Raw genomic sequence first — 72089 nt, forward strand, 5'->3', positions numbered from 1 at the left:
GTTATTTAAAGTTGCGACATTTCCTCAATTATTAACTTTTTTGCAAATTTTCCTCAATTATTTGTGCTAGTGAGTTGTGTAGCTTTTCGCACGATATTCTCTGCTAGTAGCTCAAATAATTGATTTATAAGTTATACGAATTGTTAAGTTATTTTAGCAAGTCGTTTTTAAAGGAAAATACTATTCTTACTCTTAAACTAGTATTGCACCCGTGCGATGCACGGCCATGATATTATAATGTAATATATAAAAGCTTGGTATATTGTATATATATATATAGTACAAATAAAGTTGTAGACATAATAAAAAGACAAAATATATTATATTGGCGTTCCATAAGCATAAAAAAATTACACATTATTAAAGATTTCTTTGTAAACTACATTTTGAGTTTTGTTTAAAAGGCCTCTAGATTCCCCACAAATTAACACCTTAAGACCGTCAGGATTACTCACCCTAGAAACTGCTACATATAACTGGCCATGGTTGAAAACTGGTTTTTTGAGTAACAAACCAACCTGTGAAAGCGTTTGACCTTGACTTTTGTTGATTGTCATTGCATATGACAACATAACTGGAAACTGCTTTCTTTGAAACTTAAATGGAAGTCTTGGGTCTGAAGGAGTCAAAGATAGCCTTGGTATCAACACATTTGTACCTGCGTTGTTGCCACATAGGATTTGTGCCTCAATAACATGATTTCCCAGTTGTGTGACTACTAACCTTGTACCATTGCAAAGTCCCAGTGAGTGATCTATATTTCTCAGCAGCATAATTGGAGTACCAACTTTCAAAGTTAAACAATGGTTGGGGACTCCTGAGCATCTCAAACTATTTAAAAATTCTGTTGTGTGTACCTCAGATTGCATATCAACATTTGCCTCTGACTTGCAAAGAGAATCACAACTCAAATATGTTATTGATGAGGCTTGATTCAGACCGTTCATGTATTCATTCACTTCGTCTACAACATCTAATGTTGGAGCCAGAATAGCTCTACTCTCGAGTTGTCTTGCATCCATGTTTCCAGAACGGTAATCTGGAAATGTGCTGTTAACAATTTGTCTAATGGGATCGCCCTCATTTTCCAATACAAAGGATGAAGGAATCATTATATTGCAATCAACACCATTGTCTTCCCCAACATTTCCATCACCTACATCTGCAATCCACTTGGCAAAACAACCTAACTTCTCAACCTCCTCTTCATCACTAATACTTCGCAATCTTAAATTCTTCGTTAAACGAAGAACTTCACAATTATTCCACAAGTAAGAAGAATTAATACTGGCTTGTACTATATCTTGTCTAGTACCTTTTGGAATAACTGGAAGAATTTGTCTAAAGTCTCCCCCCAAAACAACTGTTTTACCTCCAAAGGTCATCGTTGAGCTCCTAGGATTTGTGAAACGCATTAAATCTCTCATTGTCCTGTCTAATGCTTCAAAACAATGTTTGTGCATCATCGGTGCTTCATCCCAAATAATAAGTTTGGCTTTGATGATCAATTCAGCCAGTGCACTTCCCTGCTTAATGTTGCAAGTGGAATCTTCATTAACAGAAATTGGTATAGCAAATCTAGAGTGTGCAGTCCGTCCACCAGGCAGAAGTAATGAAGCTATACCGCTTGACGCAACATTTAATACAACTTCACCTTTGGACCTTAGAGCTGCTGAAAGTGTCTTCCACAAAAAGGTTTTGCCTGTACCACCATAACCATACACAAAGTACATGCCACCCATCTCTGACTGGACGTCTGCAACCACCTTATTATAGATGAGTAACTGTTCCTCAGTTAGTTTCTGAACCAAAGAATCATGTTCATGCCTTAGAGCTTCCCGATCATATGACATTTCCTCGAACAACAACCTATTTCCCTGAAACAAATCACCGTTTTGATCTGGCATTGGCATCGGTGGATAGTCTGCTAGAGATTTGTTCCAAGCATTCAACAACTTCTCCATTTCAAACAATGCATAATTCTTTTTTTGAGAATCATTGAGAATTAGATCTAAAAATAAAAACAAAATTGTAAGATATTATAGACAAAAAATGGATACGTACATATGAGATAATAATTAATTATTACCTGAAGTTGAGATGTTTCTTCTACACGTAAATTCAGCATCATCTGATAAGTAATGCCAGACCACCTCCCACACATCTTCTGGCTTTGACATTGCATTCGATGTCAATAGTGTAACAAACAATTTTCTTAAGGAATGTGCCGAAGACCAAACTGCTGCCTCACTGATTGCATCGACATACTCTTTATCATCTTCAATTAAACCACGTGCATAACATGCATCTCTAAATGAATTATATTGTACGCCATCCACTTTTTTAATATCATCAAATGACGTTGGTCCTCGAACAATGTTAAGTAAACACCTCAAATAAAAGATTTCACCACTATTTGGGGGCACATAAAAGATTCGACCAATTGCCCAATTCCTCTGCCTTGGATGCCATTCCCTTTTATCTTTTTTCCAAACAAATTTAGTGGGCATCTGTGAATATGTCAACTGCCGCGCCTCTGCATAACTTTTATTCGCCTCTAGCCATGCAGTGAACATGCTTTGTGCTACCGTTGGCCGATTTACAACATCATCCACCAAATCATCATCGTGAAATATTACTGAATGCTCATTTGGAAGATGGAAACTCAAACGCTCAACAGATGGATTCCTAAATTGTATGTCAAATGCAAATATCCTCCAAGCAGCCTCACAGGGCGAAATATATCTACAGTCATAGTACATCTTGATTTCATCTATAACCTTTCCCGTAGATTCTTCCACCGCACTATTGTAAAATTCAGCTGTGACCCTGTCATTACCCTTGTTGACGTACTTGAATAAGTACTTTATTGATCTAGATTGGTTGCACCACTCGACATTAATATGAGCTTTGTACTTCATCAGCAAATGTCTATTGTGTGGAACTACATATCTACTATCAAGGGCAATTCCATTTTTCCTTATTGTACGACCATTATCTCTACGGCGATATATCGGATATCCATCAAAATCCACTGTAGAGCTTTCAACAAATTTTTTGGGGTAGAATTTAGAGCACTTACCATTGACCATGCAAGGTGAATTCTTCCTCGCTGCACCACATGGACCATGCATCATAAATTCTTCCACAGCTTTGTAATATTCTGGATCGCACAATTCACTTGGGATCTCAGCAGATATTATCATATCAATGTCTTTTGCAGTAGGATAAGAGTTGCTCTTTGCCAAGAATATCAAAATGTGAGCATGTGGCAATCCCCTTTTTTGAAATTCAATTGTGTAAATTACTGCAGATTGAAACATAGAAAACTTATAATTCAAATATGCTTAATATGGTTAACAAACAAAATTTTGTAATTAAATAGAACAAAGTACCTGCATCAACAACTCCAAAAATGTTTTCTTTCTGGATCTCTTTTATCAGTGCGTTTAATTTCATTTTAAACACACGGCAAATAATATCTGGTCTATCTTCAGATTTGAGATTCCTTGGTTGTAAAAACCTTTCAATCTCAGGCCACTTGGGATTACATGTGAATGTAATAAATAGACTTGGATAACCAATCCATCTACAAATTGCCATTGCATCTTGATAATTCTGCACCATATATCTTGCTCCTCCTGTAAAACTCGATGGCAAAATGATACGCTTTCCTTGGGCTGTAGGATCTACTTCACCACGTGTTAACGCATCTGTCAAACATTTATATGATTCACATCGCAGTGACTTTTGATGAGTCCTAATATAAACCAAGCGTCCGGATTCTATCATGGTATAAGCATCTACCAAATATTGCTGAAACAACCTTCTAGAATAAAGCAATGTTGACATTTCGTTGAACCTATCTTGCAAACGGAATGAAAAATACTCCCTGGGACTAAGTTTACTTCTTGCATTCGAACTCTGACCTGCAGCATTGTTAAACTGTATGTCTTCTCTGTAACCGTCTTCACCATAAGGAAAGAGTAATGGGTATTGCAATGGTAGATAGGATGGATGTAATTCAGTTATTCTCTGAAAATGACCAGCTTTAGATTCCACCAAAATATCTCTTTCCCCCATGTTTGGATCTAAATCACCAACAATCAGAGCAGCCACTTCTCCAACCTGTGGCAAGTTATATGTCCTTGCATCTTTGTTCCTCCTTCCGATGAGTTTTATTTTAATATCTCTTCTAGGATTACTTTCCATCTCCATTTTTGCCATGCGAAAACTCTTGACCAAAACATTATTCTCATCTAATGCATCCTTAATGTCTTTAACAATTTCACAATGCAATGTAGTCGTAGAATCATCATCCCTGTTTACAAAAAACAAAATCAATAAATTTAGTTGAATTGATGCAAATACATGCTCATGATCATTTAAAGTAATGTATGTCTGATCGTAACTTACCCAAGTGCACTTAGACGATTGTTGATCTCATTCTCAGTATCATAAATATACAATTGAGCAAACTTTGGACGATCTCCAGGTACTGGTAGCAAGCTGCCCATTAAGTGAAAATTTTGACCATGTAGTCTAAAGACTGGTGGTGCACAACCATTGTTAATTGCTCTGTCAATTTTGCCACCCATGGAAGTAAAGCAAAACATATTGTTAAAGGACCGAATATTTTTCAAGAAATGTGAACTCTTTTGATCTTGGTTAAAGAACAATTGCACTATTGCAGGAGGTGGACAATATGTAGGTGCCAACTTGATCTTTCCATGACTGCAACATAGTGAATATTTTGGATTCCGAACACCGGCTGATTTATTAACGCGCTCCTCTAACCAAAACATAGCTCCACAATGCTGACAGGAATACATTTGATCACCAACATCACCGTAATAATCTATAGACCAAAAGTAAGTGTTAGTATGAAACTCAAATATTTTATCTAATTAATAGTATATTACCCACCAGTACGAATTGTCAACTTTGAGGTAGTATCATGGACCGCGTTATCAAAATCTGCAATCAATCGACGTTGCATTTCCATATTTTGCGACAACCCGCATTGATCCACAACGCATGACTGTGGTGTACTAACTAAAAGATGCAAATAAATACGAATATTCAATTATTCAATTATCAAAATGTAACTGATTGTATTCCAATTATAATAAAGAATTGAATTGTTTTATATAATTTACCATTTGTCAAATTTGCTAAAGGCCTTCGAATTTCTTTGTCTTCCAGCCGTGTAACTTCCACGACGGTTGATCGCGATGTACTTGGTTCAATATAATTTTGGCAAACTATTATGAAAAATAAAAACAACAAAGCTATTAGAATAACTTATATTAGAGAGATATAATATAAAATATTTAATATACTATACACAGTTAACCAAGACCATGAATGCATTTTAAAAGTGTATAACTTTGACTTGAAAAGAAATGATTGTTGGTAAGAATTACTAACGGAAAGTCAACCAAAAATAAAAAGTTAAAAAAGTACAAAAAAGATTATATCGTTTTAGAATTAGAATTGCTCATACCATTGCTAGAGTTGAGATTTTGCGGTGGAAGCCCATTACGATGTCCCTGAATTACACGCTTCTTATTTTGAGTTGCTGAATTAATGCATGTAAGTTGAGATCTAAAGCTTGTAGACTGTACTGGGATTGAATAGTCTACAAAAAGATTGTAATAATTTAAAGAACCAATAAGTTGAATCTAAAAAAAAAAAATACAAACTACCATAAAAACGATATAAATTTGGTCGATGTTAATAAAAATTGATATATGTGAAAACAATTACACAAACACAAAAATTCGAGAGAAATCATTTTACCAGGCAACACGGGCGTTGTGGGTGTGTTCAATGTTACATTTTCCGGCGAATCATTTTCTGTAAAAAAAAAATACAGAAATTGTAACCAATTAAACAATTTATAATAATATAATTATTTATACGCCACTTATTGAAACAAAAGTATATGAATGTATGTATTACTTTAAACAAATATAACAAAAATATAAACCATATTTATAATTATAAAACAATTTAAATATTAATATAAAAAATTAAATACATGTTCAATTTTACATACTATTAATGTCACTAAGTTATACTTTTAATTTACATTTTTTCAAGATCATTCATTTATTTAAAAAGAGAATCTATACTGACAGTAATAAATAATATTAATAGAGTATATAATAAATAATATTAAATAAAATAAACCGAGTATATAATAAATCCTACTAACACTAATAATAACAAATCCTACTATATAATATAATCCTACTATATAATAATAACAATATAACAATAGTCTAAATATATACCCATTTACTAAACCCTCTACCCAGCCCATAACTCCCTACGGCCCACCCATCAAAACCCACCCCAGCCGACCGACTCCCCAAACATACTCTCCCTCATCCCCTCTCATCCTCGCTCTGTGGTCTCCGATCCTCCATCCGTCTTCTTCGCGTTTTGGTTTCGATTGCCTAATCGCGACGACCGGATATGGAAATCGAAGCCATGAGGGACCTTAAGCTCACTAAATCCCCATTTTCAAAGCTCTATACACGAAAAGCTTTGATCGTGTAAGTTTTATCGGACTAATCGAAACCCTAAACCGAGATATTGTTCGCCAAATTAGTTCCGATATCCTTGCTAGTTTTGTTGATTACTTCTAGCTTGTTATTCGAAACCCAGAAAACATATGAAAAAAGCCAAAAATTGAAACCCTAAAGCGGTAGAAATTCCGTCGAAGGAGTTCTTATGTTTATGGAAATCTAAGCCTAAACTGGGTTTAATTCTGTCAGAAGCAACGGCGTCCTCACATGCCAAAGAGAAGGAAAAAACAGCATTTCTTAAGATAAGTACATTTTGCCGATTTTTTTTTTTTTGTTCTTAATATATTATTTGTCTATATGAGTATAAATATCACGTTATCATTTGCATAAACATTATGATAGTTCTTAGTTTATAATCAAATACTGTTACAACGTTTCTTAACTGCAAGATTTCGAAATCATTCTATTAATTTCATTATTATTATTATGCTAATACTAATTTTTACCATTGAACTAAATAAACTGTTCTCTAATTGTGATTAAACAGGTTGTACTTATAGATCTAATTATATAAGCAAGATGGAGTAGCATGCAGATTCTAAATCTCCCACCAAAAGCAATGATGTAATACAAATAAGAGTATGAAAGTAATACAGGTTTGAAATTTTATTTAAAGTACCTTGGTTAGATAGTGTGTTCTTCCTTTTTGCGCCGATGATTATTGATGAAGTTAATTTCCGCATTGTTTTAGACTGAGTATGTTTGGATAGTGTGTTTGTGTAAGTGGTGATTTTAGGTGAATGTTAAATTTGTCCAGTGATCTCATCAATTTGAATCTGAGAATGTCTAATTTCAAAGTATAATTACAAAGCATTGGGATTTGGTTAAAACTAATGATTACTGTAATTGGGAAGTATAAAAGCCATAGTCCATCAGTTATTCAATTTTACATTTGTATATGTCTATTTTGTGGATTTCAAAATTGATTACAACTGCCATCTAATTGACTACATTTGTAAATCTGTTTGTTTTTATTTATATGTTAGGATTTTGGCTTTATCGCAAATGAACTATGTTATTCAATTTTTTTTTTTATTGTAGTTCAATTCTAACATGATTTTTTGAGAAACTGGCAAATGATGATATTACTTTCTGATGCCACTTATGAAATTACTTAAGATGTTGTAGAATTTGTAGTTTAATATTAGTGATTTGGAATGAGGACTGAATCAGAAGAGATGAAAGAAAGATTGAAGAAGACCAGGGAAGTCATGATTGTACCTGTTTTTGTAATACTGTCCGATTGCCGTTTACTGGAAATTTCCATTTTCAAATGTAATATTATATATTTTGAAACATATGTGAATGAATTTGAAAATACTTGAGATTGAACAGTGTGTTCTATTATTTTCTTTAATCTTTTCTTTAAAAGCCAAACATTCTAGGTTATAGTTTTTGTAAGCATCTAAGGAGTGAGTACAGAATGATATATTAACAGCATATGTTTCAAATTATCTAGCTTTAAAGTACAGGAAAAGGACCGAAATAAATAGTGAGTATAGTGAATTGATTCAAAAAAAAAATCATTAGTTGGTGTGTAAAGCTGTAAAAGACAGATTTGTAATGGTAAAGTGAATAACATTACAAAAAAATTTAAAAGAAATGTCTACAACTTTTTTTTGTTTAATACCACAGCCTTAGCCTTCTTCAACATACTACTGGGTGATAATTGATCAAAAATACATCACATTGTAGAACCGGGTTCAATTTGTTGATGTGTCTAATCAGTTGTAAACTTTTTAAATGTTTCCAGACATGGACTGCTGGAATCTTAAACAGATTCAGTATCCTATGCTGAAAAAAAAGCCATTACAAAATAAAGGTGTTGAAAATAAAGACTTTGTCCTTTTCAAAAAGAGGTAGCTGCTTAAATTTTTTTCAGTTGGAATTATTGTGGGAGAAGTAAAGAAATCTGTGATTCTTGGAAGAAATTCCAGGAAGCCTAGCCTTAGGAGCAGCCAGCTAGCTAGTAGAGTTATAGCTTTCTCTCTAGGAAATGGGGCATTGGGGAAAAATTAATCTGTACTTTCAAAATTGTTGTTTTTGTTTCTTTGTAAACTTGTTATATACAGTTACAATCTTGATTTGACTACAAATGTAAAGGACTTCATTTAGTTGCCAGCTCCAAACACAAAAAAAATGATTTACTTCTTCTTGTAGCAAAGTATTTTATAGTTTAATAATTAATATGTATTAAAATACGTATATGCAATTGTTTTATTTGTGAGTACATTTGATTAGTGTCTAAGTTTCAAAAAATATAAAGATCAAAATGACCAAATGTAGTGGCAAACTGTTTATAATTTGTAGCATTATTCACAACCGAAAGCCTTTGAATAATTATAAGATATAATATGTTATTTCTACTAACAGTCTGTGATGTACAAAGTGATAGTTGAGGTAATACAATTGTCAACAAAGTACATTACTGTATGGATCTAGCATATTTAATTACTATATCTAAATCTCATGCTAATCTGATGGATAGACAACTGAAAGATGATTTGTGGACTGCTTGATCTTGTACTTTTGCATGAAATCTGCTTGACATCTGTGTTTTCTTACCTGCAAAATGTTAGGCAATACACAAATAACAATAACAAAGAGCAGCTAAACTATTTTTAAAACATAAAATTTAAAGCAAATGATTAGGTTCTAAAATGATCCAAAACATATAATATGTACTTCACAGTACATATTATCAAAATAGGTTTAGAAAATACATCAAATCCATACAACTAAACCACTATGCAGTGAAAATTGTCCATCATTAAACCCTTAAAACAGAGAGTTAGCAATTAAGGTCTTTCACTTTCAATTCTTCTCCAGTTTGACGACAACAGGCTTTGATTTCTTAACATCTTTAGTTGAGGAGAATTGATCAATCAGGTTTCTTTTAGTTTCTGCTACTTCCAGTGCTTGATTATTTTCAGCAGTCCTTTGCTTCTTAGTTTGAGTCACATTTGGGCTACTGGCCTCATCTCCAGATTCAGATTCCTGTTTAAGAAATAAGTATACTTAAGTCAATGTTGTTTTGGTTCAATGTAAGACCATTAGTTTAGTGCTTACTTCAGACTGTCCATCTTGGTCATCTTCATCAAGCATGATGGATAGGTGGTCCTGATCATCAACCAAAGATGGACAGTAATGGTGAACTAATTCGGCATCATAGGTTATCCCGACAACTGGTATAGGCATGGCTCGGTTCTTGAAATGATCGGCTTTAGCAGAAACCTTAAAAACCATTGCTTTGTTACGAACCTCTTCCATACCAGTTGGTAGTGGAGAGCCATCCTGGAAAAATGTTTTTAAATAACCAAGAGTTAAGTAGCAAATATATGTATAGATTATATATATATAAATTTCAATTTGATTGCAAATTTATTTACCATTGAGTATTTGGTCCGGAGATCGTAGGCAGTCTTCCCAGCTATTTCACAGCCCTCCTTGTCCCATAAGAGGAATGGAGCATCAGTTGTCTTGTCACCTACCCTAACAACCAGCTTGTATCTTAAGGTACCCTCTTGCCACTTTGCACGACATGTTTGACATTGCAGACTTCCATCCTCCATGTTCAGCTTCTTAAAGCAGCCATCCGATCTACAGGAATGGTAATACCAATTCCTGGTACTCTCAACGGACACAATCCTTGCAGGTACCCAATAGTATCCTTCCTGTTAGATTAAAAATTTTAGTTAATGGTTAAGTTATGATTTAAACTAAAGAGTAGATCTAAAATTAGGTAAAATAGTACCTCTGCTCTTTCATAAAGATCCTTGATAGTGGTAACTACCATTGGAGACTTAGAATTTTCTGCACTATTGACATAAGACATCACAGACAAACTCTGTATGCTTCTTGGTGGGCTGTGAGCAACCTTCAAACTGAATAAAAGTAGAGATTTACAATTTAGTAAGAATTTATTTAAGATAGGTGATTAGTGAAAGAAATGAAGTTGCATTACCTATCTTTGAACTCCTTAAATTCCTTGCAATCATGATTGAACCATATTTGTGTAGCATTGTAGGAACTGGAAAGTCTGACTTCATCTACAAAATGGGAAAAGGGTAACTTAAAATCAGAACAAAGAATAAAAGTATATATGAAAAAAAAAATATACTGCACTTACTGTCCAATTGTTTTGCTCGACAAAGTTGCAGCAAAATAATCAAAGGACCTTCAACATGGTTCTTGAAATAATCGATGACAGTATCCACATGGTGATCCCACACTGTACACTTAATACGACATCCCCTAAAATTGAGATAAATTAAGCTGTAATCAGATACAATTATTACTCAAAATCAGAAAACCTTACTCTTATGTGTATTATTTGTTTTATTATGCATTTTATAGAGTATGTGTTTGAATTGAGTAATGAAAAATGTTTTTTAAGCTAAGATGTTTTTTTAATTTTTTTTTTTTTACTTTGATAAATAAGTGAAGTATGATTAGTAATTGTTTTTGTACAGAAATCACAGTTGGGCCAAAAAAATAAAAAGGTTGAATTGCTAATATGGAAAACAGCAGATTGGATTATCAAGAACATACTTTGACCTGTGAAAAATCAAGAAAATCAGATAAGTTTTTTATATACTAAAGTCTATTAATTTTTTTTTTTTGTTCAGTAATTATGAATGTTTTAATTAAATACTATGTGTTTTACTTGATTAATACAGTGAAACAAAGCTAAAAGAGCACTGTAACTAAGCCAAACATTCAAAGATGGGCTTGTAATGAAGAACCGAAGATTGGAGCATAGCAGAATCAAGCTAAGTTTTATACTGTATGTCTATTATTGAAATCTTTTTAAGTATTTATTATTGGTTTAATTAAATCCTAATTTTTTTTAGTTGATTACTACAGTGGAGAAAATCTAAAAGAGGACTGGAACTAAGCCTAAAATTCAAAGATGGCTTATCATGAAGAACAGAAGATTGAAACATTAGAGTTAAAGATAAGTTGTATACTCTATGTCTACTTTTTTTTTTTCAGTATTTATGAATGTTCTCCTTAAGGCCTATTAAATTAAAATAGAGCATGTTAAATCCTACTATATATAACAGAAAAGCAGTACTGTAACTATTGAAATATTATTAGGATTATTAGAATCTCAGTATGTTTAAATAGGGAATTAAGGATTGACTACTATACTTCCAACTGAAAAAGTAGGTAATAAGTAGAAAGGAAACTTACTGGCCATCTTCAATAAGAAAATCGAGAAGTTTGGAAGGAAAACCAGCTATGGTGAGTTGTTTAGGACTGTAGAACTCCACAACTATTCCAATGACATCTATAATGAAAATAAGGCCATTAAAAAAGAATAAATTAGAAAAATAAAACATAGTAAATATAAGATAGAGAAAAGAAATAATAGAAAATATATAAATCATACCAATCAAATGCTTGTCAGACACACTACCAGACATTAAGTCCGAAAAAGACTTAATCCGAAACATGAGGTTGGGAAATCCCTTTCGCCTATGTCTCTCCACATGAGTTTCATGAGTGAATCTAATCATGTATGTGTGATCAGTGGTTTTGTACTGATAGTAGTGTGAGATTACTGCAAAATCCTTTATAGCATAAACCTTGCCTTCTTTCAACAGTTTAGAAAACTGATCGACACAATCTTTTGGAATATTCCCATGAACATATGTGCCCTAAAAAGACAGAAATAATTGTTTGGTTTAACATTTTTGTAATTAAGATTTTCAGTTGTACTGGAAAAAAATAGATTACCTCACTGTCATGAAACAAACATTCTTGGCTTTTGATTGCTTCTGAATTTCTCCCTTCTGGTACATTATAGGTTCGAACCAGTCTTAATCTTATTGCCTTTTTGTATGTAGATATCCTCAGGTCTTTACCTAGAATGTAGAGTGGAGCCATTGGCAGATTTTCAGAAACAGCAAATTTGAAAGAAAAGTGAATCAAACGTAGCTTCAAAATGAGAATGGTGGTAGAGAATGAAGATGTCGTACCAAGTTTTTATAGAGCCAAGTTTTGAAGGCTGAGATCAAACCACCTTTACGCACGTTTGCAGATGCATTATGATGATATCTGGGAAGAAGAAACAACACATATGGAAAGCTGCAAAAAATTTGAATTCATATATATATTTATGGATAGCCGTAGCTTATATATGTAATATATCTCTAATATGTATGTATTCGATGAAGATTTTTACATATAACCATATGCTTTGTTAGTAGCATTTAAGTCATCGACGGCTGAACAGATTCCAAGTGAATTGGGACTCCAAAAGGGGTTCTAAATATAGCTTTAGTTTTCAATTCCAATACAAACACAATTATTTGTTGCAGTTAGTATTTATTATTTATATGTATAATAAAATTGATTCGAAAAAATAGGCAACAAATTAGCCATAAAGAAAACGGCAGCGTTTTCACTGGGCGGGAATTTGCAGCAATTTGATTGGCCAAGATCTTATGGCTTTATTATATAGTAGGATTTTATGGAGTACTTTACTTTTACTTTTTTTGAATGTTACTAGCTCTATTACATTGTAGTATCTGTTCATATACTTTCTCAACCTACTGAAACACAAAGAGCCAATAACGCCTCCACTGAGGCTTGAACTCACAACCTTCCAAATGGAAGTCCAACCCGGGTACCATTAGACCACATAGTCCTGGTTCTTTTACTTTTACTTATTTTCATAAAATTTTAATATTAATATCTTTTATTGAGACTCACAAAATGAAGATAACTATTTATTAATTATCACATTGGGAGAAAAAAGTGAGGAAGAACCCGAATTGAGTCGGGCCATTCCGATTCCAGGCCAGTCAATTTTCGGACGACATTCGTGTCCGCAGGCGAGCTCGGGCTTGAATCAAGCCTTTTGAGCTCTTCTAGTTGGATTTTGATTTGCACCACCTCCGTTTGAGCGTACAATATATCAATCTCTTCGTCTCACTACGAAGAACCCGAATTTACTTTGACCCGACTCAAATCGGAAGTGGACCCCACGATAATTGTACCACAAAATAGCTACTTAATATGTCATTTTAAACTATTTTTTCCAATATATGAAAGTGAGATTATTTTTTTAAGTGATAGAGTATTGTACAAGGTAGAGAAAATAATGAAGAAATTTCAAATTTAAAAATGTGGAAGTATGACCACTTTTAAAAGTGAGGGAGTATTGTAGAAATAAAGATGGCCTAATTTTTTTTTTTTTTTTTCAAATCAAACAAGAAATTTTTCTGCAATTGTAATAATGTCTCTCATACTAATTTTTCTCTCCGCCATCTTACAAAAATATGACAAAACCTTGAAAAAAAGTGAGAAAAACTCATTTTAGAGATGCTCTTATTGCAACCAACATGATTGTTGATAAATTTGAGGTTTTTTTTTTTCTTTTTCTTTTTTTCAAAAAATTGTGCCACGCAAGAGAGGAACAAGTAAACAAAAAAAAAAAAAAAAGAAGGCACAAATATGTGTCTTGAACTTGACCCTCTTATTTCAAAAGCTAGTGCAGCTGTCGAAGAAGATTACAAATATTGAACTAATGCTTTGTTTCATAAACTTAACAATTGAGAGGAAATATTTTATCTTATTTTAAAGAAACATTTTATTAACACTGTTCATAAGATGTCAAAAATAACAGATCATAAATAATTAATTTTTATGGTATGCTAATTGCCCAGTGTTTAATTTTAGCAACTCGTTTTTTTTTTGGTTGTTGGAGACTTGGAGCCTGCCTACCCTTCACATGCATCTTTTCTGCATTCTGATTAGGCACAATGAATGCTCTCTCAAAAATAACAGATCATAAATAATTAATTTTTATGGTATGCTAATTGCCCAGTGCTTATAAGCTGCGCAAAGCATTAATTTTTCAGTGACATATATAGTATCTTAAATTGTAGGCCAAGTCTTTTCCAACACATTTGGAAACAAGGATAGCTAGCATTAGAGCATCTCCGATCCGGTTAATTAAATTTTTGGAAAAACATTTTCAAAGAAGATATTTGATGAGAATAATTTTGTAGAGAAAATTAATTAATATGCTTGGTGTTATCCTAAAAACATAATAATTAAATTACTAAAAAGTAAGTAAGATATTTTATTACTTTAAACTTTCTTATTAATTTTTTTTAGAAATATCTAATGTATCATTGTTATATACTAACATTAAAAAGAAAACAAAAACATATCAAATAATTGAGAGTTTAAAAAATTATTTGTAAATTATGCAATAAGAATATTCAAAATTTGAAAGAGCAAGTATGTAAAAAAAAAAAAAAGTGTTGAGAGAAACAATTTTATTTGATAAATATTGTTGTTATTTTTCTTAAGGCCGTAAGGGCAGGAGAGATAAACTTATGATATTTATAAGAGATTTTTAACATGATGTCGAAAAGTAGAGACTAAATTTGATTTTTAACATGACGCCGAAAAGTAGAGACTAAATTTCAGTTGAGTGACGGAATAGTGTCAAAATGAATTATTGACGAATTCGAAGATCAAATTTGTTCAAATTGAAAAGTAAAGGCTAAATTGACAATTACAAAATAATTGAAGGATCAAAATAGTAATTTTCTCATAAAATAATTTCAGCCATCCAAATGAGATGATTAGACAAACAAAATTGAAAATCGATCTAGGAAAAATAATGTAACTTTTTTTGTAATTTTTACGAACTTTGGATATATGCACGAGATAATGTTTAGTAGCATATCGACTAATAACTAGTATGTTTGTCTAAAAAATATTGTATAGTTTAATTCTTATAACATAATGTATTAAAAAACGTAATGAAAAGATGGATATAAATGAATGGTATAACATTCTTTCACACTTATTAATTTTTAGATTAGATTAGTATTTCACTAAAATGTATTATTTTTAATGAAAAATTGCTTTTTTCTTTAAAGCATTGCATGTTTACTCAAAATATTACATTTTAATTGAAAATTTTTAATGTTTTTCTTTTTTGATTACTATAGACTTTATTACAAAGTAGTATTTGTTCAATATATTTTCTTTATCTATTGTAGTTCAAAGAGTCAATACCCCACCATCAAGTTTGAACTGTAAGTAGGGAATAGAAAATAGAGTGGAAAGTGATAGTGTGGAGTAATTAAGGAGTATTATCTCTAATTATTTTGGCGTTGAGTGGTAGTTAAGGCGATTTTAAAATTTTAGCTTAGATGTCAGAAGAATTATTGCAGTCGTCAGAAGACATTATTGAAGGAAGACATTAATCTCCGACTCCAACAACCAAAACATTACTGCAGAAATAAAGCAACAAAATACATACACCCAACCATCAAATTAAATTAACTAATGTAAGTACAGCAGCTGCATAGGTAGACAGGTAGTGAAAACTAGTGGTTATTATATAGAAAAACTTTAACGCATTGTTAAAAAATTTACTAAAAATGACTTAGTTTCGGTTTGAGTTGCGTCAATAAGTAACAAACTCAATTTTTTTTTTTTTTTTTTTTTTTTGCCTTAGCAACTAGTTCAATTATTTCCTCAATTACAGTTTCTAATTGATTTTCTTCAATATCTTTTTTTTTTTTTTAAATTTGCTCTTTTAGTTTGTCAAGTACGGAGTATTAATTGTTCTTGGAAGTTGGAACTATATTCTAAGATGAATCTTGGTAGGGAAGAAGTTTTTTTTTTTTTTTTTTTTTTTTTTTTTTTTTTTTTTTTTTTAAATAATTTTAATAAATAAAACAAGTAAAATATTTTTATAATTAAGATTGACACGTAAAATAAAACATCAACTTTAAACTGCCAACTTAGACGGAAAATTAACTAGATAACTGTTTTGATTGCACGATTTTTGCTTGTTCGTTAGGGGATTATACTTTAGTTCAATGATTTAATTGTATTTTCGTGACATTTTAATGATTTATTTGATCTTCATATTACATGTTTATGAAAGTGTATTGTATTTTCTATGAAAAAAATTACCTTTTTTTAATTATTTGAAGCTTTTTTTTTTTTTTTAAATGATAGTTGAAGCTATTAGTCTTTCACTAAAACATATTATTTTTGATGAAAAATTACATTTTTACTTTAAAAAATTACTTTTTCTTTCAAAAGCATTACTGTATTCAAAATATTAATTTTAACTGAAAATGTATTTTTTTCATTTTAATGTGAAAATATTACATTTTCACTTAAATGTAATAATTTTTTATTATAAAGTATTGTATTTTTTCACTTAAAAATATTACTTTTTTTACTGAAGAATAGAGTTAATATCAGATCCCTTGACTAATACATAGCTTCGACATGTGTGTTGAACTTGACCCTGTTATTTCAAAAGCTAGTGCAGCTGTCGAAGAAGATTACAAGTATTGAACTATTTTGAACTAATGCTTTGCTTCATAAACTTAACAATTAAGAGGAAATATTTTATATTACTTTAAAGAAACATTTTATTAACACTGTTCATAAGATGTCAATTTTTTAAACAGATCATAAATAATTAATTTTTATGGTATGCGAATTGCACAGTTAGAGATGCTCTGCAACTCTGTTTTTTTTTTTTTTTTTGTTCGTTGTAGTTGATTGGTTGTTGGAGACTTGGAGCCAGCCTACCCTTCATGACTAGGCACAATCAATGCTCTCTGAAATGTGTATATAGTAATTAAGTGTTTGGTTGGTTGTTATGCTGCTATAGCCCGTAAGCTGCGCAAAGCATTAATTTTTCAGTGGCATAGATAGTATCATCAATTCAAGGCCAACTCTTCTTCAACACGTTTGGAAACAAGGATATATAGCTAGTCTTAGAGCATCTCCAATTAATTAAACTTTTGGAAAAAAGATTTTCAAACAAGATATTTGATGAGAATAATTTCGTAGGAAAAATTAATTAATATGTTTAATGTTATCTTAGAAACGTAAGAATTAAATTATTAAAAAACTAGTTAAGATATTGATTTGTTTAAATTTTTCTAGTTATGAAATTCTTTTAAAATATTTAATGTACCATTGTTATTATATACTAATATTTTTTAAAGACAAAATGTTAAATTTTAATACGTAAACAAACTATTTTAAATTTTTTAAAAATGTCCTTCTTAGTCTTTTTACAATTATCAGCTTATCAAAATGTTAATTTTACCAAACACTTTCAATCATAATAGCTTTTTAGTTTTCAGCTCCTTAACTTACAGTTTTTCAGCTTTCAGCTCCTTTTTAACTTCCAGCTCCTAGCTTATAGTTTTTCAGCTAGGTTTACCAAACATAGCCTAAAAGTATATTATTTTGTATGATTACATCCCGTACACAAATAATGTAGTTTAATATATTAAATATATATTTTTTTTTTTAATGATCCACTCAACATTGTGTGAATCATGGTCTGCGGAAATTCATAAACAATAAATGGTTTGAAAACTGATAAAAACGAACACAGAAATGAAAAGTCTAAAGTGTATGTAATTTATTTCAGTCACAAGCAAATCGATATATACTGCCAAGACAAATATGCAGTACACATCATATATAGAAAAACGATAAATAACCTTCACTCCTTGACTACGATACCAAAATACCATATGAAAGTAATCACAAATTGGAAATACAAAAATAATTAATCTCCCAATTCAACAATATGAAATCACTAACACACACTTAGCTTAAATTCGCTTTTTCAACATCAATAATGCGCGCCCACTCATGCTTTGCTTCGGAATTCATCCAACAACGAACCACATGTCTGACCAAACATAATAATAAATTTAAGTTATTTATAATTCAGGCAATCAAGCTCAATCCACTGAAAATATAATAATAATAATAATAATAATAATAATAATAATAATAATAATAATAATAATAATAATAATAATAATTGAAAGAAATATTAAAAGAACAAGGTTTAAAGACTTTGACTGACCTCTAGATCACGGTCAAGAAAAATATAAAAATAGGTAGCTCAATTCTGATCCACACATTCATTGCGCAAAGATAAACAAATGCATCAACTTTAATTCTTTTATTTCAAGAAAGCAATTGACATAGCTGACCGAACAAGTAATCATCATCAGAAACCTGAAGAAAAATGTACAACTAAGTTTTAAAAAAAAATCAAATAATATATTTAAAATAATCTAATTAATTCAATATCCTATTTTTTGCTGAAACTTAAAATGAAAAGAAAAATATTAAATTAATTGGTTTATATATAATAAACTAACTTCAATTCAAGGCCTTGCTTGAGGACCACAAGCGCCTTGAGCCACAGTAAAAGATTATGTTATATATAATCTTTTATGTGTAAGATGTTTGCTAAATGATATATAATATGCTTACTATTTCTGGTGACAGTGTAGAGGTGCTGTGGTGGTCAAATCCACTGGTGCTGACATTTTCCTCCTCATTTGATTGCTTATGTATCTGTAGGAATAATATATTTAACGAGAAAACAATTCAAACTCTTCTTTTATTGTAGTATTACTTCAAGGATCATAAATAGGTAAATTAAGATAGGTTGTTCATAACTGATGAATGGATCAAACAAAACAGTAAATAAGTGTTTCCCACTGAAAGTCAAATTTAAAACCTTGTAGTAATCAAATTAATTGTAAGACCAACTTTAAACCAATTTCTTTTAATATTACAAAAACTTTCTTAGTAACTAACAATTCTTTATCTTGTAAATAATTAACATAATTTGGAACCTATGTTAGGTTAGCATATATATCATTTTTTCATCTAATAGAAAATATTTCTATTCAAATTAAATTGACCGAAGATCCATTTAATATAACCCAATCCAATATCTAATATTTTTGTGGACTTTATCTTGAAAAGAAAATTGTTTAAATATAAGAATCCATACAGTTATTTAATTTCCTTACCATATGATTTCTTATGTACCTGTAGGAATAATATATTCAAAGAAAAATGTTCTAAAATTTTCTCCTATCAGTCAATTAAATCAAAAGGTCTTTTGAAAAGAAAACAAAAATCAAATTTTCTATTAATTCATGATTCTTTATTTGCTACATAATTAACATATTTTGCACCCTCCCCTGACATATATATCACTTATTTCCTCAAACAATATCACAACAAAACATCAATCTCCTATAATTTACAAAAATTTTATACGCACTATGGAATTCAAAAAAAGGTTATGTTGTATGGTCAAAAAAGTCAAGATAATATACTTACGATTTTTTGTGATGAAGTAGAGGTGCTGAGTTGGTGGAATCCACTGGTATTGACATTTTCATCCTCATAACTAGCAACATTGTCATCCACTTGATTATTTACCTGTACAGGATTAATATAAATTCACTTTCTTCTTCTACACTTCAATTAAATAAAAAGTTCTTTTAAAAACAAAAAAAAAAAAAAATATATTGAGCAAACTTTCTAGTAATTCACGATTCATTATATACTAAATAATTAACAAGCTTTGCCTGTTGGTGCATCTTTCACTCATTCTCTCAAATAATCTCACCATCAAAACAGAAATTTAATAGAACTTACAATGTTATAAAATTTCAAAACATACAAAAACTTAGACAATTTTAGTCTCTGGAAAATACTTCTACCTTTTTGAGCATATAACATATATAAACATAAATGCGCAATCTAACTATCAACTTAGACTTTTAGTTGAGATGAATCACATGTTTCAATTTGGTATCAGAGCTGGCAAATTATGTTGTGGAACCGTACAATTCTAAAACTGTTCATAATTATGAATATATAGTTCTATTATTATGAACATAAAGTTGTGAACATAATTATGAACATATAGTTCTAAACGGATCAAATCAAGATGGCTAATGGGTGTCTCCCACTGAAAATCAAACTTGAAGCCTTGTAGTAATCAAATTAACCACATGACTAACTTTAAAATAATTTCTTTTAATATTACAAAAACTTTCTAGTAATTAACAATTCTTTATCTTGTAAATAATTAACATAATTTGGAACCTATGTTAGGTTGGCATATATATCATTTTTTTCTCTCGATCAAAACATAAATATAATACTAACTGAAACATGTGCTCCATCTCAACTAAAACTCTGCTCACACGTGTGCAGGATTCCAAGCAACACGTAACCTATGTTAGGTTGGCATATATATCAATTTTTTCTCTCAGTCAAAACATAAATATAATACTAACTGAAGCATGTGCTCCATCTCAACTAAAACTCTGCTCACACGTGTGCGAGAACGTGGAGGTTCTAACCCATGGCCGATAACAAATTGAAGCATGTGCTCCATCTCAACTAAAAACCTAAGCTAATAGTTGGATTGCACATTAATGGTTATATGCTCACGTACAATACTCCATAATTAAAACTTACAATTCATGTTATAAATGTTCAAAACATATATTCAAAAACTTAGAGACAATTTCATATAATAGAAAATATTTCTATTCATTAGAACTATGTGGTCTAATGGTACCTGGTTTGGACTTTTATTTGGAAGATTATGAGTTCAAGCCTCAGTGGGGGCGTTGGTTCTTTGTATTTTAGTAGGTTGAGAAATTATATGAACAGATACTACAATGTGATAGAGCCTTGAAGATCTATTTATTTAATATAATCCAATATATAATATTTTTGTGGACTTTATGTTGAAAAGAAAATTGTTTAAATATAAGAATCCATAAAGTTATTTAATTTCCTTACCTTATGATTTCTTATGTACCTGTAGGAATAATATATTAATTGAAATAAAAAATTTCTAAATTCTTCTCCAATCATTCAATTAAATCAAAAGGTCTTTTGAAAAGAAAACAAAAACAAATTTTCTAGTAATTCACGATTCTTTAATTTATTTGCTACATAATTAACATATTTTGCATCCTCTGCTGACATATATCAATTATTTCCTCAAACAATGTCACCACAAAACATCAATCTCGTATAATTTACATCTAATGTATGTTATACGCACTTTGGAATTCAAATCTCCTAAAGGTTATGTTGTATTGTTAAAAATGTAAGCACATAATCCACGTTATAAACAGTAAATACGTGGCTAAGGAAAAGAGTTAGGATCACCAACCTCCAGCCATAGCTTTGATTCTTGATCACCAGGGACTCGTTGCAGAAGTTCCTCGGGCTGCTGTAGAATCTGCGTAAGTTTCAGTTATGTTTCTCTCACTTCTCTCAGTGACTCTAGATAGGTGTATGATACGTCAACCGAGCAGTGAGAGGACTTAGGGGTCTAAATAACCTACATCCCATCAATGTAGGTAACCAATTACCTAATGCTGACTAAGTTCTAATACTTAGTCAGCCTATTGATTTGCACCACTTAAATTACTATTGTTATTATATAATAATAGACTTAATAATAATAATAACAATATAGGGAAAACGTTACATTCTCCCACTTGGTGCAAATGCGGAACTCAAAAACAGGATTTACACCAACCATAATTATATGTCATCCTTAGCGCAAGTAATATCCATTATGATCAAATGCAAATTGCCTTTGAGTACTTTAGGTAATCAAACTTTAATGAAACAAACCATATGTTCATTTCAAGTCCACTGAAGTATGTTTCCTTATTGAGATAAACTGAATTGTGTACACACTCAAAGAAAACATCTGAAGTATCTGAAAAACTGAAGTGCAAAAGAATTTCATTATTCAACTGAATGCATATACAAATTACAAAGAGGACGAAAGTCCTATTTTCTTAATCAGATCCTTAAATTTAAATGGAGGCATGCCTTTAGTAAAGGGATCTGCTAGCATCAACTCAGTATTAATGTGTTCAATGAATACAACTTTATTCTTGACACGCTCCCTAATGGCTAAGAACTTGATGTCGATGTGTTTACTTCGACTCCCACATTTTTCGTTCTTAGCTAGGAAGACTGCAGCTAAGTTGTCACAATAAACTTTAAGTGGCTTAGATATAGAATCCACAATTCTAAGTCCAGAGATGAAATTCTTGAGCCACACACCTTGCGAAGTAGCCTCGAAACAGGACACGAACTCGGTTTCCATGGTAGAAGTAGTTATTAAGGATTGGTTAACACTTCTCCATGAAATAGCCCCACCGGCCAATATGAAGACGTACCCGGAAGTTGACCTCCGAGAATCAACACAGCCAGCGAAGTCCGCATCAGAATAACCAACAACATCCAGGATGTCTGTCTGCCTAAAACCCAACTTGAAATCTATAGTACCTTTGAGATACCTTAGAGCTCTCTTCACAGCTCCCCAGTGATCCATGCCCGGATTATGCAAGTACCGCCCCAACATACCGACGGCAAAGGCAATGTCAGGCCTTGTACAAACTTGAATATAGCCAAGACATCCAACCGCTTCAGCATATGGAATATCTTTCATACGCTCCTTTTCCAAGTTATTCTTAGGACATTGGTCCAAACTAAACTTATCCCCTTTTGCGATGGGAGCAACATTCGGTGAACAATTTTGCATCCGAAATCTCTCCAAAACTTTGTTAATATAGGTTTCCTGCGATAGACCCAGTATACCCCGGGACCTATCCCTATGAATCTTTATGCCAATGACATAAGATGCTTCACCCATATCTTTCATATCAAAATTTTTGGAAAGGAACTGTTTCACGTCACGAAGCATCCCCACCTCATTAGTGGCGAGTAGGATATCATCCACATATAAAACAAGGTAACATATTTTACTCCCACTAACTTTCTGGTATATACAAGGATCTAAGGGACTTTCAACAAAACCAAATGATGAAATGACCCCGTCAAATTTAATATACCACTGACGGGAGGCTTGTTTCAAACCGTATATGGACTTCCTAAGCCTACACACCAAATCCTCACCCCCTCTAGAAGAGAAACCTTCAGGTTGTTTCATATAAACTTCCTCTTCTAGATCACCATTTAGGAACGCGGTTTATATGAAACAGAATTCCAACAAATTGAGACAGAATAATTTGATCAAGAATTATAATTTAATATTAACTTTAGGTAAAAAAAAACCATATGAATAAAACCCTTAAGAAGAAGCTAAATATGATGAAGAGAAAAAAGAAAAAAAAAATTCCTGCAAGCCCAAAAAAAATTTTAGGCCCAAATTTCTGGCAAGCCCAAAGCCAAAAAAATTTTTTTTTTTTTTTTTTTTGGAGCCTAGGTCTGGCCGAATTGGGCCAGACCCGGCCCAAAAACCAAGTGTCATCATCTTCTTCATCTGCGTTGCCTGCTTACAGAAGAGGCGGAGCGGAAAAACAAAACAAACCAAAAAAACGGAGATGGAGAGGCCAGGAGCACCCGGCTCCACCACCACCTCCGGACCGCCACCGCGCCCTGCCGCCACGCCTCGCCCTGTCTCTGCCGCCGGCCACCACCGCGCCATTGAAGGAGGCAGTTGGTGGCGACACTATCGGGAGCAACCCAGTGCCGCCACCACCGCCGTCCTTGACGGGGTCGGCCAGCGCCACCAGAGGGGCGTGCCTCGCCGGCAAACGGAATCCGGCGAGCACTCCCCTGGCCGGCGACAGGGAAGAAACCAGCGAACAGGGAAAAAAAGGCGCAAAGCAGTTTACGGGAGAAAAACTGGGAAATTTTTTTTTTTTTTTTTTAACTAAATGCGGAAAAAGAATACACAATTTTCCAGCAGCCCAACACAATTGCACAGAGCATACATATTCTAAATTATACATGAAAATATAGCATATGTAAAAAAAAACTGAATTGTGCAATTTAAACAAGGCTAGGCAGAGATAAAATTGGATCTGATACCAAATGTAAGCACATAATCCACGTTATAAACAGTAAATACGTGGCTAAGGAAAAGAGTTAGGATCACCAACCTCCAGCCATAGCTTTGATTCTTGATCACCAGGGACTCGTTGCAGAAGTTCCTCGGGCTGCTGTAGAATCTGCGTAAGTTTCAGTTATGTTTCTCTCACTTCTCTCAGTGACTCTAGATAGGTGTATGATACGTCAACCGAGCAGTGAGAGGACTTAGGGGTCTAAATAACCTACATCCCATCAATGTAGGTAACCAATTACCTAATGCTGACTAAGTTCTAATACTTAGTCAGCCTATTGATTTGCACCACTTAAATTACTATTGTTATTATATAATAATAGACTTAATAATAATAATAACAATATAGGGAAAACGTTACAAAAAAGGCCAAGCCAATATACTTACGATTCCTTGTGATGAAGTAGAGATGTTAGGGTGATCGGATTCACTGATGTTGACCTTTTCCTTCCCTTTTGATTGCTTATGTACATGTAAGAATAATATATTTAACGAGAAAACAATTCAAACTCTTCTTCTACTGGAGTATTACTTTAAGGATCATAAATAATAGATAAACTAACATAAGTTGCACATAAATGAACGGATCAAATCAAGAACGCCAAAAGACATCTCTCTCTTAAAATTCCACTTAGAATCTTGTTGTTGGCTTCAACTTTAAAACATTTTTTTTTTCAATATTACACCAACTTTCAAATAATTAACAATTCTTTACCTGATTTCAAAAAAAAAACAATTCTTTACCTGGTAAATAATTAACAAACTTTGCAACCTATGTTGGCATATATACTCATACATCATTTATTCCCTCAAATAATATCACCACAAAACATCAATCTCATATAATTTACATCTAATGTATGTATACGCACTTCCAAATTCAAATCTCCCTAAAGGTTATGTTGTATGGTTAAAAAGGCTAATGCCCTGTTTGGTAAAAAATTGGCATATAGGTCAATTTTGACTTATTTGACCACTATTAATTGTTTGATGTAGTTAAATATCAATATAAATGTTTGGTTAATTAGCTTTTTGCAACTTCAAAATGCTAAAATTAAAAAAACTACTCCAAGCAACTTTTTCAATTAGTTTTTTCATAAAAGAAATTATACCAAACAGCTATCAGTTAACAGCTAATTTACCAAACACTTTTCTACAATCAGCTAATATATATTATCATTTTTTATACTCTCTAATTAACACAATCAGCTAACAGCTAACAACTATTTACCAAACAGGGCCTAAAACAATATACTTACGATTTTTTGTGATGAAGTAGAGGTGCTGGGTTGGTTGAATCCACTGGTGTTGACATGTTCATCCCCATGTGCTTGGGTAGCTTGGTTATTTACCTGTACATGATTAATATAGATTCACTTTCTTTTCTATCACTTCAATTAAATCAAAAGTTTTTTTTTTTTTTAAATAAAAATATTGAGCAAACTTTCTAGTAATTCACGATTCATTATCTACTAAATAATTAACATGCTTTGCAACTTCTGTTGGCGTATCTTCCACTCATTCTCTCAAATAATCTCACCATCAAAACATAAATTTAATAGAAGTTACAATGTTATAAAATTTCAATCCATACTTCTATCCATATAGTAATTTTGCTATCTAAAAATAGTTTAAATGACAATATTCTTTGTTTGTAATATCTTCTCTTCTACTTTTTTTTTTTGTTTTGTTGTATGAGTACAAATTTATGAAATTTTAGCATAGCTTACAATTTCACGTTGTATGGGAATTTAAAAATAATATGAAATTGATCTTTACTGTATAATTTTAGAAGAAAAAAAAAAAGGAGAAAAATTTAAAAATTTCCAAAAAATAAAATTACAATTACTGTTATAAATTTTCAAAACATGCAAAAAGTTAGAGACAATTTCATCCAATAGAAAAGGCTGGGACAATATGCTTACCATTTCTTGTGACCGAATAGAGGTGCTGGGTTGGTCGAATCCATTGATTTTGACATTTGTTTTGCTATGCCTTTTCACACAAATCTTTCTTGCAAAATCAGCTACCATTTCACTCACATCAAATAGTTCCATCACTTTAAGACTGTCCACATTAGTAAAATCATGCGGAATATTTTGTAAGGAAATACAATTCCTGAGAACCAGGCTTTCAAGAACTGGAAAGCTTTTCTTTGAGTCCACAGCTGTCCAAGTTATGAGGTTCATCTTACCAATGCGGAAATACAGAAGCTCTTTGAAAATAACATCACTGCTTAAATTCCAATGTTTCCCTGAGAACGCATTGTCATCCAACTTGAGCACCACAAGCTGTTCCAGGCCTCCCAATACAGTTATGTCATTCCACTGAAACAATGTACCAGACAAGGTCAACTTTCTTAGTCTTCTTGGAAACTTATTGGACATTGGGACCTTCAACTTTACTTTCTCATCAGAGTTGCCATGAAGCTTCAAGTTTTCAAGGCATTCTAGCATTTGAAGATTGTTGAACAAGCAAACATTTTGCTTTTTCTCGAGAAGTAGTTCTGATAAATCCCCGCGAACACCTAACTTTTGGAGTTTGGGGGTCATGTTGAAGATCTCATTTGTGCAACTTGCTGGTGATATGGTAGAAAGTGTGCGGATATCGGTTTGTTTACGGTCATGCTTGCCTGTTTTGGGAGGAGAGGGTAGTTGCGTAGAGGTGTTGGTGTAGACATGCCTTAGTTCTTCCATGTTCCATATGCCTCCATTAATTTGTAGCGCCCTTTCTGTGGTTTTGATCACTAGAGTTTCCAAATATGAAAGATGTTCGAACGACTTGGGGAGGGAACTGATATCAACTGTGATTGCAAGATACTTGATCCAACTGTCTTCGGAATAAAGCTCATTTGGCAGCGAGCTAAATTTGAGGGATTCAATATTCAACACCTCAAGATATTTAAAGGTTTTTAGGATGGTTTCCAACTGCTCTGGCGTCGAATGAATCTCACTCTTTTGTGAGGAGGACAACAACAAAGAATTAACCCATTTACCATCTTGAAGTGGACCCATCCTTTTGTTAAAGAGATTGGAGAATGAATCAGATGGATTACTGTTTTCTACATCAAATATGTTCACATTGTAGTAGGAACAAAGACGATCCAAATAAATTCTTGCATATAATCTTTGTCCCTCATCCATTACATGAAATAAATTTTCCCTTTCAGCTTCACTTCTGCAGAACTCATGCAATGTGTCATGAATGCAACATGTTTTGATTTTACCATCTGCTCTTCTTTTTTTCACCATTACAAGATTTCTATCCACAAGAACATTCAAATATTTTGAAGCTTCAACTTCTTCGTCTAAACGGTATCCCCACTCATCTTCAGTTGGAATGAATCCTTCAGCAATCCATAAACAAATTAACTTCCAAGCAATAATCTCATGACCCATGGGAAAACATGCAAAATATAAGAAGCAATTTTTCAAATTTTCATCAGGCAAATCATTGTAGCTCAACTTTACTAGCTCTTGGTAGCTTTTGTCTTCTCGGTTAATTTCTTGAAGCAGATTATCAGCCACTCGTTGCCAACCATTAAAAGTTATATAATTGCGTAGGATACCAGCTACCAGCACTAGAGCGTGTGGTAATCCATAGCACTTTTCTGCTATTTTTCTCCCAAGGTCTTTAATTGATGTGTCACACCATCCCATTGTACCAAAAACATTATTTTTTATTAGTAACCAACCATCATCATCGCTCAACTTTCTTAAACTATGAGAGTTCCTGGTAGAATCAACTGCATTATTGTCGCTCCAGGTGGTAACCAGGACTCTACTCCCTTTTAAATTTGTAGGGAATGCAACTTTTAAAGAATCCCAGTCTTCTTTTTCTCGCACATCATCCAATACAATCAAGTATCTTTCATCCTTTAATATTTCCTTTATAGCTTCCAACACATCTTCTAACGCCATGCTAAACTCTTTTGTTTGCTTGGAAATTTGATGTAGAATGTCAATAAATTTTTGCTTTCTTTGAAACCCTCGTGAAACATGAACCCAAACGCAATGGGTGAAATATTTTTGGATTTCCGGGTCTTCAAAAATCTTTGAGGCAAATGTAGTTTTTCCTGTCCCGGCATTCCCCACAATTTGGATGACGAAAACATCTTTGGATGCTTCCATTAACTGAGTTTTTATACTTTTCAAATCATCATTAAAGCCCACTATCTTATTTACGGGTAACTCTGGGCGAACCTGAAAAATCATGAATACTAATCAAGTGGGGTGATTAGGGCGGGGGGAGTGATTCACTCCCAATCATTAGTATAACTGGAGGAATATAACTAAATAATTTTGAAAAAAAATGTCAAATAGGCCATCGAACTATTAGTATTTATGTAATTGGGCCATCAAACAAAAAAAGTGTGCAATTAAATTATTCAACCCTATAAATTTGTGCAAATAGCATTCTTAGCCGGTTGCTTTCAGGTTAAGCATGTAAGATGAATGACATGGCATCTTATTTGGCGATTTTTTATATTTAAATTAATTTACTATGAGTTTAATATAAAATCAAATCAATTTATATATTCTCAAACAAAGCAACTTGAGAATTTCATTCATCTCCTCGTATCCCATAAGATTAAATCTTGAACCTTGTTGCTTTTATAGAGTGAGATTTAAAGCTTATAAGAAAGTGATTACACGCCTGAAGATATCAAATGATTCGATATTGTTCCCTCATTTTATTCTTTATTTTTGTTGTATCTTAAATATATTACAGAATACAAGCACTTTTTTCAACAAATTCGTCATCAGTTGGGAAGAAAGTGTGTGCGTATATAATTATATGTATAGTCTGGAATAGAAACTTGATCAGCCAAGAGAAGAAAAAAGAAATAATAATAATAATATATAATAATAAAAAACTTGTGTCAAAATTACCAAAATCTATTCTGCCAAATTTAAAAGAAAGCTGTTAAGGGCAAATTTATTTTAAGTTGTGGTGGCTTTAAATATCCATTTGATTTTTATCCGGTGGCTGTTTTTTTTTTTTTTTTTTTTTTTTTAAATAATATTTTAAATTTTTAATAAATAAAAATTTGTTTAAAAAAAATAATAAAAAAACACGTGTCAACACTACATAAATTTAACCGGATAAACAAGTGATTTATTGTTTTCTTAATCATTCTCGGAATGTTGTCATAAGACTTACGCCATCTTTACCTTGCTGCTCACTTCTTTGTATGCTTAAAGTTAGTTTCCCTTACTACTCTTTGTAGACTTGTCTTACTGCCAGTATTACTTACTGCTTGTGATAGTCCTCTTATTTCTTCTTTATTTTCTTTGATTTCTTTACTATTTGGACTAACTAAGACCACTTTTTACAAAGAAAATTTTGGGTTCTAAAATGTTAAAATAACCACACACAGACAAGCTAGCTCAAGATTTCACTGTTTTTTTATTTTTTATTTTGGTGATGAGGGATAACCGCAAGCACTACTCAAAGGTGTGCTTTGGATAAACATATACATTCCTGTGTAATAACTTGCTATATTTTCTCTATGAAAGCATGTCACAATACACTTTACAAAAATATTAAAGTCTACCCAACTTGCACGTAAATTCCATATTGATGTAAGCCAATATTATGTGTTCTTGTATAGTAATTATTGAAACAAGTAATTTGAAATATGATAATTTGGGAATAGATTTTTTGTGGTACCTTGAGAGGTGGCAGATCACTATGTTTGTTGTAGTAGTCCTCCCGGATGTGTCGAAGGACTTCTTTGAGGTCTTCGCAAATGGTTTTCACTTTTTCCTTAATGGACTGGATCTCACTCTCAACATTATTGAGCTTTCCACGAAACCGAATCTTATCAAAAGCTTTTGCCAATCCATGCTTCTTCTCCTGCGCAAAGTAGTTGGCAACCACATCCCTGACTTCATTCACTAGTGTTCCGAATTTTGCTACTATTATTCTCAAAACAAGGTGTTCATTGGCCTGTGGGCTCTTACAAGCTTCCACCAAGCTCTCAGTAAATGTTTTGATTTGAGAAGCCATGTCCTCTATCTCAGACTTCATAATTTGAGAAACCAGGTTGACATTGTCTCCTACAGTTTGGACTAGCATGTTTACCGCCTCCTCTACTTTCTCTATCACTTTGTCAAAGCCTATCGGTGTCTTTATCTGTGAACAAATACAAAATTGAAAGCGATTTAGCTATAGTGTGAACATGCTCATATATATACAAATCTATAAAATACTGTAATCCAATTTATCATAGCACATTTACTTTTAAAAAAAATACTCTCTAAAATTGGAATCTAATTTTATGATATCAAGTAACATAGATCACACCTTGTCGAGATAGGGTTCTCTGGTGACCCGAATGTACAAAGTTTATTCAATTACGTATTTATTCTTTTTAAGCACTAAGTTAAAAATTTTATTTTTATATTTAAATATAAGAGATTTGCCACTTCCACCATTTCAAATGATAACAATATTTATCGAAGAAACTTGTCTTTTTAACACTTTCTTTTAAATGCGTACTGTTTTGAATTTTGAATATCCTACCATCTCTCTTGTGGTCTGATGGTACCCGGTATGGACCTTCAAAAAGGAAGGTCCGGGATTGATTCCTATCCCAAGCGTGGGTCAGAATATTGTTGAGCCCCCTGAACCATCATGGCTCGGATTGTTGAATTTGTTGAATAAAAAATGGTCCTGGCAGAACTTGGTACGCTGGGAAGTAACCCAGAACAGGATTACAGGGTCTACGGCTCCCCATGCTGTCCTGAGAAGCGCTGCGAGACGCTGCAACCTGGCGGGCCTTGATTTAGGCGACACCAGGCGTAACAACCAGGGGCACATGCCCAAGGTCACAAAAAAAAAAAATCCTGGTTGCAAATTGAAATTTTTTTGACATATGATTTAATAATTAAACTCTTAATAATTCATTATACTTTTTTTCTTTGTAATGTTTGTATATAGCAATGATATATTAGAAATTTTAAAAAATTTCATTTAGAAATTTTAAAAAATTTCATTGGTAAGCTTAAATGAACCAAACATCTTAGAGGGTGTATTCAATCCAAACTTTTATAAACTTTTAAAGATTTTAATGATTTTAAAAGTTTGGTGGTATTCAATTTAGACTTTTAATACTCTTCAAAAGTCAACCAGTATTCAATTCAGACTTTTCAAATTTTTTAAAAATATAACAGTATTCGATTCAGACTAGCTTTTATAGTCTTTAAAAGTCTGATGGTATCCAAAACTTATTAACTTTTATAGACTATCATAATAGGATTTCTGTAGACTTTTTCTTCACTAATATAAATACATGAAATCTAAACCCTCGAACCCCAAACTTTTCAACTTTCTCTACAAACTTTTTTCCTCTATTTGAACCAAATAAGTTTTTGTTAGGAACAAGTGTATTTATATTTTGATGATATCAAACTGTCTTAGAATGTAGACCCCTGCTTTTCGTTAAGTCTCGTATGACAAAGGCATGAGATGTTAAATCATGCACGAGACTAGCATAATAGGTCTACATGAAGATTTGAAAACAACAAGATGATCGAAAGATTATGCTTCCAGACGAAAGAAGGATTAAAGCAAGTCTCGGATAGACTGCTTTTACAAAAAGAACCTTCGTCTATGAAAGAAGGACGAAAGATGAGGACAGGCAAATCATTCGGACAAAAAGTGTCCTAGGAATGATTTGCACTAAAGACAAGGGGCATTAAAAAGACTTATACCATCTTGTCAGATATCAAGGACAAAACTCATAATGCTTTTGGCTCCAACAGCTATACAGTACAAGTGCATTAAATGTCCAATGCCCACTAAGTAATACACACTGGTTATTAGGTTTGAAATTTTCATCTCCCTCCAACGGATGGATTTTCCACCTATAAATACCTCTCTTCACCATTGAAGAATGTGCTGGTTAACTCACTCTTGCAATCTTAAGAAAAGCTCTTCAAACAGTTTTATCTCCAAAAGCTTTTCATAACCAGTGTTAGTTGTGAAGTCTTTCAAGGGCATATTCATCTTCGTACTTCACAACTAGAAGCTGTCTTGTAATTTTCTCAAGTGAAGATCAATTCAGACGTCAAGACAAGCTTCAACCTGTTGGAGAAACATCAGATTACCTTTCCAACATCTCAGCTTAGAAAGAAGTTGATAGAGGCGGAGTAAACTCGAGGAGTTGAAAAACCTTTCAAGTGGCTGTCCGGCTTAGTGATCAAGGAAGCCAACTTGAAGTAGTTTGTACTAGGAGTGATAGTGCAAACCGTTTCACAAGTTGTGAAAGAAGAGTGGAGTAGACACAGTTGGCCGAACCACTGTAAAAATCTCTCTGTCCATCTCTCTTTACTTTCCGTCTTTACTTTCGCGCTTTGCATATCATATCATATCGACCAAACGCTAAGTTTTCACTAACACGAAAGTGTGCAAAGAAATTTTAAAACAAAACACTATCTCCGCTGCGTATATCTCCGAAAGGAGGTTAATCGAAAAGAATCGATTAGAGTCTATTCACCCCACCCCCCACCCCCCTCTCTAGACTCTCTTTGACCCTACCGGGACCAACAGTTTTTTTATGGATTCCTATCAAATTTACGGTGCGTTTCAAACCTTTTATAAATACTCATATACTTTTTACTTTTATCTCTTTATATATTTTCATACATATATTTTAATGCATGCAGCAAAAAGAAGTTGATGCGAATAGCAGCAGCCATATGATATTTGCTGCAGCTCACAGCAGAAATCTTCTAGCCAAATTGACCTAAATTTTAAACTCAAAAGTTTGATATAATTAACAATTTTTTTTTTGTGTTAAATCTATGTTCATTATATAATATATTAATATATGTATTTGTGTTAAGTTAAATTAATTTTTTAAGAGATTCTCATTTATTTTATAGTTAAAATTGATTATATTTTTTTAATGTATGTATAATTCAATCTACATTTGTGACAATCAATATTTATTTTTTATATTTTTTTACAATGCATTAATTTATTTATGATTTATAAAAATATATTTTTGTAAGAAAATTATAAATAATGTATTAATAGAATTTATGAAATATTTGTAAGGGTGTATCAAATTTAGAGTTTTAATGACTTTTGTAGACTTTTTAATATGAAAAACTTTTTAAAAGTCTATAAATGTTTATCCTAATGATTTTTAAAGACTCGTATAAAGTTGATGAAAGTTTAAAAGATCCAGAAACTCTAAAACGATTATACAAAAGTCATTTAAAATCCATCATTTTAAAAATCTTTGAAAATCTTTAAAAGTCAATTAATTCTTATGTGTTCAGGTATACCAAACATGTTAATTAATTTTAAAGTTAATTTCAATTTTGGTCCTTGATAAGTGTCAAAGACGCACACTTTTAAGGTCCATTTATGGTGAATTCTAGGCTAAAAGCAATCCTTTGTGTAGCAATATTGTGCCAATTAGCTATATTTTGCACTATATTTGAAATTACCACCACACTTTATGTTTTACAGGTTTTTAGGTAAGTTTCACGCTTAAACGAGGCAAAGTGGCACAACCGGAATGAAAGCGAGATAAGAATACAAGTCGGGACCTAGCAACGAGTCCACAACGTGCGCTGCAGCACACGTTGTGAAGAGACACAAACAGGGCTGAATTCCAAAAACTTCCACGTCCAGCACAACGTGCGTTGTGACGCACATTGGGCAGAGTAAGTTCCCGGACAGCGTTGTCCGGGCGTTGGAGGCTGCGTTGATGGGGCTGCGAAAGGAAATGAAAGGGGAGGCTATTTAAAGTGTTTTAGATCTGGTTTGTAAAAGATACACGATTTTAGAAAGAGAAATAGATAGCTTAGCATTTAGAATTAGAGAGAAAACACATTTATAGAGAAGATTTGATAGATCCAAGCTTGCTTCTTGAGTGATTGATTGGAGGAAGAGCTTGACAAACTCCATTTCGAGAGATCTTGCAATACTTGATTTCATTTTCCTAATCTACTTTTGGGTATAATTTCTAATCTTTTCTATTTCTACTTGCTTTGATAGGGTTAGATCTATGAATGCTTTTATGATTTTCATGTTTATTGTAGGCTAGTCTAGTTGGGGTTTGGATTGTGAAAGTGTGTGCTAATGATGCTTCTATGACTTAGTTCTCAAATTAGGGATTGATTGATAACATTGCTTCTATGTCTTGTTGTTGAGGTTTGTCTTGTATGGATCCTAGGAACTTGATCACCTCCTATAGTGTTTGAGGGATTGACCTATGCTAGGTCAATCCAAGCTCCTATCCTTAGCATTTCCTAGCTCAAGGAACCCTACCGGGCTTGGTTCGGAAGGAGTTGAAGGCAATGTATTCGAGGAAAGGCTTAGGTGAAAACCTAAGCAAAGTCCTAGTAGTCTAAGTTACGAAAGGACGTAAGCCACTCCCTAGACTTAGCAATGACATCCTCTTTCCCTATGTCAAATGATCCCTTAAGCATCTTCATCCACACTAAGCAATTCAACCCTACTTGTTTATCATTTTGTTCATCATTTGTTAGCATTCATTTCGTTGATTCACTACGACGTTATTCAATTCTGTGCGGGTGACATGCTTGCAAACATTACCGATGTCTTTGCTTTCCAAAATTAGCAACTTAGGGGTAACTCCGAGCGGCCATCCCTTGAGAATGAAAAAATCCGGGATTCATCCCAACACAATTAAACTATCCTAAGAAAATCAAGTTAATCCACACCGACACCAGTCCTAGATTTATAGGTGACAGTCCATTTTTGTCTTCTTTTTTTTTATCAGAAGATCTCTCTTTGGTCCTTGTATTATTGTGACATGATCATTTTTAATTTGGTCCTCTATTAACAAAATCATTGAAATTCCATTAAATACAAAGACATTTTGATCTTTTTAATACAATGTGCGTTGACCTTGATGGGGATATGAGATACTAGGCCTGTGTTTTAGTTTGTTGGGGCTAGGCCCAAGAAAGTGAAGTCCAAGATAGGGGGGCAGGGTAATGCAAGGCAACCCCAAGAGACATGAGTGCAAGGCAAATGGACTGGTGGTGCAAGGCGGGAGGTGGCGACGCAAGGAGGATAGGGGGGGCACCAAGGCGCCGCCGGCTGCCCGAGGCCGAGGTGCCCACGGGGGGGCGGTTACGCCCCTAACGCCTTGAAGATGCATCCAGGTGCCCCGGGTGGCAGCTGGTTGTGCCGCCACTCAAGCAGCTAGACGCGAGGGCACGACGGCATGCATGCCATTCGCCCCTCGCGCACGGCAACACGCGCGGCAGGGGGAACGCTACGCCCGCGACGGCTCGTCCATCGCCCCAAGGTGCGGCGTACAGCTGGACCCGTTAGCATGTCTGTCTTGCCACCTTCTTCGCAGGGTTGGGGAAGTGTCTCGAGTACGTGGCGCGTTGGTGGATGGTTGGGGAGTCAAGGTGGGTGCATAACAAAACGACATGGGACTTGTGTCTATTGGAAGTTGACACCCCTTGGATGCCGTACACGTGGAGGGTGTAGGAGGGTACAATAGCACTATAGGGGGGGGGGGGGGTCTAGTCTAAATAAAGGCATCCCTCAAACATCATTTGCATCCTTGGTCTAGTGGTGTAGTTTTTTCCCTCCTTGTTGGTGTGTCTAGGTTTGATTCTTAGTGGTAACATTATTAGGTTACTCTATTCTGTTTATCTATTAGTCCTTTGCTTATTTATTTACTAGTCCCTCAATTCCTTATTCTATTATATTTACCCCCTAGACTTTTGATTATTTAGTTATTTAGTCTTTGGGCCGTTATTTCGGGCTTGTGACCGTTGGGCTTTGTACGCGTTCGTATTAGACCTCACGCCCCAATAATAATGGTATCATTATATATTTCCTATACCTAGTTTATGGTGGACCCGGTCCCGAAAACCATCATTGGCGCCGTCTGTGAGGATCACTGCGAGAAGCATGTATTCCTAGTCTCTATCAGTCATCGTACAAACCCAAGTACACCAGAACGGTCGAGCCGCAAAACATGTCATCACCCAGCAAAGCCAGCGAAGGAGCAGGGGAGACCCCGCCCTCCTTCGAGGGTGGGAGTGCTCTAGCCCAGATGACGAAACAAGTAAGGGGACCCGCGAAGGAAGCCGACGACAGAAGCAGGCCCCCCATCGTAAACATGATCTTCAGAGGGTGGCTCCTCGCGAGAGGGGGGAAAGAGTATGTGGGGTCGATAGGGGAAACACCCGCCCCAAAGAAGCAGTGAAGGGAAAACATTACCTTTTCAGATGATCACCTCCCAAGCAAGAATGCCTCGCCCAAAGATGATATGGTCATCTCGATGGGGGTAAACAGGATGTTGGTGAGGCGAGTCCTAGTGGATACTGGGAGCAGTGTGAACGTAATGTATCACGAAGTCTTCAAGAAGCTGGGCCTCGCCCAGGGTCAGCTCCGCCCCATTAAAACTCTGCTTGTCGGATTTACTAGGGACACCATCAGGACTAAGGGGTCCATACAATTGCCCGTGGAACTAGCCCCCCCGAATGTGCGATAGGTAGAGATGAACTTCATGATCATCAGGATAACCTACGCCCACAACATCATCCTGGGGAGACCGGGGTGAACAGATGTGGGAGGAATCATGTCGATGAAACACTTGTGCCTGAAGTTCCACACCCCAAACGGAATTGGGGCAGTTTATGGGCACTAACAGTTGGCTCGTGAATGTCACAGAAAAAACTGCCAAAAATTTGGGGAGGGGCAATCACCCGTGATCACCGTGGAGAAAGGTTTGGAAAAAGAGCAATTGAGGAAGGGTCCGGAACTCGCCGTAGAGCTAGATGAGGTAGCGCTAGACCCTTCCCACCAGGACCAGAAGGTCAAGATAGGGAATGGGTCTGACGATGGAGCTTCGGGAGGAAATTATCCAGGTCTTGAGAAGGTACGCGATAGTGTTCGCCTGGGGGCCCGAAGATATGCCCGGAATAGACCGATCAATAATCACGCATCAACTGGCAGTAGACCCTACCCACAGACCAGTTAAGCAAAAGCGCCGACACCTATCTGCTGATCAAAGGATATTCGTGAAGGAGGAGGTAGATCAGAGACATTGTTATCCATCAGCCATATCAGCTGGGAGGCGATGAACCTGGAATGGTTGGCTAACGTAGTCTTGGCCCCGAAGCGCTGACATGGCGAATGTGCGTCAACTACATAGATTTGAACAATGCATGCCCCTAGGATCCGTTCTCGTTGCCCCACACTGATCAATTGGTAGACGAAACGGCTTGGTGTGAACTCTTGAGCTTCATGGACGCTTTCAAGGTGTATCACCAGATATTCATGCCGGATGAGGATGAGGTGAAAATGGCCTTCGTGACGTCAGATGGTGTATAATGCTACCGAGTGATGGCTTTTGGATTGAAAAATTCGAGAGCCACCTTCACCCGAATGGTAGATGAGTTATTCAAAGACCTATTGGGTAATATAATGGAGGCATACGTCGATGATATACTCGTCAAAAGCAAGGAAGCAGGCATCCACCCAGTACTTGGCACGATGCTTTGAAATCATGAAACAGCACAACCTGCGCCTAAACCCGAAGAAGTGCGCTTTCACGGTAAGAGGGGGAAAGTTACGTTCTTGGGCTTCATGGTGACTCATAGGGGAATAGAGGTTTATTGTTCAAGATCATTTTTTTAATAAACGAGGTTTATTATAAAATTAAAGTCTGCCGAACTTGCACGTAAATTCCATATTGATATAAGCGAATATGTGACCTTGTATTGCAATTATTGAAACAAATAATTTGAAATATGATAATTTGGGAATAGATTTTTTGGTACCTTGGGAAGTGGCAGATCACTACTACGTTTGTTGTAGTCCTCCTGGAGGTGTTGAAGGTCTTCTTCGTGGTCTTTGCTAAGGGTTTTTACTTTTTTCTTAATGGACTGGATCTCACTCGCAACATTATTGAGCTTTCCACAAAGTCGTTGAATCTTATCAAAAGCTTTTGCCAAGGCATTCTTCTTCTCGTGTGCAAAGTACTTTGCAACCGCATCCCTAACTTCATTCACAAGTGTTCGGAATTTTTTTACTATTACTCTCAAAACACGGTGTTGATTGGCCAGTGGGTTCTTGCAAGCTACCGACAAGTTCTCAGTAAACGTTTTGATTTGAGAGGTCATTTCCTCAATCTCAGACTTCATAGTAACGTCAGAAACCAGGTTGACATTGTTTTTTACAGTTTGGACTATCATCTTTACCGCCTCCTCTGCTTCCTCTATCACTTTGTCAAAGCCTATTGGTCTCTCTATCTGTGAAGAAATACAAAATTGAAAGCGATATAGCTAGTGTGAACATGCTCATCATATATATATACAAATCTATAAACTACTTTAATCTAATTTATCATAGCTCATTTACTTTTTAAAAAAATATTCTCTAAAATTGGAATCTAATTTCATAATATCAAGTAAATCACACCCTACAGAGATAGGATTATTTTTCTCAGATGACCAGAATCTATCAAGTTTATTCAATTACATATATACAATTAACCGAATATGAGTTTGCTGAAACAAACTCATTTGAAAGGAAAATGCTATGTATTTACCCCTCCAAATTTTATCCCTAATATTTCCCTCATGATGTGGCTAATAATTATTGAGTGTCCCTACTATTAATTAAAAATAATGTTATTTGCCTAATTAAGAAATGCCATAAGGAGGGGAAGATTGGAGGGGTAGGTAACATTACTTTGAAATATGATAATTTAACAATAGTTTTGTGGTACCTGGTGAGTTAGCAGAACATTATTGTTCCGGTTGATGGTGAGGGATTGAAGATCAATTTCATATTGTTGGCGAATTATTTTCACCTTTGACTTAACAGACTGGATCTTACTCGCACAAGATTTAACATTTCTTCCAATGCGTGGCCAAAACTTTGTGGGGGTTTTGTGGTCATACTCCCTCGTCAGGGACCAGTAATTGAAAGCCGCATCATTGGCTTCATTCAGAATAATTTGGAAGTTTTTCACTGTGAAAACATTGACAGGTCGAATTGAGTTCTTGTAAGCTTCTTGGAGCCTGGCATAAAACATTTCGATATCTAAGCTCAAATCCTTTAACTCCGAATATAAGTCAGGAAACCCAAAGCTCGACTCTGCATATTCAACCACCACTTTTAGCGTATCTATGCTTGTGTCCATGCCTGCCATCATGGATCCCTCTCCCTGAAGAATTAAGAAATGTATTTGATATCTGAGAGTTAGAGATGTACGTAAATGTTGGGTTTTATATTTTTATTTTTATGGTTTTAAAACTGTAACTTTTAAATTATTTTTCTTCAAAAATTAAATATGTCCCATTTCATGGCTCTAGTTTACCTAATAATGTTCCACTGGAATTATTCAAATTTAATTTTTCATAAAATTAAATTTTATATTACCAATAAATGATGTTTATATATTTATAAACTACATCAAAAGTACTATTTAATATTAAAAAAATAAATTTAAAAATGATATGCAAATATTAAAGAAAATAAACAAAGAAAAATGAGTTCGTTTAACCAACAAATAAGACAAGTAAATGTAACAAAGGAAATGACTATTAGATGAAGGCTCTTTATGGTATATATGTCCAACTGAAAAGTTAGCTAAAAGCTAAAAATTAATTTATTTTGTTTTTTAATGCTACTGACTCTATTAAAATGTAGTAACTGAGGCTCAAACTCACTCCAACCCAGATGCCATTAGACATTTAGACCACAAGGTTAGTTAAATTAGTTGATTAGATAAAAGTTAAAATCTATTAAATTAACTAATTGAAGGTACATGTGTTCGATAAAATTAAATGTTAAAAAGTTTCTAGTAAAATTCTTTCAAAAAAAAAAAAAGTTTCTAGTAAAATTAAATGTTAAAAAAATCTTATAAGGGTTAAATGACAAAAAAAAATGTATATATTACTAATAAATTTGAAAAAAATTTAATAAAATAAAATAAATATTGTACTATATGAATGAATGAGATAAAAATATATATTTTACAAAGGAAGGGAGAAGGTGAAAAAAAAAAAAAAAAAAAAAAAAAAAAAAAAAAAAAAAGAGAGAAAAGAAAAAGGAAAAACAACAGAAAAAAAAACAAGTAAAAATGAGAAAAGGAGGAAAAAAGATAATCTTAATTAAAGAATAGTAGTATATGTTATTTTAATTGAAAAAAGATAATTTTAATTTCAATTTATTATATTGACTATTAGGGTCCGTTTGGAAAACAGAAAAATGACTTTTGAAAAATGTTTTCCTGAAAATGATTTATTTTCCTTCCTAGAGTTTGGTTGCATTTTGAAAAATATTGAAATGGATGGAAACTGAGGAATCAAAAGCAACGACGACAACGAAGGCAACCATGTTTTGAGTGTTGGCGAAAAATGACTTACGCCAAAATTTGGCATAAGTCATTTTCCGCAAAAACGCATACATTTTCCCCAGTCAACAAAAATATTTTCCGTTGACTGAATTTTCCTACTACTCCCACAAATCATTTTTCGGATTTCCAAACGGACCCTTATTTTAATATGAAAAATGTTTTTTACCCCATCATAAAGGTTCACCTCATGTGACTTATAATCATGCCTATAAATGAAATATTAAAGTATTTCATCAACAAATACTGTTAATTAACTAAAATATAATACGGAGTAAATGGGGAAGATAGAGAATTACCATTTTAGAGGTTATGTCGAGCTGGAGCTGGAGCTGGAATCCACAGTTTCTGAGCTTTTCTTTGACCTCTTTCGCAGACTGAACAGCACTTTCACTCATGTCAACCAATTCCATCACCTCAAGGGTATAAACATTAGCAAAAGCTTCTGGAATACTTTTTAGGGAGCTACATTTTCGAAGGACTAGACGTTGTAAAGCTGGGAAGCTATTTTGTGTGGCCTTCCAAGTTACTAGGTTCGTCCTTCCAATGCGTAAATATTGAAGCCGTTTGAAAACAATACTATTTAGATCACAAACCTCTCCCTTGAATGCATAGTCATCCAACTTGAGCACCTCAAGCTCCTCCAACTTCCCCAATATGGACATGTCTTTCCAATTAAATACTGTGCCGGAGAAGGTCAACTTTTTTAGCCTAGGTGCTTGCTCGACCCTCCTTGGGAACGTTAACACTTTATCACTCTTGCCATAGAGCTTCAAGTTTTCAAGGCATTTTAGCTTTTCGAAAAAGACACAACTACTTTTTGATTCATTTAGAAATTCTGATAAATCCCCACGAACATATAATTTTTGGAGATTGGGGGTCTTTCGAAAGATATCTTCTGTGCAACTTCTTGGCAATATTGTAGAAAGTGTGCGGATGTTTTTTCCTCCAGAGTCAGTTGTGCTTCTTTTTGGAGGAAAGGGTAATTGCATAGAGGTGTTGGTGTGTAAATGCCTTAACCTTTTCATGCTCCATATGCCTTCATCAATTTGTAGTTCCCTTGCTGTGGTCTCGATCACTAAAGTCTCCAATCCATGAAGATTTTTGAATGATTTGGGGAGAGAATCGAGATTATTGCCTTTGATGGCAAGATACCTAAGGAGATGTAAGTTAAAAAGCTCATTCCTTTGCAACGTTAACTTGTTCGAGAATTCAATGTTCAACACCCTAAGAAGTGGAAAGGTGTTTGCTATGATTTCTAATAATTTCTCTTGTGTAAAATGAGTCTCACCCTTTTGAGAGGAAAACAAGAACAAAGAATGGATATGTCTGCCAAATGGGAAAATCCTCTCTTGGTTGTAGGATTTGATGAGCTCATCAAATTTTGTTTTAGTAAAGGAGTGGAAACAAAGACGACGATTTAAAGAAGTATTCTCATGAGGAGTTGAAGAAGTATTCTCATCTAATCTTTGCCCCCCATCCATTACATGGAATAAATTTATCCTTGCAGCTTCACTTTTGCAAAACTCATGTAATGTGTTGTGGATACAACAAATTTTTATTTGCCCATTTCTTCTTCGTTTCACCACCCTCACAAGATTTCTATCCACAAGATCATTCAAATATTTTTTGGCTTCAACTTCTGCATCTAAAACATACCCTTGCTCATCTTTTGCTGGAATGAATTCTTCAACAATCCACAAACGAATTAACTTCCAAACAACAATCTCATGTCCCAGGGGAAAACATGCAAAATATAAGAAGCAATTTTTCAGCTCCTCATGAGGCAAATCATTGTAACTCATCTTTACTCGGTCACGGTAGATTTGACCTTCTCGATTAATTTCTAAAAAAGGATTTTCAGCAACCCGTTGCCAGTCAACAATATCCCTACGTTGTAGCATACCGCCGACCGCTACTAAAACTAGTGGTAATCCATTACATTTATTTGCTATTTCTTTCCCCACATTTTCTAATGATTTCTCGTTGCATTCCTCTGTACCAAAAGCACTATTTTTCAAGAGCAACCAACCATCCTCATTGCTTAAATTTTCTAAATTATGAGATTTCCAATTAGAATCAACTACATTGCCATATGGGGAGGTCACCAACACCGTACTCCCTTTCAAGTTTGTAGGAAATACAACTTTAAAAGAATCCCAATCTTGTTTTTTTCGTACATCATCCAATACAACAAAGTACTTTTGATTCTTTAGAAGTTCACATATTTCACGTGCCAACCCTTCTTTAGTCATCATACTAATGTCCTTTGTACCACTGGTAATTTGATAGAGGATGTCAATGAATTTTTGCTTTCTATCAAAATCGTGTGAAACATGAACCCAAATATACTTTTCGAATTTTTTGTGAGTGCATTGATCCTCAAAAATCATCGAGGCAATTATGGTTTTTCCAGACCCAGTTATCCCCACAATTGGGATGACAATAAAATTATTGGATGATGCCTCTATGAAATCCTTTATGGTCTTCAAATCATTTTCAAATCCAAATACCTTGTCTTTGTCTACTGTTGGTCGAACCTAAATAATTGAAGAAGGATGATTAAAAATCTATACTAACCAAGTGTTAATTAATTTTAGGAATATATGATGCTGCAAGATGCTGTTGCCACTTGTCATAATCTTAGACTTTTTGGCAGTTACATTCTGTTATCTCTCTGTCATTTGCTTTCCCTCTCTCACTTTGTACATAAGTTGTTGACTGCTGTTGTTAAGCTCAATAAGAAAAAATTCTTCTTTTCCCTCTCAATTTCAATACATCGCAACAATTAAGGTGATAAATACAAATATTCAATTAAGTTCGATCACTTCCAAGTCATTATTAGTATGTACTGTGTACTCTTCAAATGCTCAAACCATCTTTTTATTTGAACAAGTTATAATTTTACTTTAGAACACCTCTCTCTCTCTCTCTCTATATATATATATATATATATATATATATATATATATATATATATATATATATATATATATATATATAATTCAGTTTTAACCTACTGATGAATTTAAGGACATATTGTAACTAATTTGTCAAGCACCTTAAGCTTGTGCTCAGTCGGTATTTATGTGACTTTCCTTGAGGGACGATTATAGGATTAGACTCTTTAGGCTACAATAGATATAGAAAGTATGTGAATACTACCTTGTAATCGAGTCGATAGTACTAAAAAAATGGGATGTAACTGATTTTTATTAAAATGATGAAAACATATTATTTCATTCAAAACAAATTAATATAATGAAAGTAATAAAGAACACACCCGGCCCATTATTGTCTAGCTTGGCTTTGGCAAATTATTATATGGACTCTGGTCTATCTTGCAAGGTGGATTTAGGTTTAAAAATATACAATTTACGTACTGAATGCTTGAAATTTATATACTGAATGCTCACAATTTTACATACTAAATGTTCACAATTTACATACTGAATGTTCACAATTTGAATTTTGAACATTCAGTATATAAATTGTGAATATTCCGTATGTAAATTGTGTATTTTTTTTATTAGGACTATAGTACTTGAGTTAGACTAGAACTCTATTTCGTATCTTTATATTTGTATCCTCAGACTTTGGTATTGAATACAACACACAATTCCAATCCTCATATGATATCAGCTTCCAGGTTTTCTCTCATGGTAGCTCTCAGTGTTAATGATGACGGTTCTGTTCGCGACTCTTCTGAACGGACAGTTATCGAGGCTCCGCCTGTTCCCGTTGGCAACAGCCTTTCATCGGCTCATCACTTTGTCTCCCTCAAACTGACCACTCGCAATTTCTTGTTCTGGAGGACGTAGGTGCTACCGTTCTTGGAGTTTTTGGAAGGTCAGGGCCTTCTTGGCTATGTTGACGACACGGTGCAGTATCTGTCTTCCCCGCCGACGGCTGCCTCAACCGCGAACAGTGGTGTGGCGGTGGTTGCTTCGGAGCTCTCGTCGCAACAGCTCCTGTGGAGACGCCAAGACAAGGCCATCTTGTCGGTCCTCATCTCGTCGCTTTCGGAAGAAACTTTTCCCCTAGCAGTTGGCCTGACTACGTCGAGGAAGCTATGGCTCGCCATCGAATATGCTCTCGATTCTTCGACGAGGGCTCGGGCCTTGCGACTGTTCGGTGAGTTGCAGGCCGGCAGGTCGCGTTGGACGATCAAAGCTTGTATGTCTTTCGTGTCTTGCGCCCTGAGTTTCATCCGTTAGTGGCAACTTTGACGCGAGATGCTCCTGTTCCGTTGACCAAGGTGGCAGACTTCTTGGTGTCGCAGGAGTGGATTTGTGCGGATGACGGTGTTGGTCTCGGTGCACCGGCCGCTATGACTGCGAGCCATGGTAGACGCGGTGCTTCGTAGCAGCGCGGTGGCGGTTGGGGTGGTCAGTAACAGCGTGGCTGTGGTGGTCGCGGCAGAGGGAATAGGGGGCATGGTCGTGGGCGCTCGAATTCCTGACCGCGGTGTCAATTTGCAATAAGCATGGCCACATTGCTTTTTTGTGTTATCAACGTTTTTCGACCTCTCTACCACCCCAGGCAAATGTGGTTGTTTCCGGTGATGACATTAATTCAGGTGGCCCTCATCAGTGGTTCCCTGACACTGGTGCCACGAATCATGCTACACCTGATTCCTCTCTGATGACTTCCGCGACAAGTTATGATGGCCCGGAGACTCTACAGGTCGGCAATGGTACATGTTTGCCTATCATTAATGTTCGTTCTGCTTCGTTAACCATTGATTCTAAGCCTTTTAGAATGTGTGATGTCTTGCATGTCCCTAATCTCTCTTCTTCTTTATTGTCTTTTTAGTGTTTTGCTAAAGATAATAATCTTTTCTTTGAATTTCATCATTTGTGTTTCTATGTGACGGACATTACGACCAGGAAGGTTTTTTTTTTAAAGGGCATGCGTCTGGAGGCTTTAGGTCTGGCCCACTCCGTGTCCAGCTCCTGCTGCTTTTATTGCCGCATGTTCGTCTTTTGTTTGGCATATGCGGTTTGGTTATCCTCATTCAAGAGTCATGCGTCAAATTTTAGAATCTTCACCGGTTAGTAAATTTAATTCTAGTGACCTTCCCAATATTTGTTCGTCTTGTCAATTGGGAAAGTTGTCTCGTTTTCCTTTATCTCGTGTTGAAACTGCTACTACGTAGCCTTTGGAATTAATTTATTCTTATATTGGGAAAGTTGTCTCGTTTTCCTTTATCTCGTGTTGAAACTGCTACTACGTAGCCTTTGGAATTAATTTATTCTTATATTTAGGGCCTTGTTCCATTACTTTCTGTTAATGGCTTTAAATATTTTGTATTGTTTGTGGATGATTATACACGTTTTATGTGGTATTATATTATGCGTGCTAAGTCTAAGTTATATGCTACTTTCGATAGGTTTCGGTCACTTGTTGAACGATCCTTTTCTCGCAAGATTATTTTCTTTCAGTCTGATTTAGGGGGAGAGTATAAAAAGCTTGGTTTACACTGGATTCTCTGGGTATTCATCACAGGCAGTCTTGTGCGTATACTCACGAGCAGAACGGCCGGGTAGAGCCCAAGCATCGCCATGTTGTTGAGACGGGTCTAGCGTTAATGGCTCAGGCGTTTAACCCATCTCGTTTTTAAGACTACGCGTTTGAGACCATAGTGTACTTAATTAACAAAATGCCTTCCCGTGTTCTAGCTGATGAGTCTCATCATTCTCGCTTACATCGTTCTCCTCCCTATTATTCTCACTTGCGGGTGTTTGGGTGCTTATGTTTTCTGTGTTACATCCTTATAATCGTAACAAATTATAGTTTCGGTCGTCTCCTTGTGTCTTTCTAGGGTATCCTCCGTCTTTTTGTAGCTATCGTTGTTTGGACACTAACACTAATAAGATTTTTATCTGTCACCACGTGCGATTCGATGAGACAGGTTTTCCCTTTGTTTCTCTTGTTGTGTCTCAGGTTGATCCACCACAATTGGACCCGTGGGCTGCTGCACCGGTGCCCGTCGCTCAGGATGTGGCGTTTCCGGTTGATGGTGCTACTAGGCAGCGTACTGTGGATGATGGCTCGGCTGGGCATGCTGCGGTATCGGTGTCCAGCGAGCACACCGCCTTAGACCAGCTAGCCGATGGCAGCAACGTTTGCCACGAAACCGAGGACGCCGGGCGGCAGCAGCTTTGCAACCCCGGTCACATGTTATGGCTACACGGAGTATAGGGCTTTATGATCATGTTGCTCTAGTTACTACCGCTGCTCCCGAACCCACTTACTACTCTCAGGCGGTCAAGTTTCCTATGTGGCGCGATGCAATGGATTTGGAATTCAATGCCTTGGTTCATAATAATACGTGGCGATTTGTCCCATATAAATCAGGTATGAATGTTGTAGGCTACAAGTGGGTATTCCGAACCAAGAGAAAAGTTGATGGTCCGATTGAGTGGCATAAAGCTCGGCTGGTTACAAAGGGTTTTAATCAGGTCGCTAGAGATGACTTCTTTGAAACTTTTAGTCCTGTGGTTAAGCCCACTACGGTACGTCTTCTCTTATCCTTGGTTGTCTCTCGTGGTTGGGCTATTCGGAAATTAGACATTCATAATACCTTTTTGAATGGCAATCTGGCTGAGACTATTTTTATGCGACAACCACCCAGTTATGAAGACAAGACGTTGCATGATCATGTGTGCCTGCTTCAGGGATTTCTTTAAGGTTTGAAACAAGCGCCTCGTGCCTGGTTTACACAGTTACACGACTTTTTGGTTGCAGTTGGTTTCTCGCCCTCTAAAACTGATGTCTCTTTCTTTATTTATTCCCGTGATAATATCTAGCTTTATTTTCTGGTTTATGTGGATGACATCTTAGTTATGGGCTCTGACTCGGATCGTGTGGTTGGTCTTGTTAATAAATTGGCTTCGGAGTTCAAAGTTCGTGATATGGGGGTTCCATCCTTTCTTTTGGGCATTGAGACTGTCCCGCTCTCTGGTGGAATGCTTTTGTCGCAACAGCGCTACATGACGGATATTCTAAAACGAGCTGGTATGGTTGATTGCAAGCCCGTGGCCACGCCGGTTTCATCAGCTAAGCTCACGGACGAGACTCCCGTTCCCTATGCTGATCCCACGCAGTATCGTAGTCTGGCTGGTTCCCTTCAATACCTTACGGTCACCCGTCCAGATTTGTCCTATGCGGTTAATCGTCTGTGTCAGCACATGTATGCACCTACTACTACAGACTGGGCCGCTCTCAAGAGAGTTTTGAGGTATGTCAATGGGACTTTGCATCTTGGTCTTCGTATATCTCGTTCTAGTTCTCTTGATATTCATGCTTACTCTGATTCGGATTGGGCTGGTAATCCGGATGATCGAAAGTCGACTAGTGGTTTTGCTGTGTTCTTGGGTGGCAATCTTATTTCTTGAGTATGCCGGAAGCAGCGGACTGTGTCGCACTCCTCAACTGAAGCAAAGTACAAGGGATTGGCTAATGTATCCGCGGAGGTAACCTGGTTGGTTTCCTTGATGAAGGAGATCGGTTTTCCTCCTGTCTCGCCGCCCAAGCTGTGGTTTGACAATTTGAGGGCTACTTATTTATGTGTCAATCTAGTGTTTCATGCTCGCACGAAGCACATTGAGATTGATTACTACTTCGTTCGTGATAAGGTGGCTAAAAAGGAGTTGTAGGTCCATTTTATATCAACTAAAGGTCAGCTGCCAGACATTTTTACTAAACCTCTTTCATCTTTACGTTTTAATTTACTCCACCGCAAGCTCAATGTTTTGGCTAGCCAACCTTGTGCTTGAAGGGGAGTATTAGGACTATAGTATTTGAGTTAGACTAGAACTCTATTTCGTATCTTTATATTTGTATCCTCAAACTTTGGTATTGAATACAACACATAATTCATATCCTCATCTTTTTTACCTGCAAGGTGGATCCAAATCCATGGTAAGTCTTGCTTAGCTTTTGCTATAAGATCAGAAGAGCATAGAATGTTTGGCCCACAAAAACTGGAGAAAAATCAACTGTTGGAATTGCTATATATAAACTACTTAAGAATCTCTAAGCCTAATTAACACACTGTACCCCACAATTCATTTCTTCTTATCTACCAGAAATCTCAAGCCTTGCCTTTCTACAACTAACACTTTCTAAAGCATAATCTGCGCAACTTACCCATCAATATAATTATCCCATAAATTCGATCATGTGATACAACATGATCAAGTATATATTTTAATTGCTTAAACCAATAATTAAATTTGAAATATATATAATAGGAGGATAACTGTACTTATTATGCTTGGTACGTACCTGGAGAGTTAGCAGAGCCTTGTTTTGTTCATTGATTTTGTACGTCATGAGGTGTAGAAGTTCTTGTCCGTGCTCTAGCCGAATCTTAGCCAGGTTAGCCCTTATGGACTGGATCTGGCTCGCTAATTTATTGATCTTTCCACAAAATGGAATCTTATCCCAAGATTTTGAGAAGACATTACATGCTTCCCCTTCAGTGCAAAGTAGTCGGCAATCGTATCCTGGGCTTCATTCACAACATTTCTGAAATTTTTGACAACAACTCTCAAAACCTGGTGATCAGTTGCCCATGAGTTCTTGGAAGCTTCTAAAAGCCTGGCGCTAAAGATTTCGATGTCGGAGGTGAGATCCTTTATATCAGAATTTATGCCACGAACCAACTTCACATTGTATGCTACAGTTTGTACCAACGCGTTTACTCCCTGGGCTACCTGATCCTCTAGCACTTTGTCCACCACTATCGTCATTGCTCTCAGCTCTCTCTCTCTCGGAGTGAAGACATAGGAAATGCAATTATGCAAGTGATATGTGAGAGGTGCAAATTCTATTCTTCCAGATATTTAGAGCAGATCAGATACGATAAGATCTGTGAATGCCAATATGTGAGAGGTGCAAATCATCATTTGTCTTGTTGCTCCAACTTGCGCCAGTTGCTGTAGTACGGACTTGGACCCTACGTCCCTACATCACATGCATCTTTTTTGCATTCTGATCAGACACAATCAAATTAAAGCTCTTTGAAAAGTCTATATACTTGAATTAATTAAAACATCCTCAAGAAGTCTGGTAAGTGTGCTTAAAAAATAATAATAAAAAAAAAACAAAATTAAAATCTGAAAAAAAAAAAAAAAAACATATTTACACGCCCGACTGGCATTGTGAGGCGCATCTCTTCTCCTTATGGAGTCACGGTGGGGCTCACTCACTGTCAAAAACCTCATATTTGCTGGAGAACCTCACCCTATCTCTCTCTTCACACTCTCTCATTCACATCATCTATCTTTTTTCTCAAACACCATAATAAAACCACTATTAGGGAAGCTCTTAAGTCTTTGGTCAGTAGTAATTATATTTTCCCTTATCCATAATTTACCACAGAAAAGTCTATCGTCAGTTGATTGACAGAATAGTGTCAAATGGGTGTTTAATTGACAAATTTAAAACAATTTGATGATCAAATTTGTTCAAATTAAAAATTAGAGACTAAATTGACAATTACAAAAACAATTGAGGATAAAAAATAAAATAAAAATTCTCATGAAATTATTTCAACCATTCAAATGAGATGATTAGACAAACAAAGTTGAAAATCTAGGAAAATATAATGTGAGAGGTGCACGTCTTGTTGCTCTAGTACACTGGCTTTTCGAGACTTGGAGCCTACCTCTCATGAGTCTTCCATCACATGCATCTTTTCTGCATTATTCTCATTTTTTTTTTTATATTAAGTGGAAGGGGGAGACCCAAACAGTAACTCAGAATTACAAATGCTTAGGCTATGAGACGCCAAGCTGAAATGCCTTCGCTGTCATCCTCTAGAACATTTCTAATCTCTTGTACTGGTGCATCAAGCAGGTGGATGCCTTTTGGTGAATTTCTGGCAATCGCAGCTAGTCTATCAGCTACACCATTCTGCTCCCAGAGAATTAAAGAGACTTTCCAGTCTGTGATATTATTTAGTTCCCTCCTACATGCACTGAGGATATTCTGCACTATGACATTGCTTGTCCTGCCTTCATTGATGCCCAATACTAAATCTTTGGAGTCACTTTCAATGTCCAAGTTGGACAGCCCTTTTGATGTCCCAAACTGAATGCCTTTTAATAGGGCCCAGGCCTCGGCTACTAGTGGCGAACAAATATCAATTCCCAGTGTGAAACCACCAAGCCATAGTCCGTTGCAATCTCTCATGACTCCTCCCCCTCCAGCCTTTCCTGTGTTTAAGTCCACCGAAGCGTCTATATTGATTTTGACACAACCTTGGAGAGGTTTTACCCACTTCTTAAGGCCCCAGCTAGGGGTATCCTGGGAACACCTAATCCCTGCAGTTTTAGAGAATGTCGTGACAACATTTTCAAGCTGGGCATTAATCCATGCTATCTTATAGGTAATAGGGTGGAAAACATTATTAAAGATGGCGTCGTTTCGCCATTTCCACAACCACCAGCATGTGAGGGCGAACAGGGAATTGTTGCTGGTCAGACATCTGCTAGTAGTCCCTTTAATGCCGGAGTCCATCCAATCTGGGAAGGCTTTGCATGCATTGTCCTTGTAATGTTGGGGGGAAACGATCATCCATACCTCCTGTGCTAATGGGCAGGTTCTCAATACATGTTCGGTGTCTTCGATTAGATTCATGCAGTGCCAACATTTATCACAACTTGTGAATCCTGTTCTCATCCTATTGACATTCGTCATTATCTTTTCATGTCTAGCTAACCATAGAAAGAAGCAGATTCGGTTAGGTACCTTTAACTTCCAGATGTTATTCCATTTCGCCGCATAGAGAGATGAAGTTTGAACAGATTCTAGTTCATAGGCCGAGTTGATTGTAAACTTCCCGCTGGCTTCAGATTCTAGTTCGGACGGAATTACTTAATAGTTTCTGGAGAGTCGACCTTCGGGATTAAAGTGATTAAGGTGTCGTTGCTTTGATCTGGTAACTTGCCTTCTTTGAAAAACCCCAGTGCAAACTTGGTTAAGGAGGAACCAACTGTATTCCACGTATTTTGGTAGAACGCGGCATTAAAACCATTTGGACCTGGGGCCTTACAAGGTTCCATTTCGAACAAAGCTCGCTTGACTTCCAGTGTTGTGAAGGGATTATCAAGCTCAGGCTGCTCAGAAGCATTCAGTGGAGGGAAATAACCTTTCGGGCAATAATGACCTTGATTATTTGGATCTTCTGAATATAATTCTTTGTAGTAATTTCTCACGTGAATTCCAGTTAGCCCATCGTCTGGAATCCATGCTCCAGTCTCATCTTTTAATTTATAGCTTTTCCTGTTACTGTTCTTTATCATCGTGGCAGTGTGGTAATAGTGAGTGTTCCGATCGCCTGACGTAATCCATTCCTCTCTTGATTTTTGGAACCAAAGGATCTCTTCTTGATAGAGGATCTCCTTCAACTCCAATCGTAATTTCTTGTCCAAACGTAAGAGGTTAGCAGTAGCTTTTCTGCACAAGCTGCTTTGTACCCCTCTTAGCCTTGCTAGAACTCGGTTTTTGCGATGGAATATTATTCCCGAAAACATTTTTGTTCCATAGTTGTAATGCAGTTGCCATGGTTGCTTTACATCCTTCAAAGTCGTCATCTGATTTCCATGATTGCTTTATAAAATCCTGAAAATTTGAGTGTTTGGTCCAGGCAAGATTGAACTTAAAACTGCTGCGAATAGGCGGATGCTATAAGGAAGAAGCACATGTGTCTATCAGTAGCGGGCAGTGATCGGAGGCTATCATCGGGAGATGCTCTACTCGCGCTTCCGGGAATCTTATCCTCCAATCCCCATTTGCTAGAGCTCTATCCAATCTTGCCCCTTTGAAGGTTGTTGTATTAATACCTCTCATCCAGGTGAAGGGTGACCCCGTAAAGCCGAGATCGATTAAACCTTCTCTAAAGATCCAATCGGAGAAGTCAGTGCACCTTGCTGTATTGAATGTGTCCGAGTTGCTTACTTCCTCCTTCTTTAAGACCGAGTTGAAATCTCCTACCGATAACCAAGGTCCTTGCAAACCAAGATCTTGACTAGATAAATCTGCAAATAGCTTCCTGCGCAATTGCATGTTGGGGCTGCCATAAACAACCGACAAGAGCTAGGGGTCAGAATTAGCTTCCTTAACCTCCAATAACAGAAATTGAGGGTGTGTTTGTATGATATCTATAGTCAGATAGCTTTTCCATAAAACCCAAATTCCCCCGGAAAACCCAATAGCCTCTATCCTAACCCATTCAGAAAAACCAAAACATGAACAAATGCCATTTGCCTGGCTTCCTGACACCTTTGGTTCTAAGAGGCAGACTATGGCTGGTTTATGCAACCTAACAAACTGGTTGAAGGTGCGGCGAAATGCTCCCGACGCCGCCCCTTGACAGTTCCAAATCAAGCTAATCATAAAAACTAACTAAAGGCAGATGATCGCTGATTAGCGAAAAGAAAAAGGATACGCAGAACACCAACAAGTGGTATTCAGGGAATGTACATTATTTTTATTATGAGTGTACATTATATTGAATAATGTACATACAATACAAAAATAATGTACATTTAATATATTAAAAATGTACTTTTTGTTATAGTTTACATAATATTGTATGGACCATGGTCCATACAATAATTTGCCCTCTAGTTTAACCCCAATTTAAGATATTTAATCTGACATAAATCTTCAAATATACACCGATAATGTTGACTATTATGCGACTGGATTGGCACAATTACGCGAATAATTTAGGGGGGCCCCTAAGCCAGAATACATCAATAGTCATCATTGCGACATTTCCTCAATTATTTGAGCTAGTGATTTTTGTAGCTTTTCGCACGATATTATCTTCTTAGTAGCTCAAATAATTGATTTTAAGTTATGCGAATTGTTTTTTTTTTTTTTTTATAATGTTACTGACTCTATTACATTGTAGTATATATTCAAACATATTTTTTCAACCCAATGAAGCACAAAGAGTCAACCTAATGAGCAAGTCGTTTTTTTAAAAAAAAAAATACTATGTTTACTCTTAAATTTTATGGAGTACTTTATTTTTACTCATTTTTATAAAATTTCAATATTAATATTTTGTATTGAGACTCACAAGATGAAGATAACTAATTATCAATTATCACATTGGAAGAAAAATGTAAGAAAGGTTTCAAATGAATGGCTCAGATTGATCAGATTTTAATTTTTCTTTAAGATTTACTAATTTATCCTTAATGAATATGATTATCCGTTAACTTTTCCGTTAAATATTATCTTTTCCGTTAATTTCTGTTAGTTCACCGTTAACTTACTCATTGATTTCAATAAGAAAGGTCATAGGTTCGAATCCCATCCCAATCAAAGTTGGCATAATTAGTACTCTATTTTACTCTTATTAAATTATTATAAATAATAATTTATTAGCTACAACAAAAAATAATACATATGCATTTCTTTAATTTAGAATTATGTGTCTACAATGTCTTTATTCAAAAAAAATTATTCATTATCAATAAATTAAATAAGAGAAATAATTTCATTAGTTATATTGTATTTATTTTTCCAATATAAAAATTCTTTACATTCAAATTCATCAATTGATTATATTCTATACATTGTCCCTACAATATCTTTATTAAAAAAAATTATTCATTATCAATAAATTAATTAAGAGAAATAATTTTATTAATTATATTGTCTTTATATTTCTCCAATGTAAAAGTTCTTTACATTCAAATTCATCAATAGATTATATTCATTACATTGTCTATTATCTTTTTTGTGCACTATTTTTTAATTAAATATCAAAGTTATAATACAAAATAATGTTATATATTTATTTACCAAGTATTTTATTAATACCATGAAAAAATTAAAAAATATATATATAATTAATAAAGCCAATCATATTAACTACTTGAGAGATTTAATTTGTTGACAAAGAGAGTATTCAAATCACACAACAAATTGAAGTGAGAACTACCTCGCAATGTTCTTGTTTGACAATCAGTATTTAACGGTTAGCGTTAGCGGATTATATTAGCGAATTTGACCACCGAATTATATCAACGGTTGGTAAAAAGATATTTGAAAAAATTAGTTGTTTAGATTAACATGTAAAATGACCTAAGCGTATACATAATAATAATAATAATAATAATAATAATAATAATAATAATAATAATAATAATAATAATAATAATAATAATAATAATAATAATAATAATAATTGTTTTAAAAAAATAATAAAAAAATAAAAATATATAATTAAGCCAATCATATTAACTACTTGGGGGATTTATTGACAAAAGAGTATTCAAATCACACAACAAATTGAAGTGGAAAACTATCTAGCAATGTCCATGTTTGGCAATCCGCAGTTATCTCCCCAATATTAGTATATATTCAATATTTTATGCCATAATTTTTATTTGTTTTCCATTATGTTCCGTATTTGATTTCTACCATACTTATACAATTATTTTATTGACAATTATAATCAGTCATTTGACTATATTATCTTGCATTTGTAAACTTAGAATTGTCTATTTAAATAGCCAAATTTAACATTCAATTATCTATGCATGAATAATTCCATATAATCTTGCGTTGATATACTTTAAAGTACTTATTTTAAAAAAAAAACATTGGGCATTATCCCAATCGCGTAATGCGCGTAAAAAACTAGTAATAAAAATAAAAGAGTAAAATTTGAAATTTCATATTAGAGCATTCACATTAGTTTAATCCCGGTGCGATTATTGAGTGGTTTTTGTAAGAGTGATTAAGAAAGATAAAAAAATGTAGGAGAAACAGAAAAATTAAATATAAAATATATTTTGACTTAAAAAAATTAAAAAAAAAAAAATCACAGTCATTTTCCGCCTGCTAGGCGCGCAGCTCCGCGCACCTACTGTTATTAATGCAATCATTTAATTTTTTTACTGGACCCCACAATTATGCAATACTTGCAGGATAAATAACCCCTACCACTCTAGTTTACAATCATTATTGGTCCACACAAGTTGTATGGACCATATTTTGTAGGAATAAGGGTCAAATAGGCTACTGAACTGCACACGAGAATGCAATTAGGCCATTGAACTTAAAAAATCTACAATTGGGTCCCTAAACTAACCAATTTTATTCAATTTGTCCATTTTTCAAGTTTATCAAGTTGCTAACAAGTTACCCCTCCACCTAGGATGCATATGTGTCATTTTTTAAAAAATAATTTATTTTTAAATTAGTTTTTTTAATATTTAATAAATAAAAACTAAAATAATTTATTTTTAAATTAGTTTTTTTAATGTTTAATAAATAAAAACTAAAATAATTTTTTTTTTTGAAAATAAAATAATTTGTTAAAACGTCGTACATGGCTTGGATTTTATTTAAAAAAAAAAACAAATTATTTTAGTTTTTATTTATTAAACATTAAAAAAATTAATTTAAAAATAAATTATTTTAATTTTTATTTATTAAACATTAAAAAAATTAATTTAAGGTTTTCAAAAAAAAAATTAAATTTTTTTTTTTTAAATGCCACACATGCATCCTAAGTGGAGGGGTAACTTGTTAGCAACTTGAGAAACCTGAAAATGGACAAATTGAATGAAATTGGTTAGTTTAGGGACCCAATTGTAGATTTTTAGGTTCAGTGGCCTAATTGCATTCTTGTGTGCAGTTCAGTGGCCTATTTGACCCTTATTCCTATTTTGTTTATTGTAAAATAATGTACATTCAGTACAAAAATAATGTATATTCAGTATAAAAATAATGTACATTATATTTAAGGAATGTACATTATTTTTATTATGAGTGTACATTATATTGTATAATGTACATATAATACAAAAATAATGTACATTTAATACATTAAAAATATATTTTTTGTTATAGTCCACATAACATTGTATGGACCATGGTTCATACAATAATTTGCCCTCTAATTTAACCCCAATTTAAGATATTTAATCTGACATAAATCTTCAAATATACACCGATAATGTTGACTATTATGCGACTGGATTGGCACAATTACGCGAATAATTTAGGGGGGCCCCTAAGCCAGAATACATCAATAGTCATCATTGCGACATTTCCTCAATTATTTGAGCTAGTGATTTTTGTAGCTTTTCGCACGATATTATCTTCTTAGTAGCTCAAATAATTGATTTTTAAGTTATACGAATTGTTTTTTTTTTTTTTCTTTAAATGTTACACTCTATTACATTATAGTATATGTTCAAACATATTTTCTCAACCCAATGAAGCACAAAGAGTCAATCTGATGAGCAAGTCGTTTTTTTTTAAAAAAAATACTATGTTTACTCTTAAATTTTATGGAGTACTTTATTTTTACTCATATTTATAAAATTTCAATATTAATATTTTGTATTGAGACTCACAAGATGAAGATAACTAATTATCAATTATCACATTGGAAGAAAAATGTAAGAAAGGTTTAAAAAAAAAGAAGAAAAATGTAAAAAAATAGAAATAGAGAGTATAGGTAGTAGATTCATATTTCCTTTTTTACATTTTTATTTGCAATTTTTTATGGGTCTCGAAATTTAACCCATTAACCTCCACTATCTCAGTCAATTGTAGATTTCCGAAGTCTTGTCTGAGTTTTTTTTTTTTTTTTTCCAAGTCTTGTCTGAGTTTTTTTTTTTTTTTTTCCAAGTCTTGTCTAGACCAATCAATTTACAAAAAAATATATTCTAATTTTTTTTTATTATAATTCAAAATATTAAAGTTATAATTATAATTATAATTATTATATTTTTAAAATTAAACATGACAAAAGTTAATTTAATTAATAATTATAAAATTTCAATTCAAATAATATGTTATTAAAAATACATATTATATTAAAAAAATAACATTGAATAATTTTAAATAATATAATATCTCCAACGGAGCTGCAAAACGCCATAATTCAAAGCCAAAACATCAAATCTGCAAATTTGCGTACTCCAAAGGGAGACGTCATCCCTGCATAAAGTCATTCTTTTTGGCGTTAATGAATAGTGTCGCGGCACTGTTCATCCACAGCAATGGAGAATGGGGAGAAAAATTACCTTTTTGTCCTTGCTTCTTTTTCTAATTTCAAATGTATCATTTATTTGTTTTATATGTAATTTTTTATTTTTTTAAATATTTATGTTTAAAGTTTGTATTATTAAATATAAATTATATCATTTTAAAGATCTCGTTGAGACGATCGAAACAAGACTAATGTTGAATATATATTAATTAAAATTTCAAATACATCAAACATAATTAAATGTACTAGATGTTGTATACTATATCATTATTGTGGAATAAATTAAATTTTCAAAAATATTGTTAAATTTGATTTTTTTAAAATAATTAATGTTATAAAAAAATTAATATTAATAAAAGTTATTATTTACATCACAAGTTATATTTTATATTAAACTAATTAAGTTCAAACTAAATTATATTAAACTAATTAAATTCGAACTAATAATTGATAAATCAAATTATTTTAGTGTAAAAATTTAGTGTTTTGGTGTAAATAGGTTGGATATGGATAAAAGTTAGTCTAAAAATATGCTGAGAATATTCGTTCTGATGTGACATTCAGTGAAAAAATTTAGTATTTTGGTGTTGAGTGGGTTGGAGATGACCTTAAAAACTAACCACCATAAAAAAAAATAAAAATTAAAGAAGTCACTAGCTGACAACCACTTTAAAGAAATAATGTAAACAAAAAAATTAAGAACATTTTTAAAAAGTTGTCCATCACATAGCTTAGAAACCAACAGCCATAAAAAACAAAAATTAAGGGGTCGTTTACTTCATTTATCCGTTTTTCCATTTTCAGTTTTTCATTTCTCCATTTCTCTAGTTTTCCTTCTCCATTCTTCCAATTTTTCATTCTCCAATTTTTTAATTTTCATTCCTTATTCTTACAATTTTTCATTTCTCTAATTTTCTAATTTCATTAAATACAATCATCCTATATAAGATTTGTACATACATTTCTATAACAAAGTTAATAATAATAATAATATAATAATAATAATAATAATAATAATAATAAGTACTCAAAAACAAAAAATAATAATAGCAACAATAACAAATCTATGTGCATAAGGATGATGAAAAAGGAAAAAAAAAAAAGAAAAAAGAAAAAAAAAAGAAAAAAGATATAATAATAATAATAATAATAGTAATAATAATAATAATAATAATAATAATACAACAACAACGACAGTAATAACAAATTTGTGTGCACAAAAAGAAGGAAAAGGAAAAAAATATTAATAATAATAATAAAGATAATAAAATAATAACAATAACAACACCAATAGTAATAACAATAACAATAATAATAATAATAATAATTATTATTATTATATTATTATTATCTTTTAAAAAAATATTATTATTATTATTATTATAATGAAAGAAAAGGGAGATAAATAATAATAATAATAATAATAATAATAATAATAATAATAATTATTATTATTATTATTATTATTATTATTATTATTATTATTATTATTATTATTATTACTACTACTACTTTTTTTACGCGCATTGCGCGATTGAGATAATGCCCAATGTTTTTTTTTTTTAAATAAGTACTATAAAATATATCAATGCAAGATTATATTGGAATTGTTCATGCATAGATAATTGAATATTGAATATGCATATTTAAATAGGTAATTCTAAGTTTACAAATACAAGATAATATAGTCCAGATTGATTATAATTGTCAATAAAATAATTGTATGGGTATGGTTGAAACCAAATACGGAAATAAGGGAGAGCAAATAAAAATTAGGGCATAAAATATTAAATATACACTAATATTGAAAAGCTAACCGCTGGTTGCTAAACAAGGACATTGCGAGATAGTTTCCCACTTCAATTTGTTGTGTGACTTGAATACTCTTTTTTGTCAATAAATCTCTCAATTAAGTAGTTAATATGATTAGCTTAATTATATATATATTTTTATTTTTTATAACAATAATAATAATAATAATAATAATAATAATAATAATAATAATAATAATAATAATAATAATAATAATAATAATATAATAATAATAATAATAATAATAATAATAATAATTATTATTATTATTATTATTATTATTATTATTATTATTATTATTATTATTATTATTATTATTATTATTATTATTATTATTATACCCTTAAGTCATTTTACATGTTAATCTAAATGGCTAATTTTTTTAAATATCTTTTTTTCCAACCGTTGATATAATTCGCTAGTCAAATCCGCTAACACTAACTGTTAATTATCAAACAAGGACATTGCTATGTAGTTCTTATTTCAATTTGTTGTGTGATTTGAATATTCTCTTTGTTAACAAATCCCTCAAGTAGTTAATATGACTGACTTTATTAATATGTTTTTTTAAAATTTTTAATTTTTTCATGCTATTAATAAAATACTTGATAAATAAATATATAGCATTATTTTGTATTATAACTTTGATATTTAATTAAAAAATAGTGCACAAAAAAAGATAATAGACAATGTAGTGAATATAATTAATTGATTAATTTGAATGTAAATAATTTTTACATTTGAGAAAAATAAAGACAATATAACTAAAGAAATTATTTCTTTTATTTAATTTATTGATAGTGAATAATTTTTTTTAAATAAAGACATTGTACACACATAATTCTAAATTAAAGAAATGCATATGTATTTTTTTTTTGTTGTAGCTACTAAATTATTAATTAATTAGTTTAATAAGAGTAAAATAGAGTACTAATTATGCCAACTTTAATTTTATTGGGATGGGGTTCGAACCTGAGACCTTTCTTATTAAAATCAATGAGTAAGTTAACGGTGAACTAACAGAAACTAACGGAAAAGATAATATTTAACGGAAAAGTTAACGGATAATCATATTCATTAAGGATAAATTAAGAAATCTCAAGGAAAAATTAAAATCTGATCAATCTGTGCCATTCATTTGATTAAAAAAATTGACCGCCATTTTTTCTACCCATTATAACCCTAACTCTCTTGGGCTCTTATTAGTATAGTAGATTATTTATTAATTAAAAAGAAGATAAAGGGAAAAGGCGAAAGAAAAGGGGAAGAAACAACCAACGAAAAAGATCAACAGATATATGTGCAATCCAAAATTCAAACAGCAGAACTCTCCCAAATAAGCACTATTCACCTGTGTCTTTCTCCATTCCTCCATTTGGAAAAGTGCAAATATGTTTTCTCCAAAATTGTACATAGAGTTGGAAAATAGAGAAGGAGTATGTATTTGGTGTTAGATATACAATAGTCTAACTATATGAACTATAGTATACGAGAAACCTAACCTCGTATGATAGCGAAAGCGTAGCCGTGTTGATCTCCAGCCATAGTTGATGTTCCTGTTGTGTTGTCTCTTAACGGTAGACCGTCAGCCATGTTTTGCCTCAGACCTGACTCAGAACCCTAGATGGTGTATTGGTATCTACTGAGCGGTCTGAGTACCGTAACTGAATGTGCTATCTAATCCATAATCCTGTTTCCCATCAATCCAGGTTTATATTAGGCACAGAGTTTGGTTGACTAACAACTACTAGTTATTAAGTCCAACCAGACCACTTAATAAGCCTAGTCAACTTGCACCACTTAATTAAGGCCCTAATATATAATATATAATATATATTATTAGGGAAAATCTTACATTCTCCCACTTGGTGCAAGTACTAGCACAACCATCATCAAAGAACAAAACACACGAATCATAGTGATATGTCCTCTATTTAACCAGAGTAGTATCCATTATGATCACATGCATTTTAATTCTCCAACTTAGGTCCTTAATGAACAAACCCTATGTTTATTCTCGGTACCTTAAGGGATGTTTCTCAAAATTCATTATGTGCACAACTGAAGGAGAAAACACATCCAAATTGTACAAAAGAGTACACTGTATGATCTCTAAAACTTTATAAGCATGCCTTAAGTAGAGATATCTTAATGTTAGCATAATGCTAACTGTATTCTATGACTTCTTTATAAGTTAACTTTAAGTACTATCTCTAATAGCTAAGAGCTTGGAGTTGACACGTCTGTCACTCCCACTCATCAAAAATAGCCAAAAGATAGTCAAGTCACAGAAGAATTCCAATAACTTAGACAAAAAACCAAAGGTCTAAGTCCATAAATTTGGAATCTTAATCATACACCATAACTTCCTAAATAACTTCAATGTCCACTTTAAATGAACTGAACATAATGAGTCTTACTTATATGTCTCACAAAATTGTTTTGAGCCTTAAAAACGAAATGACCCAGGATCAATTTTGAAGAAACTAAAGACTCTATTAATCACTGAAGAATTTATTAAATGACAGTGCACCACAAGTTAAATGCTTTTGTTCTAATAAATTCCTTAATATTGTTGCAACATTTTCATAAATATGTTGTACAACCAAATGTTCAATAATTTGAACTTATGAATTTATATGAACAAATACAAGATTAATACTTGTGAAATATTTTGGACTTATTGTTTGACATACAATCCAGCTTGAGATGTATGGAGACAATAATTAAATCCAAAAACTTTAGTGGAGTATCTTAATGATCTTTTTCTAAATGATCACTCCCACTGATTAAAATATTCTTCAGCGAAATTAATAAAGTGAACTTAATAACATACATACTCATAACTGATTTATTGACCAACTAACAAATGAAGACATAATTCCCCACCATTAGTTGGACATACTAAATAATCAATTTTTGGTTCCAATTAAAGTCCAACTAAATAATGAAGATATAATTCCCCACCATAGTTGGACATACTAAAATAAAAATACACCTTCCAAAACCAAGTTAGAATTTGGCTCAAAAGATACATTTTATTATTAATGGAATCCAAAAGATGTATGTCAAATCACGTAACTTACTACAGTTAGTCCGAAAAACCGAGCAAGATCCGTGGATCAATTAATAAAAGTTGCTAAATTTTGGGAAGTGACTGAATACATGTTTTGCCAATGCAAACCATGAAACTTAGAATTATAATTGAACTGAATTTATAACTCTAAGAAATTGTGATAAAATCATTATCTAATGGGTCGAAGGATTTATTGACATAAAACTTGCCTGTGGGCTAAAGTTTTAATTCTATTAAATCCAATTAAGAAACCCTTATGATAATATTTTTCACAATTACTAAAGAGCCAGAAGAATCTAGTGACATAAAACTTGCCTGTGGGCTGAAGTTTTACTCAATTAGATCCAACTGAAAAATTTTATTTATGATGAAACTATTATCAAATGAGTTGAAGAATCAAATGACATAAAACTTGCCTGTAGGCTAAAGTTTTAGTCAATAAGATTCATTGCTATCATTATGATAAAAAACTTAAGAGATCATGTTCCTTTTCTTAATCCCTGTGGGCAAATTAAGAAATATGACCTAAATTTACATCATAAAATTAAACTTCATGATAGAATTGAAAATTATTTACAAATAACCATAAAGTAAATAAATTGATTTATTTCTATCGTTACTGATAAAACTACTAAACTACATTCCGATACATAATTGCCTGTGGGCGAAATTATGACCGTAGTCCAGTATTTCATCCTGATTAATTATACAAATATAACGAAATTGCTTGTGGGCTAAATTTCATCATATTACATACAATTAATCACAAATGATATGTCCAAAACTTTATGTGATCAAAATAAAATGCTTAATATATAATTTTAACAGATTAAGGATGCTGTGGCTACTCCAAAACCAAATTAAAATTATAAGATCACTAGACAATTATCAAATTCTTGCCTAAACTTTATGTGATTAAAACTTAATAATCTTAGGTAGCTGAATATGCTGTAGCATTTCCTTAATTAACCAAGATTGAAAACTCAAGATATTTCAGTAAATTAAAGATGCTTTGGCTATTCTTTAATAAACCGAAATAAAATCACATTGGCAATGAATACTTAAAAATTTTGACAAACAAATTATACCAAATTGTGATGGGAAAAACTGAATATACTCCAAGGAAAGGTGGTTAGAGACTAAGTCTCACTGAAAACCAATTCCTTAAATAGAGTATCAATTTAAGGAGACTAGTGGCACAAGACGTTCTTAAGTCATGGCCATTAAAAATAGTATGTCTCCCCGATTCATATATACTTAATGTATAACTGTTTGGGAGTATGAACCTAAAACTGTAGGGTATACACCAGAAAACTGTAGGGTTCACCTATGATTAAAGCTTAAATGGTGAACTAAATTAGCAGACTAAAGTTTATGCATAAGTCCAACTTAAATAGAAACTAATATAATTCCATCTTAAAATTATGCATTGCTAAAGGCATAATAAAATTGCATAATTTAAAACATAATATTATGCTTAGGACGAATATGCATAAAATTAAACATTAAACTCATATATTCCAAATAAATTGCATAACTTAAAGCAATTTACAATATGAGATTTTAAAGTATAAACTTAATATTCAAACACCGATGAGTTCAAACCAAAAGAGACCCAACATTTTGAATAATAATGTACTGAATATATACTTTAAATTTTTTTTTTAAACTGTAAGCCCATGGGAAAATGTTTTAATGCATAAAGATCAAATTCATGAGAAATAACTGAATTTACAATTTCAAACAATATCAAACCAAAAGGATATGCTATCATTTGTAAAACAAAATCTCACAAACCCTAATTGCATAATTAAACTTAATATTATGCACTTAATGTGATCGAATGCATAAAACAATCTAAAGAGTATGAACTAACTAAATGATATGAATTTAAACCAAAATATTCATTTATTCATACTTAACCAAATATGGACAGTCATAATTCAAAGAACTAAATGAATTATGGAATTAATGGCAAAAGTCAAATGCCTAGAAAATATGTTTTTCCAACATTACTAAATTGATTCAAAATCACTCTCCATAACTCAGTTAATAATAATATTATTATTATTAATGGCAAAATTGCAAATAACCAAAATAACAATAAATAGCCATAATAATATTATCACATTAAGTAGGAGACTAAATATGGAAAAACAATGGTTAAAACCGCTAACGTTTATAAACGTTTTCGGATAAAATTTTAAAAAACTTAATAAAATTTGAAGTCCGAAAAATATTAATGTCAAGAAAATTATTTTCTATACTGGAATATTGTCACATAAATTTATTTGGAAACAGTTCAAGGTGCATAACTGAATACCATAACAATATTAATGTCATCATTAATTAATTATTAATAGCAATAAGTAACATTATAATCACTATTAACATTAATAATAATGACAAATCAAAGTATGGTAATGCACCTTTTAAATGTTTCCATTTTCTAAAGATAAAATATGTGACTAGTCCAAATTAGCGGTTAACTGTAACTGTAGCACTAATTATCAATAATAACTGTAAAAGATTATTAATGGCTAACCTTAATGATGCAAACCGCATCTCTCCATTGCGCTAACAACGATGATGATCCACAAGAGAAGAAAAAACTCCAAAGTTCTCCCATCTTCACTGTCGGTGTCACTAGCCTCGATGCAGCGTCCAATGGTACATTTAAAATTTATTGGTAGGACTTAATTACCAACATTAATAGTCATGTGAAATGAAGTGGTAATCATGCCAATGTACCAAATATAGCAGATTACCATGAAATAATACTTATTATGAAAGGTAATAAAATAAGATTAGTCCCTAAACTTAATAACAGTAATTAATAATGCCGAATTTTAACTTAATAAATGGCAAAACTGTAATTAAGGGATGCCAAATACTAATCTCAATTTATCACATAATAATTAACCATGACTATTATGATACTTAGGGAGACTGTAGTTAAGGTAATAACCAAATTACCATTAAACAAACAATATACCAACTATATTGTTTTTGCCATAAAATTAAAGACTTAATATTATTATTAAGGCCCTGAAACTATTGATAGATTAAAAAATTAATCAACTTAAACAATAGTTATAGTTCTTAATGGTCAAAATAACAATTAAATCCTTAATGTCTCTAAACAGGCCAAGACAATAATTATAGCCTTAATCACTCAAATTAGGCTCATAAACTTCAATGGCCCAGTGAATTATAACATGAATAAAAAATGGTCTAAATACTGAAATAGACCCAAAACTTAATATTATTACCAACGATGAATACCAAAATATGGTAGTTAGTAATAATTTTAACTTAATAAACATGTTATAAGGGGCTATAATTATTATTAAAATATCAATCAAAATGGTGGGATCCATACTTTAATGACCCAAGATAGGTCCCAAATAGCATGTTCAAAATAGGTTGTAAAGTCCCAGAGACACATAAAACTAGAATGTGCTCAAAAATTAAGGGGAAACCAAAACAAGCTACTTTAGTAGGTCACAATATCTAAAATTGACCTAAGGATCCAAAATTGAACGATATTTGATAATGAATTTATGAATTAATAATATGTTAAATCCAACCTTAATGCATGCTATTATGAATGTATAATTATAATAATAAAATGATTATAAATATACGTAGCATCCTTGGATTTACATATTAATATATTATTAATCCATATTTTCTTAATAAATTGTAATACTTGAGACAATTTAATATAAACCTCAATATTAAATTAAAATTCAAGCAGCAAATTAAAAACTTAATATTTGCCCAAAATTGAATGATAATTTAATAATAAATTAATGAGGAACTAAATTGAACAATTAAGCTAGAAGAAGTCTAAATATGATGATAGAAAACAGCTAACAGGACCAAATAAACTATATAGGCCCAATTTCTTTTTTTTTTTTTAAGTATTGGACCAGGCCTGCCCCAATGGGCATGACCCGGCCCAAACTTTAAGTCCATCATCATCTTCTTCACGCAGCCAGAAGCAGCCCTAGCAGCGGAAAAGTCCAGCAACTCGCCGGAGGGCCGCCTGAAGAAGGGGAGCAGCGGCGAGCCGGGAACCAAGCCCTCCTCCGCCGACTCTCCTCATCGCGACGCCGCCACCGTCACCGCACTGCCCACTGTCGTCACCAGAAGGACCGACTCCGTCCAAAATCGAGGAGCAGCGATTGGAGCACAACGGCGTCGCCTAAAGCAGGGGAGTGACAGAGACATCGCCGGAGAATCCAGCTCGCCTCCGTCGGCTCTCCTCGTCGCGACACCAGGTCTGCCAACGCCGCCCATCGCACGCGATAACAACGATGCAGATTACCGCTCGCAGTCACGCTCGAGAGCTCGGAAAACAAAACAAACAAAACTTAGGCAGAATTGAAGAAGGTGATAGAATACCAACGACACTATCAAATAATTTTTGCCATTTTTGCTGAATGCGACATTAAATTTCAACCGTCCAACAAAACAATTACAATTAATTCATTCGAAATATACATACTAAATTACTCAATTATATCCTAACCAAAAGACATATTTTATATACATATTTTGATGAATTTATGATGAATGTAATTGTAAACCAAAGCATATACAAAAACTTATGTATATAAAAGCAACTTAATATTGTTTTAGGCAATACAATCAACCAGGCAGAGATTATAAAAGGCTCTGAAACCAAATGTTAGATATACAATAGTCTAACTATATGAACTATAGTATACGAGAAACCTAACCTCGTATGATAGCGGAAGCGTAGCCGTGTTGATCTCCAGTCATAGTTGATGTTCCTGTTGTGTTGTCTCTTAACGGTAGACCGTCAGCCATGTTTTGCCTCAGACCTGACTCAGAACCCTAGATGGTGTATTGGTATCTACTGAGCGGTCTGAGTACCGTAACTGAATGTGCTATCTAATCCATAATCCTGTTTCCCATCAATCCAGGTTTATATTAGGCACAGAGTTTGGTTGACTAACAACTACTAGTTATTAAGTCCAACCAGACCACTTAATAAGCCTAGTCAACTTGCACCACTTAATTAAGGCCCTAATATATAATATATAATATATATTATTAGGGAAAATCTTACATTTGGAAGAAGAAATTTAGTAAATAACTTTTCCAATTTTTATATTTTTCACTTCTCAATTTTTCCATTTTTTTGGGAAAATCCTTCATTTTTCTAAGTTGGTAAACGACCCCTAAACATTTAAAGAAGTCACTAGATGATAACCACTTTAAAGTATTCAATGGGCACATTATTGAAACGCGCTCAGTGAGAATAGGCGTGCTAACATATGACTATTTTTCTTTTAAAAAAGAAAAAAGAAAAAACTCATTTGAAGGATAAAATAATTTTAAAAAAGCCTCTCCCCCAACTGTTAAAAAAACCACTTCCCAATTTTTGCATCAGACAAAACTCCCCAATAAACACTCATTCTCTTTGCAATTTTATGGTATATGTATTTTGTTGCTTTATTTCTGCATCAAGTTTCCCTATATCATCACTGCCTAAGTAGTTGCGATACTTAGGTAATTTTATGGTGTACGTATTATGTTGCTTAATATTTTGATTGTTGGAGGCTTGGAGCCTACCTTTCAGGACTCTTCTAGTCTTCCTTCATATCTCTTTTTTTTTTTTGGCAAGTGAAATAATGGCTCTGTTTGGCTTGCTTAACTGAAAAATTAGTTAAATGTTGAAAACTAAAAAATTAGTAGCTAATAAGTTAGTTGATTGAAATTAATATATTTGGTAAAATTAGCTATTGAATAAAATAATAATAAGTATAAAAAGATATTTTTATAAATGTAATATATATATATATATATATATATATATATATATATATATATATATATATTCAAAATGAGTTAATATTCAATTTATTCATTGACTATATATGTATTTTTCTCTGATTTAGTTTTTAAAGTTTTTTTTCTTTTTGAGCTGACTATAGTGATTTGTTTTATTTAATTCTTGATTCTAACTGTCAATAACTCAATTAGATAAAATTATCAAAGTTTAGAATTCAATTAAATAAACATAAAACTAAATTAAAAATAATTATTACAATGAATGATGACTAAATTGTTTTAAGTTTAACTCATCAATTTCATACTAAAATTTAAAAAATATTTGCAGTTCGTTTACTGACAGAAAATTGTTCTCTGTTTTCTGTTTTCTAATTTTTCAGTTTTCATTTTCTGTTTTCTGTTTAGAAAACTTGTTTACTAACACTTATTTTTTCAATTTTTTTTAAAGATTAACGTTATAAAATTAACACAAGTTTTTTTTGAAAGGACATAAGTTTAATTTTGAGTGATTTTTAGATCTTATATTTAAAATAATTTTACATATGTTTGGTTTAAATGGAATAAATTTAATTTACTTTTTTTTTTTTTTACTTTTAAGTCTAATATATGTAAGATTTTTATATTTGATAATTGAACAAAATTTATATCTGTATATAACATAATAACTAAAATATATATATATATATATATATCCGAAGCAATAACCTACAAAGTTCACCTAAAATGTAGTTTAGATAATATTAATATTTTTTGAACTAATATTTAAAATATTTTTTGAATATATTCATTTGAATGACATGTATATGAATATATAACTTTTACTTTGAATTCTATTATATGTGAGATTTCAATATCCGATATCTGGATCGAATTTGTATTATAATGTAACATAATTAAAAATATTCAAACTAATAATCTATTGAGTTCAATCAAAATCTAAAACACAATATAAAGTTTAATTCTTAATTTTGATAATGCAAATAATGTCTAACTTTAAAGTGTAATCAAATAAGTTATGTTTAAATAAGTAAAGTAAATAGAAAAGATAGAAGATAGTAATAAGTAAAATAAAATGATAATCAATGTAATCATAGTAATGTGGTTATATAGTGACATATAACTAAATAGACGATAGATGGTTCTGTTTTTCATTTAGAAAACAGTTTTTAAGAGTGTTCCAGTTTTCTAGAAATTATTTTCAATTTTCAAATTAAAATTGAAAACTGTGCTAGTAAACAAGTTTTCTGTTTTCTATTTTCCAGTTTCCAAAAATTTTAGTTAGTAAACAACCCCTAGGACTCTCATTATGTACTCTAAAGTCTAAAATTTTACTCACTCTTATAAATTCTTAATGTATATACTTTTATGTAGAATCATATGTTAAAAATAACCTATCATTATTTATCATATCAAATAATAAAAATAAAAGAGTAAAATTTGAAATTCCATATTAGAGCATTCACATTAGTTTAATCTCGGTGCGATTATTGAGTAATTTTTGTAAGAGTGATTAAGAAAGATAAAGAAATGTAGGAGAAAAAGAAAAATTAAATATAAAATATATTCTAACTTAAAAAAATTAAAAAAAAAAAATCACAGTCATTTTCCGCCTGCTAGGCGTGCAGCTCCGCGCACCTACTGTTATTAATGCAATCATTTAATTTTTTTACTGGACCCAACAATTATGCAATACTTGCAGGAGAAATAACCCCTACCACTCTAGTTTACAATCATTATTGTGTGGACCATGGTCCACACAAGTTGTATGGACCATATTTTGTATATTGTAAAATAATGTACATTCAGTACAAAAATAATGTATATTCAGTATAAAAATAATGTACATTATATTCAGGGAATGTACATTATTTTTATTCTGAGTGTACATTATATTGTATAATGTACATACAATACAAAAATAATGTACATTTAATACATTAAAAATGTACTTTTTGTTATAGTCCACGTAACATTGTATGGACTATGATCCATATAATAAATTGCCCTCTAGTTTAACCCTAATTTAAGATATTTAATCTGACATAAATCTTTAAATATACACTGATAATGTTGCTCTAGAACAATACAACTCGTAAAGTTGATATGTCCCATCAGGCCATCACACTATTATGCGACTGGATTGGCACAATTACGCGAATAATTTAGGTGGGCCCCTAAGCCAGAATACATCAATAGTCATCATTGCGACATTTCCTCAATTATTTGAGCTAGTGATTTTTGTAGCTTTTCGCACGATATTATCTTCTTAGTAGCTCAAATAATTGATTTTTAAGTTATACGAATTGTTTTTTTTTTTTTTGCTTTAAATGTTACTGACTCTATTACATTGTAATATATGTTCAAACATATTTTCTTAATCCAATGAAACACAAAAAGTCAACCTAATGAGCAAGTCGTTTTTAAAAGAAAATACTATGTTTACTCTTAAATTTTATGGAGTACATTATTTTTACTATTTTTATAAAATTTCAATATTAATATTTTATATTGAGACTTACAAGATGAAAATAACTAATTATCAATTATCACATTGGAAGAAAAATGTAAGAAAGGTTTCAAAAAAAAAAAAAAAAAGAAAAAATGTAAAAAAATAGAAATAGAAAGTATATGTAGTAGATTCATTTTTTTTTTTTTTTTTTTGAAAGCAGTAGACTCATATTTCTTATTCTTAACTTTTAGTTATCTTTAAAGTCCCCAACAGACACATTATTGAAATACGCCTAGTGGGTGTAGGCGTGTTATCACATGATTATTTTCTTTTTTTCTTTTTCTTTTTTAAACTCATTTGAAGGAGAAAAGAATTTTGAAAAAGCCTCACCCCCAACTGTTAAAAAACTCTACCCAATTTTTGCATCAGAAAAAACTCTCCAAAAAACACTCATGCTCTTAGATAATTGTATGGTATAAGTATTTTGTTGCTTTATTTCTGCATCATGTTTTCCTATATCATCACTGCCTATGCAGTTGCGATACTTAAGTAATTTTATGGACTATGGTGTACATACTCTTTTGCTTAATGTTTTGGTTGTTGGAGGGTTGGAGCCTACCTTTCATGACTCTTCTAGTCTTCCTTCACAGTTTTTTTTTTTTTTTCAAGTGCAATAATGGCTCTATATGGCATGTCTAACTGATGAAAAATTAGTTAAAAACTGAAAGTTAAAAAATTAGTAGCTAATAACTAATAAGCTAACTAATTGAAATTAGTGTATTTGGTAAAATTAACTATTGAATAAAATGATAAATATAAAAAGACATAAAAGCACACACGTGCGGTCACACACAAATAAAAAAAAAATGGAACTTGATTACCTTGGATGATTACTGTTGGAGGATAAAGAAAGAAGTTAGAGGGCTCTTATGTACTTTCCATAAACTTTATGTTGTAATCGCCTAGCTCCACCATTTATATTGTAAGCTTCCATATATTTCCGAAAGGACTTTTACTTCAATGAAACAGAACCTTTATTCTCTTGTCTAATACTCCCTCCACTTTGCTTTCGTATCTCTTCCTTCATGGTATCAAAGCCATCACGGTGGAGCTCCATGTCTTAGGAGAGTGTTGAATAGGCTAAGAAGATAATCCATGTTTTACA

General features: G+C 33.0%; 4 protein-coding genes and 1 long non-coding RNA gene across 6 annotated transcripts; 1 reads left to right on the forward strand and 4 right to left on the reverse strand.

Annotated features, from left to right (window-relative positions):
• Positions 1-350: 350 nt before the first annotated feature.
• LOC109181238 lies at positions 351-5005 on the reverse strand. Its single transcript, XM_019330991.1, has 7 exons — positions 4927-5005; positions 4480-4858; positions 3396-4321; positions 2546-3307; positions 2090-2368; positions 1048-2011; positions 351-915 (listed from the first exon to the last, which is right to left on the reverse strand). The coding sequence occupies exons 1-7, from the start codon at positions 5003-5005 to the stop codon at positions 351-353; spliced, it is 3954 nt and encodes a 1317-aa protein (XP_019186536.1).
• Positions 5006-6872: 1867 nt separating this feature from the next.
• On the forward strand, positions 6873-12921 carry LOC109181384. Of its 2 annotated transcripts, none has more exons than XR_002054184.1 (3): positions 6873-7192; positions 10007-10251; positions 11276-12921. It is a non-coding gene; the product is annotated as an uncharacterized LOC109181384 (long non-coding RNA). The 2 variants fall into 2 exon arrangements; XR_002054185.1 differs by having other exon boundaries at positions 10014-10251.
• On the reverse strand, positions 8822-10000 carry LOC109181383. Its single transcript, XM_019331133.1, has 2 exons — positions 9666-10000; positions 8822-9593 (listed from the first exon to the last, which is right to left on the reverse strand). Exons 1-2 carry the CDS (start codon positions 9864-9866, stop codon positions 9411-9413), a joined length of 384 nt encoding a protein of 127 aa, XP_019186678.1. The 5' UTR covers positions 9867-10000; the 3' UTR covers positions 8822-9410.
• Positions 12922-24355: 11434 nt separating the features above from the next.
• On the reverse strand, positions 24356-49665 carry LOC109181239. Its single transcript, XM_019330992.1, has 7 exons — positions 49013-49665; positions 41020-43260; positions 39089-39529; positions 30016-30480; positions 26268-28544; positions 25602-25694; positions 24356-24451 (listed from the first exon to the last, which is right to left on the reverse strand). The coding sequence occupies exons 1-7, from the start codon at positions 49058-49060 to the stop codon at positions 24356-24358; spliced, it is 5661 nt and encodes a 1886-aa protein (XP_019186537.1). The 5' UTR covers positions 49061-49665.
• A 2752-nt stretch (positions 49666-52417) lies between these two features.
• Positions 52418-53128, reverse strand: LOC109181240. Its single transcript, XM_019330993.1, has 2 exons — positions 52922-53128; positions 52418-52828 (listed from the first exon to the last, which is right to left on the reverse strand). Exons 1-2 carry the CDS (start codon positions 53126-53128, stop codon positions 52418-52420), a joined length of 618 nt encoding a protein of 205 aa, XP_019186538.1.
• Between the last annotated feature and the right edge of the window lie 18961 nt (positions 53129-72089).

This window comes from Ipomoea nil, unplaced genomic scaffold (genome assembly GCF_001879475.1).
Source record: "Ipomoea nil cultivar Tokyo-kokei standard unplaced genomic scaffold, Asagao_1.1 scaffold1043, whole genome shotgun sequence".
In the NCBI taxonomy this organism is placed as follows: domain Eukaryota; kingdom Viridiplantae; phylum Streptophyta; class Magnoliopsida; order Solanales; family Convolvulaceae; genus Ipomoea; species Ipomoea nil.

Coding starts and splice junctions, on each gene's coding strand:
- LOC109181238 (XM_019330991.1), bottom strand. CDS start 5,005: ATGGAAATGCAACGTCGATTGATTGCAGATTTTGATAACGCGGTCCAT. Junction 2,369..2,545: donor ATGGCTAGAGGCGAATAAAA/GTTATGCAGAGG, acceptor ACATTGTTCGAG/GACCAACGTCATTTGATGAT. Junction 916..1,047: donor AGACAAATTGTTAACAGCAC/ATTTCCAGATTA, acceptor CTCATCAATAAC/ATATTTGAGTTGTGATTCTC.
- LOC109181239 (XM_019330992.1), bottom strand. CDS start 49,060: ATGACGTACAAAATCAATGAACAAAACAAGGCTCTGCTAACTCTCCAG. Junction 30,481..39,088: donor ATGTTCTGCTAACTCACCAG/GTACCACAAAAC, acceptor ATTTGTTCACAG/ATAAAGACACCGATAGGCTT. Junction 25,695..26,267: donor CTATTCGGTCACAAGAAATG/GTAAGCATATTG, acceptor AATCATGTACAG/GTAAATAACCAAGCTACCCA.
- LOC109181240 (XM_019330993.1), bottom strand. CDS start 53,128: ATGATTAGCTTGATTTGGAACTGTCAAGGGGCGGCGTCGGGAGCATTT. Junction 52,829..52,921: donor GGTTTTCCGGGGGAATTTGG/GTTTTATGGAAA, acceptor TCTGACCCCTAG/CTCTTGTCGGTTGTTTATGG.
- LOC109181383 (XM_019331133.1), bottom strand. CDS start 9,866: ATGGAAGAGGTTCGTAACAAAGCAATGGTTTTTAAGGTTTCTGCTAAA. Junction 9,594..9,665: donor ACCAAGATGGACAGTCTGAA/GTAAGCACTAAA, acceptor TTTCTTAAACAG/GAATCTGAATCTGGAGATGA.